The following is a 70,877-nucleotide window of genomic DNA, read 5'->3' as shown; positions in this document are numbered from 1 at the left end:
CAGCTCCCTGCCTGACAAAGAGACCGTCCATATCTCACATCAGCTGCCTGCTCTGTTGTTTATCGGAAAATAGAAGGACAAAAAAAATGTACAAATCACAAGCTCTTCTGACACTGCTGGAATAGCTTAACCCAGGACTGACTTGAGGGGCTGCAAGAGGTGAGCTGGAAGCTGGGGAAAGAGTCTTTCTCCAATCCTCTTGTGGAGGGGTCCAAGGAGGAAGGGAGAAATGTGGGGTTTAGGAAATACGGAATTCCGTTTTTGCAGGAGGAGCTCCCTGGTTGCTATTCTGGTTTCTGTGTCTTCAATCATCAAATGCAGCTTTTGTCTTTTGATAGGGCAAGGAGGAAAGTATTGTACAATAGCTGTTCTGACAGCCCGGCACACCCCACTTCAGCGGTTTAAAGCTTTCTTTGTGCTGAATTTGTTCTTATAGTGCTAATGACCAGGTTGCCATAAATAGGCACTAAATAGGTCTGGACATGGTAAAGGAAAGTGAAGGTCAACGTTAGCTCTCATGTTGTACTTTAGATCCCTGTATCAAAGAACTTCATAAAGAAGGGGAAGGTGCATTTTCAACTTGGGCTTCCTTTTAGATACAGAGGGGGAAACTGAGGCATGAAAAAGTGGTGTGACTGCGAGTCACACAGCAAGTTGCTTGTCGGAGCAGGCTGGGGACAAGAATGGCCATGGCCTCTGCCTAATGTCCTGCAGCGTCGCTGCCAAACAGCCAGTCATCACCGTATAGGGCCAAATTAATTCCCCATTGAAACCAAAGGTAGAACTGCTGTTGACTTCAGCAGAGACAGGACTTCATCTGCAGCCCAGCTTGAGCAGCCTAAGCTTTGAGCCAAGTGTCCCATCTAAATGTCCAGTAGGGGGAAGGCAGATGTATTTGGGATGCTGGGGTGCAGGTGCTATGCTGGCCACAGCAGCTGCAACAGGAAGGGATGAAAAAGAATGTGAAAGGTGCTTGTGTGTGAAAGCAGGGGCTAGATTTGGTGGCCCATACGGAGCTGATAGCTAGGAGGCTTGAAACAGGCTTCCTAGAGAGGTGGTCGATGCCCCATGCCTGTCAGGGTTTAAGAGGCATTTGGACAATGCCCTTAATAACACCTCAAGGGAGGTGATTCTGCCCCTCTACTCCGCTCTGGTGAGACCCCACCTGCAGTACCGTGTCCAGCTCTGGGGTCCTCAGCACAGGAAAGACATGGACCTGTTGGAGCGGGTCCAGAGGAGGCCCACAAAAATGATCCGAGGGCTGGAACACTTCTCCTGTGAGGACAGGCTGAGAGAGTTGGGGTTGTTCAGCCCGGAGAAGAGAAGGCTCCAGGGAGACCTTACTGTGGCCTTTCAGTCCTTAAAGGGGGCTTATAAGAAAGATGGGGACAGACTTTTTAGCAGGGCCTGTAGTGATAGGACAAGGGGTAATGGTTTTAAACTAAAAGAGGGTAGATTCAGACTAGCTATAAGGAAGAAATTTTTTATTATGAGGGTGGTGAAACACTGGAACAGGTTGCCCCAGGAGGTGGTAGATGCCCCATCCCTGGAAACATTCAGGGTCAGGCTGGACGGGGCTCTGAGCAACCTGGTCTAGCTGAAGATGTCCCTGCTCATTGCAGGGCAGTTGGACTAGATGGCCTTTAAAGGTCCCTTCCAACCCAAACCATTCTATGATTCTATGATTCTATGATTCTATGCTTGAACTTTTGGTCAGCCCTGAAGTGATCAAGCAGTTTGACTAGATGATTGTTGTAGGTCCCTTTCAACTGAAATCTTCTCTTCTCTTCTCTTCTCTTCTCTTCTCTTCTCTTCTCTTCTCTTCTCTTCTCTTCTGTTCGTTTTAGGGTCCCACCACCTGACAATGTGTCTCTTTGATGACTTGGTCACTGAGCCTGGCACTCTGCCAGGGCATCACCATTTGCATGGGTGCCAAATGAGTGAGAAACATGCCCTTGTGAGATGTTTGAGTGTCCTTCCTCTCTGCCTCTCTAACAGATGCAAATGACTGTGTTGCACCTTGTGTGGGGAAGAAAGCCATGGGGCATTTTTAAGGATGGGGAGTGCAAATGGTTTAGGGTCTACATTTCCTTTTCCTGCCCTAAGCCAGGCTTTGAGTGTTACAGCATGAGCACTGAACCACTCCTTGGATGTACCAGACCTTGTCACCAGCCACATGAACCGTGTTATGTCCCCAAAAGCAGGGTAATTTAGGATTTGCTTTCCTTTTTAACCTGCTGCAGCAGCAAGACCACCAGGTCCACAAGCATCCAAACTGGTAGGCATTTTAATAAATGGGGACAAGCCAGAGCCTAGCTTGGATGCAATCCCTTAGTAAGACTCTGGTGGTGCAAAACTAGAAAATTAGGCAGGGCAAAGTCCCTCTCAGGTTGGAAACGCACTCCTCTGGGTACCGATGCTTGGATGGGCGGGAGAGCAAGGCATGGTGTGGCACCACCAGGGGACACCAGCTCAGCTCCCAGTGGCAGTCACTGGGAGGGGGCCTGGATATCTCGTGTGAAATCAAGCACAGCTCCTGCTTAGAAGGTTGGTTTTCACTTCAAGACTGTGCGAGACCATTCTGGGTTGGCAATGCTGGCCCGCACCCCGCAGCCACGCTTTGGGGTCCACTTTGCCCACCATTCCCCAGGGGTTTGTGGGGCTGGGCAGAAACCAGCCTCACTGCTGTTGCAAAGGGGTTAACAGATGGGCAAGGGACACGGACCTGTCTCATGGAGAGCTGGTGCCTGCAAGGGTGCAGCTCGCTGCTTCATAACACAGTGACACATGGCAATTTGTACCAGGTGTGGAGGACACAGACGTGACTGGTTATATCTGAGGGAGCATTACCAGATGTTGCTGGTATCTGCCAGCCCCTGTGGGTTGTTTAGCTTGCAGCAGCTCAGGAAATACCCCAAAAAGAAGAAAGAGAGGGAGAAGTTGTCCTGCAAGGGAGGCTGTCAGCTGTGGTTGTCCTAAGAGGAAATTTCTGGGCAGCTCTCGGCACCCACTTCAGTTCATGTAGGTCTGGTGTTTATGAAACACCCTGTACCGGCTGGCCAGACCCAGAGCGACCTGTTCCTCTTCTCCTTCTAAGAAATGATCCCTCCCTTTTGACTCCTTTATTTTTCCCTACCACCTGTGCTTGCTCAGAGCTTCCCTGACAGGAATCAGCTGCTGTCGGGGGCTTGGGTGGCATCTGCCCGCAGCCCTGCGGGAAGCTGAGCCTGAGCAGGCATTTTCCAGAACAAGGCAGCCAGCGCCGGGTACAGAAACCCGGTTTCCAAGTGGGGCAGGCTGGGTTGGAGCCCAGGGTATGACCTTTTCTGTGTGGCACACTCCCATGTAATGTGACCTGATGTCATTCTGCAGCCACGCGGTGTTGCGACAGGGCTTGCTGGCCTTTGCATCGTGCAGGCGGGACATTGCATTCCTCCCCCTAACCCAGGGACCGCTGGTAAACCACACAGGATGCCAACCAAATTTTGCTATTCTTCATTTTCTGTTGCTTAGGATGAAAGTATTTGACCTTAAATTACTCTTCGTTTTGAAAAGGGAGCTTGTTTCTTAGGAAAGATGGATTTGATTCTTAGGTTTTGGAATAAATCTGGTATGAATCCGCCCATTGTTTGATGCTGCCCGTCCTTCCCACCCAAACAGGGAAACTACTGTAGTGGCTGGCATTAGACGTCTGTCGTTCAGGTAGGGAGTCTGAACCATGCTCTGTGCTCTCCCACTGTGTTTCAGGCAGCGATCCAGGAGCAGGGACACTTCTGGTCGCAGTGCAATGCAGGCGGTGTACCCAGTGTAAATTAAGTTTACCGCACACCGGTAAACAGCTCTGTTCTTTAACACATCAGCTCAAGCGGGAGACAATCCAGTGTGAAATGCTTGCATTGAGATGAAATCACTTCTTTTCGACTGTCTCACTTCATCCTAATCCTAATCATCCTGGCTTGAACCTGTGCTAGTCTGTAGAGAGGGTGAAATGCAAAGAGGTAGAAAATCAGCTCTGAATCTGCCACTGCAAAAATCAACTCCATGGCTTCTCATCTTCAGCAGACTTCTTGCTACCGATGCCAAATGTAACATATCTTCCTCCTAATTCCCCTACCTGCACTGCAGACAGTAACACAACAGGTTTCTTTTGCTTTGGGCATTAGAGAAACAAGATGGAAATGGCAGAGATCTTTGACAGAAATGTAAAGATGGGAATAGCCAGAAAAGGGACAGAGTAAGTCAAAATTCAAAACTGCCTTCCAGAGAATTGCACTCAAGAATTTAGTATTTATAGTTGCTCCAGTCAAAGATAAGTTTGTGGCCTCAATAAAAAAAAAAAGGGGCCAGCTGAATAAAATCACATGACTTTTGGAATCTGGACAGTCAAATGATAGTATTCAGTCTTAGTATTTGGGTTTAAAAGAAATCAATGAATAAAATGCTCATTTTACTTAGATGGCCAATTTCTACTATTTACATGTCTTACTTTCCAAAGTCAGCGCAACTATCGGGAAAAGAATTCTATCTTTTTATTTTTGCTTCACATTGTGTAAATTCTATCTGCAGGTTTTTAGTTATTGGTGCTAATGATGGATCTGTAAGCAACCTGGCTTGACTCCGGGAACGCAGGTGGGGTTTGCCACAGTAGCACTTTAGAAGACCTTCCTTTTGACCTCCTGATGCAATTAGCCATGGTCTCACTGAGAGACTTATTGTGCACAGAGCATCCCCTCTGAGTACAGCTGCAATGAACAAGCAGAAATTTCTGAGACAGCACAAACTTGTAAACCCTTCCACGAGATTATCAAATGACAGCAGGTTGAAAGGATGTAATGAGAAGCCTGGGTTCACTGACTAAGCATCCCTAAAGGGCCTGATGCTTAATCCTTTCATAGATGGTGCCCTCTCACCCCGCTCTGAAGGAGGAGACAAATGCGCTCTACAGAAATGACATAATTGAGAGTAAGGTTGATCTACTGATAAATGTGAGTAATATGGAGTTTGCCTTCTTACTGACCTGCCGAGAGCAGGCCAGTCTATCAGTCAGGCTGCTCTACATAGTCCTTGATTTGCCCCTGCCTCCTTGTCCCCGCTCCTCTCTTTTGGGAGGCCAGCGAGGGCTCATACTCGGCACATGGCAGTAAAGGCTCACAGTCTCAAGGCAGTTGAGGCTGATAATCTCAAGTGTTGCTTTGGGTCCCATGCCAGCTCTGCACTCCCCTATTCTTACACACGCTGAGAAGTCTTAGGAGATACCTCCACTTCCATATAGCTGCAATACTGAAGTCTTAACTCTAAAACAAAGTTGGAGTAAGGAGTTAGAAGATAAGTTTGTTGTAAATCACTGCACAAACTACTGTCCACTTGGGTGCAACAACTAATTCCTGCTGCTACAGAGAGTACTAGGTACAGCCCAGGCTGAAAGGGGTGCAGGGTAGCCAGCCACAGGAAGACTAAAGCCATCATTAGCCATCTCTGCAAATCCTTCCCTAGGAGAAATCATGGTAATGAGAATTAAGTTCCTGTGCACATGCAAGCCCATTTCCCTTACGGCTAGCAGCTCTGGCTATCACAACTCCGTAGCAGGACATGCACACGAGTGTATTAAGGTACTACAAGCCCTGAAGGCTTGCCATCTAGACAGCACATGCACAGCTAGCAGGGAAGAGGGGACAGTTTGAATACCAAAGTCCTGCACAAGTTTGTACAATCCATGCTAACAAGCTTGTGATAGCGTTTCACTGATATATTTATCCAGGCTAGGTCTTATGACACCAACTCATGTGTATGTATCTACATACCATCACACCTCCGGACTGCACCTACAGGCATCACCCCGGCATCACCCCGGTTTCTCCCTGGAATCTCCCTGGCATCACCTCTGCATCACCCCTGCATCACCCTGGCATCCCAGGGACTGCAGCTGACTGCATTATCTCCCTGACTGCTGGGGATCTCCTGAGAGCTGAACAACTGGCACCTGGTTCGGGGAACTGCGAATTCCTCGTGCTAATGTCCTCTTCTGCCTCCCCTCTGCCCTGCCTCACCCCTGCCTCTGCCCTCTGTGCTCTTGCTCTTCAGCAAGGGGCTACATAGCAGAGGAGGCATCATACAGATTTGTCTGGCGGGTTTGTAATGAGAGGGGTGTCACGACCCTGCACATTCATCAGGCGCTTGTTTTCGGCCTGGTCCCATCTGTGATGTTTTTATTATTTCTTTTCCTCCCTCTGCTCGGCTCAGGCTGCTTCGGGAGAAGTGGCACGTAGGCACATACGTCCTTGCGCACACTATACTTGTATAAACTCCATCAGGAAGTCATCTGGCCAAACTTTCCAGAGCTCTGCTTTTAACTCTTCCCTAGGCAGGCTGTATTGGCAGCCTGGGGATTTTCAGGGAGCATGGACATGTGCATTCATCCTCCTGTTCTGTTTATTGATTCCCACCACTCTCCTTCCTACAAGACCCGAGCATGCAGCTGTGCAGCTTTTGCACCCATCCTACTCCGAGTTCCCATCAGAAAGAAGTCCTCTTCAGCTGCACACATGCACACATGCGCCCACAGGCACAGGCAGGGCTTTGCAGTAAAATGCTGCCTTGGCTTTCCTGCAGGATGAGGTAGCAAAAGCCAGCCACCAAAAAGTGCCGCAGCAGGGACTGCCCTGGGGGGCAGGAGGAAGGAGCTCAAGGCTGTTGGCGGGGGCAATTCTCCCTTGCGGTTGTTATTTCAGAAGTGTGTCCTTACCAGGCACACAAGTAGCAAAGGAAGTTCTCACAGCCCTTAAATGTTTGCTGTGGTCAAGGAAAAAAAACCCAACCCCTTCATAAGTGACCCTGTCTTCAATGAAGACGTGTCTCACTGTATGTCCTACTCTGCACAGAGGCACAATTGCACACCCACATAGGCACATCAGCGTGCATCTAGACATTTCAAAGGGCTGAGAAAAACCCTGTGAGACTGTTCACGTAGGAGAAAGGCTGCTATTCCTCCCTATGACACGTGTGGATTAATAGTTCTCCTAATTGTTAAATGCAAAAGAACAGTCATCCCGTTTTGTTGGTGCCTGTTAACTGCCATTGCCACATTTCAATGGCTTTTACAAGATTTTGGAGCCTACTGCAAAGGAGTGAATAAATGGAATTGCTGGAAATGTTATCCTCTGCCAGCAGGTATGGAGCAGGGATGTCTGAGCTTATTTGCTGTTTGGCCAACGGTGCCGGCCATTTTTTGCTCCTGCTTACCTTGGTGTGAGTATGAAATGTGTGTCAGACCAGCAGATCTCTGCTGCAGAGGTGCCATCAATGCTAATGTTGTCTCTCTTGATTTACACTACTGTAAAACAGCCCAGATTTTAACCATTTACCCATGAAGTTGTTCACAGACATTTGTCCCTGGTTTAGCACCTATTCATTAATCTCCTCCAGTGTTACAAAACCATGTCATGGTGAAATAGATTCGGCGCACAGGTCTTGATTCTTCTCCTGGGCGCACGGGGGTAAATCAGAAGAATTAACTTCATTAAAGTTAATTCAGTTAGCCTGGTGTTAACTTTGCCTTCTCTATCAGATTTACAGGCGTCTGTCTGAGATAGAGCGGTGTGTGTTTGCACTCAGCCTTGCTTGGACAGCTGTGGTATAGAAGGGATTCAACCACTAGAAATTCCCGAAAATCTAGGGATGACTTTTGCGGCAGACTCGTCCGCTGCAGAGATGTTTCTCCTCTCGAACAGCTGTTTGTGTGCCATAAACAGCAAAGGAGCCTTCTGTTTCTCTCAGACTCCTACTGAAATTCATGAGATGCAAACCACGACTGCTCACCGCGTGGAGTCAGAGGTATTAATAGTGTTCCCCAGTCGCCTCCTCTCCTGCAGTCGGAGGAATCAATCAAGCTCTCGTGGTCCCTCAAGGAGGTGGAGAAGCTCTGAGAGCTGAGGAACATGCAGGCTTTTGACCACGCATGGTGTTTTCCTTTTCTCTTAATTTGTTTCTTCAGATCTTTCGTCGACATGGGTTATTTCTCCGTCTCCTCATCTGAAGGATCATGAGTGTCACTTTTGCCCCAAAATCCAGGCTTAGTTCCCCCATCCTGACAATTCATTTTGCATGGCGAGTGGGGCGTGTGCAGAGGTATCCTTACAGAAGGGATTCTCTGTGCATCTGTGTATCATGGTTAAGAGGCCTGGGCTGGCATGCAACATCAAATGGCTTTTCTCTGCGCAAGTAATTCCCATCAGGGCATTAAAGAAGGAAGCTACCTCTTGTCCTGCTCAGTGCTTTGTTGTTCTGCCTCTCAGCGGCAGAAGACAGCGGGTTTCCTGGGGATGAACTGACCATGGAGACTCAGCTTGTGTGTGCTGGCGTAAAGGGTGGGCTTGCTCCATCTTTGCCAAGTGCTTCCCCAGGCTGGCTGAGGCTCTGCTTACTAAGGCTGTCCCTCTAAGGCTATCTCATTAAGGCAGACGGGCTCTTGCCTCCTAAGGCACCTTACTACTGCTGCTGTGACACCGTGTAGCATTTGGACCTTCCTCCTGGGGGCAGTGGAGGGAAGGGAGGTGTATCCTTCTTGGCACACGAACACCTATAACGCACTAGAAATGGTTGATGGTGTTCACCAAGGCCCTAATTTTTGTCTGATGGGCCAGAGTGAAGAAACTAGTGAATGCCTAAATTGTAACACCTCCCTCTGCCACCTTAGGTAAGCCAACACTCATCCACTGACAAGCCAAAGGCAGCGGAGATTTGCCTTCCAGTTTTAAGGAGCTACGGATTAATTATGTGTAAGTACTGTGTGGTCGTTCTCAAGATGTCCAGCAAAAGAGACAACCCTGTACACCGAGGGGAACTGAAGCAGGGCGGTGAGTTGACAAGGACACCTTGTGCAGCCCCTGGCCAGAGCTGGGACCACCACCCAGGTCACTCCAGGACCTGATTTGCTTTGCCTGTCTCAGAAGTCCTGGGGACAGGTCAGCGCAAAGATAAATCCCTTCTCGCCAAGCTTGAAACTTAAACCTAAAGCAGGAAGAAACTGGCTCATTTCTGCCTGAAATCCAGCGTAAGCTCATCCTTACACTGCAGTCCTCAGGGCAGGCTTCCAGAGAAGGCTTCCCGTGTGCTGCCAGGTTTTGCATGCAGAGGTAGCCTTACGGGCAGACTGGAGAGAAGGTATCCTTGTCAGTGCATTTCCACCTCCGTGACAGAGCCTTTGGGATTAAGTGTCCGATATTTAGGAAGCGAAAGGATGTACAGTGCTCAGTCCTGACCTTGCTGTAACCTGTGGAGAAGCAACAAAGATCCCCTTTAACCATGTACGGCATAAATAGAGAGGAGCATGCACATAACAAAATTAGAAAGGAATCTGATAGATAGCCCCAAAGATAAATGCCACTTTAGGCAGTGTTGCTTTAAACTGTTGACAGAAGCACCATTCAGAGAGGAACTGTGAGATTTAAGTGCTTCTCTGCTTCTGGGTCGGATAAGGTGTCATGTAAAATGCATTTTGTGTTTTTGTTTCATCTCCCTCTCTCCACTCTTCTCCAATGAGAGCATCCGCACCAAAAGCATTAAAAACAGACTGCAGCGAGTTTGCTTCACTAACACATCTCCACATCAAAGGCATTGCTGGAATCTATTGATTCTGGCAGAATCGCAGAAACCGGTGATGTTTTCAGTGAGAAATCATGCACTTCTCAGTTGATTTCGGGAAGGAAAAAAGAAAGAAAAGCAAAAAGCTCCACCGTGTGCAAGTATTCACCCTACAGAGAGGCTGATAAATTGCAACATGTTTTGGTTGTCTCCCTCAGTGCCAGTAAATACTCAAGGATGCCTTTATTGACAAACAGCGGAGCTTGAGCTTCCACGATGTTACGAAAACCTGGTCTATTTAAGTTTTGTTTTCACTGTTTGTGAATAACATGTGACATTTCTTATCTGACCTATTGTTTACTTCCTATTTCTGAAGTGAATGCACCCTATGCCAGTGAACGGCTTTGGCACACAGCCCCATGACTTATCTCAAAAAGCCCAGAGATTATCAATGCCACCAGCTCAGAACCACAGGGCAGATTGCTGCTACGCTTTGGGAGTGGTCCAGGCAGATTCACCTCCGATGTAGGTGTACCTTAATTGCAGTCTTATTGGAAAACCTACTTCTGATCAAAAGATCCATCAGCTATTTTGACCAAAACCACATTTCCTTTAAATTTTGCCTCATAGATATGAAACTGTTGTATATCGCCTTTACATGTGTTTAACTGAAATTACTCAGTTTCTGCTGAAAATGGCTCTGTGCTGTAAGACCTGTGATTCAGAGCAAAATCTGAAAAGGGCATAGATCAAACCGCATAGCGGGAGGAACTGTTTTGCCCTGCTCTGTTTTCAGGGCTTTACTATTTGTAAGGCTCTCTGACTCTCCTTGGTTTGCCTCCTGCCAGTGAAGAGCTTCCATAATGTAAAAGAATTAAGGTGTTTTCAAAAGGTGTCTGCGTGCAGGTAGAGGATGTGATTAATGCAGACCACGTCTATCCTACAGACCTGCTGGGTTAAGCTGGAGTATAAAGAGGTGTGATCCTCACCAAGACAGTTTGAACACTCCCTGAGCACAATCACAGTGACCACCAGTTCGCTGCAATCGTTTGCTCGGCTTTGCTCTGGGAGATGCATGCGGCTCTGCTCTGTTGACCCAAAGCACAATAAAAGCCACGGGCCTTGCCAGCATTACTCTGCCCAGGTTGGTAAAATACTCCCATTGCAGATATGGCTTCATAAACGCTGTTTAAAAGAAAAGTCACGCTCAGAGTCACAGGGCCAGAGAAGCCTTTTCCTTAGAAACGTCCTACTTGGGGTCCTCCCAGTCCCAACCAGTGATTTCCCACGCACTGTAACCCTCTCAGAGGCTCTCCCCCCTTGCGCTCACTCTGCTCTTCAAACACAGCCTCTAAAAGCAAGGCGGCAGCTGCAGTGCTCAGGTGTGGGCTCTGCTGGTGGCACTGCTCTCGCTGCCAGCCGCTGCGCGTCCTGGGCAGTGCTCTCCCCCTGCCTACCAAGGCAACGGTGCCTTCTCCCACCGCCTTCCCCACCAGCCCTAGTCTTGACCTATAGGACTTTGTGACGATCCAGGCTTGCCTCCTCAGTGGGAAGAGTATCCGCCTGGGTATCTAATTATAGCGAGATGGAAAAATGTCCACTAAAGGATGCGGATAAGTTTTCCAATACGTAGCACAACAGTAATCAATACTTGCATCAATACTTAATTTATCTGTGTCAGGCAGAACAGCTTCAGCAGGAGGGAATGAGATCATCTCTTCCGACCCCAGGCGTGCTATGCAGTGTCAACATGGGATGGGAAATGTGGGTTTAAATCCCTTTATTCAGAGGTTTTAATTCTCAAACCCTTAGATACAATGGTGCTGCTGCCAGGAAGACTTTGACAGGACGGACCCACCCTTAGCTCATGAACAGAAGTAACATCTTAATCCCTCTGCAAACCTAACCCCAGACCCTTAACCCCTGAGTAAAAACCCACTGGGACCAGCATGAGTCTCCTTTGATCGCAGGGAACTTTTCCGCTGGCCTCTGATGAAAGGCATTTACCTCATGGCCACTGAGTCAAGCCCCTGGAGGACCCTCCTTGCTTCTTATAAAGAGCTGCAGTTTCAGTAAGAGGCTGCAGCGTTACCCAAATATCAGCCCCCATGGACATGTACTCCCTTGCGCCGCAGCAGCTGTTCAGCCGAGGTATTTGCAGTGTTCTCTGTGAGATATTAATTTTTGGGCACCTCCCCGCAGGGACATCAATGGTGTGACTCAGTGACACAGAAAGCTTGCTGGGAAGTGGGGGAGAGTCGTTTGCCACGCACAAGTGGTGACATAAGTGGTGGGCAAGAAAAAAAACAACAACTCCTCTGTTGCAACAGGAGGTGAAGGTTTCAGCTCTCCGTGAATGGTTCCCCTAACAGTGACTAAGCTGTTCCCTCCATCCAGCAATGCAGAGACCGTGCTACGCGCTGCGTATTCCTGTAAACCAGCCGGCTTTGGGTCATCCCATTTCGAGGCTTCTCAGAAGGGATCTCTCAATGTCCTGGTTTCATGAAATATGCTGAATGCAGATTAAGTTCAATCACTCTTTCCTTTCTCATGAAGCACTTTCCACAGGAGTTGCAGCCCCTTGGTTTAGCTGACGGGAAGGTACGCATGTCTCGCCCTTAACTTCTGTCTGTACCTATGTTTATAGCTTGGGTCTTGCTCCTGAACTGTGGTGTGCCTTATTACCCCTTTGCTTGCAATAGGAGATGACCATGAACATTTCCAGGATGCTCTGTTGTTCACGGGAGCCTGTCCACATGCAATATCTCTCTGGTATTAGTGACAGCTGTGAATTTAAAGCACAGTACCTCCTCCTGGTCACCTCAACCGAAATGGATTAACTGAGTCACACGGGTACTCTGGGACAGGGGTGCTGGCACACAGGCTTGTCCAGGCAAAGCTATCCCAGAACTGTTCAGGAGTCACTGGGGAAAACTGAAGAGCCTAAATCGGTCCCAGCGGTCTATGTGGGTTCAACAAATACCCCAGATGGCAGAGAGAGCTACCAAACCAATTGGGAACCCTTCTTCAAGGGCTTGTGTTTCTTCTTCAAGGGCTTGTGTTTCTAAGCTTTCAATGGACCACGAGTGGTCCCTGTTCATGACTACCTTGGGTTGTTAGACCCTACTCTGAATGCCTATAATAGGACTATCTTGTTACCTGATAGATGGTGTCCCGCACTTGAGCAAGTGCCTCCCGCTGTCCAAGCCATCAGGCAGGCTGGCACTTCTCTTTTTGGGGAGAGGACAAGAGAACAAACATGCCAAACATTCATCAGATAGCCGAGTGCATTACCGGAAGGAGCTCAGACATTGTCGTGATAAGTAAATACGACAGCCTACTCAGAACACAATAGAGGCTTCAGTTTATTCCTAAATTATTAATCTTCCCTGAGGAGTGGCTTTATAGTGCTGACTTGGGCACTGTGGGAACACAGCCTCTTCCCAGCGAGGGCAATGGGCTCCTGCCTGCAGTATCTCCTGGTGGGATCAAAGTGGAGCTTGGCCTGTCCCAGGCAGGTTATCCGAGGGGGCAGGACGTGATTTTCGGTGCCGGCTGGGAGAGGACGCCTCCAGCGTGGGGTGGCAGACACATTTTCTGCTGCGGGTGGTAAATGCCCCCTCCGCTGTTTAGCAGGCTGGCAGCACCTTTCCCAATGGAAAATAACATAGTTCACTGCCTCGTTGTTTGTGAGGGGGCCTTTCACAGCCACTTTTTCAACTCTCTGTTGTCTCCTACCTGAATGGCGGGGTGACAAGTGAGGACTTGGGCTCCTTAGCCCCACAGACCGTGTTTCTGCTGCAGGCTGTAGGGTGATACCCCTTAAATGCTTTTAAAGGCATTTCATTTCAGACTCACTGGAGCCTGGTGAACATCTCAGGAGGCAAGCTGTGGGATGCTGCACACAGCGGTCTCTGCAGACCGCGGAGGGGACAGGAGGTATATGGGAGGTCCTACGCATTTGAGCCTGAGGCTAAGAGAGGGGTAAGGGAAGCCCCCCGGAGACAGTGAGCTGGGATAAAGGATGTGGGGCGAGCTGTAGGAGAAGGCACGCTGTGGGAGAAGTGAGCTTACAGCCAAAAGAAAAGGGTAGCTGCATGCACGACTATCTTATACACATAAGCATGACATGTATATGTTTGTGCTTGTGGGATGTCCCTAAAAGTGAAAGTATTCTTCCAGAAGAAGAATCCCCAAAATTCTCTCTCCAGTGAGGCAGCCAGTGGTCCTTCAGGAGGGAACAGAAAAGGTGGGCTGGTTTTCTAGCACAGAGCTGCAAGAGAGGGCAGGGATTGAGAAACAAAGAACTGCAGTCACACTGGGACATTTTTGTCAGAGGTACTCATACCAGCAACTGCTGCCTGTCACTGAACTGTTTTTCCCCTTTGCTCACTGGGTCATGTTGAATATGCCCGGGCTGCGTCATCCCCCTCGACAGACAGCAATTGGGGATGCTTTGGAGCACGTGGGCATCACCCAAGAGGCTGCAGATGGTTGGAGCCAGCCTGGAGCTCTCAGAAGAAGTCAACCTTTTGAAGAAGTTCAACCCCTGAGCTTTTTTCCAGGCAATCCAGCTACCTCCACCCTCACGTAGGAGCTGTGCCTCTTCCCAGGGTAGCGCAGCACAGCCACCCCCCGGGCAGCCCCAGGTCTGGGTGCCAGGCTCCGGCAAGGCACGTGTCTGCCGAGGGAGAGGGAATGGCACAAAATGGTCACGGCAGGGGGATGCCCTCTGACAGGTCCTGGTGCTCATCGTGGCTGTGAAGGGGTCCTGGCTCGGCTGCTGGAAAAAAGGGTGTGACCGGAGGAAGTTCCTCTGTACCTTGGGGAATCATTGCTAAAGCTAACAGGGAATGAATGGCATCTTAAAACGTACCTCTTCCACCATGAGAAACAGTGGCAGCCGCAGCCTGGTAAGAGGGAGAAATAAGTGAATCCCAGCAGACGGGACCTGGGACGAACTAGAGAGAATGGGGGAAGAGGAGAGACAGGGAGAAGGCAACGAAACAGCCTCTGCACTGTTCCACCTTTCAGTCGCGTGGCAATGCCATTCATTCGGAAACGTGACTCGATGGCATTTCCCCACTGCGCGCTCCCTGGGGAGCCGCTGCAGTTCTCCGTGAGACCTCGTATTTCTCAGCTGGCTTCTCCCCGCTCCCGCGCTTGCACGCACTGAGGCCTGTGGCCATGGAGCGACCAAGCGCTCATCCTGCCGGTGCCTTCTCCCCTGGCCGTAGGCTGACCCCTGAGGTTATCTGACAAGCCTTTCGTCAGATGCCAGCAGGAGCAAGGATGGGCAGGAAGACAGCGCTGCAATACGGGAAGACGTTGCGCTCGTGCATCTTGCCCGGCAAAGGTGGAGAAGGTGGCCCTGGCATTTACGGCATTTCGAAGGCACTCACGGTTTCGGCCCCGCCTGGCAGCCTAAGAGTCATTGCTGCCATAGAGCCGCCAGCAGCGGCAGGGCATTCGCTTCACCTGAGCTCTGCCACATCGCCTCGCCTCGCCTGCACGGAAAGAGGCTTTATTCTTGCTCTCAGGAGGCACAATTTTCTTCTGTCTCAACAGCTTCCCGGGAAAGGTTCATTTACGCTGACCCCAGCTGTGCGCGGTGGAGAGTGGGCGCTATCTGGTCTGGAAACTTCTGTCACAAGTTTGACTCCTCGCTTCGATGCAGAGCGCAGCAAGAGCTTTGGCCGCGGGGATTCTGCAGGGAGGCACTGAGTCACCAGCACGGGCTCTGAACCCGGCTGTCTCATCTGGACACGGTGGGTGAAATGTCACGTAGGACATTTCATAGCAGATAGAGGGGTCATCCTCCCTGGTAACTTTCCAAAATGAGGCTGCCCCAGGCAGATCGGGCACTTGGGTGCTAGCTTTGAAGGTGGGCGACAGTCCCACAGAAGAAGGGAAACCATAGCCAGGGGCATTGATTTCAACAGCAAATGGCACAGAGCTAGTGGGGAAAAAGGATCAAGCCCCTCTGGAGCCATCGGCTCACTTCTAATGCTCTCAAGGATGAGCAACCACCAGAGGAAGAGGATGGTGCCCGCACCGCTTGCAGTCCCCACAGCTCCCACTGCTTCATGGGTGGGTAGAAATGTCACCCCACTTGGTGCCACCTCCAGGGCTCTGCTGGGGGCTCCTGGGTCCCCAGCAGAGCCCGGCAGTGGCTGCAGCCACCAGCCCCGTGGTACCGCAGGACCATCCCCACGGGTCACGCCCTCACCCGGCACTAGGGCCCTGCAGGGTTTGGTGTGGCCGCCGAGGCTGCTGGAAAATGAAATTTCAGTCCTGCTGGCAGCCTTCCAATTTCAACATTTTTTCTTTCTTCCTTGAAAGAAGGCAAAGGGGGAAGTGAGGCGGGGGGCATCAAAACAGAGGCAGGAGGAGCTTGAACCAATGGGTTCTGACACTTTGGTTTTGCTCAGGCTTCTCAGAAAGGCTTGTTTGGGAATGGGGCATTTTAAAATGTCCTACTTAGATGGAAAATGCCTTATCTAGTAATAATAGTTAACCTTCTTCTCGTCTGAGACTGTTAAAAAAATTTCACTTGGCTTGCTTCCACGCAGCTGACAGACGACCCCATTCCAGCCCCACGGCTGCGTGCTGGCTGCACTGTGTCCCGTCACGGGCGCTGCGTGGGGGGCATGAGATCACCCCTCTGCGGCCCGGGACAGCAGCCGGGGTCCCTGCGGGTGGTCCTGCTTCCCGTGCTGGGGAGCTGAGGGGATGGGTGCTGCCAGGGGCACGGGGCAGCGCAGAGCTCGCTGCTGCCTCTGGCTCGCCATCCAGCTGAGTGTTTCGGCCGTATTGGTCTGCGAAGTGCAGGGGGGCTTTAGTTAAAGGCCACTGATATTTCCATTGATCATAGTCACCAGCCACAGCCTGCTCTGTCTCCGTCTCCATCTCTGTCTCCATCTCCATCATCTCCATCTCCATCTCCATCTCCATCATCTCCATCTCTATCTCCATTTCTATCTCCAAGTCCCTTCCTTCCTCCCAGGAACACAGCCATGTCCCCTGCTTCCTTTCAGTGCTACTCCTCGGGGACAGGGTTGCAAGCTGGCTGTGCTCCCTCATCAGTGCAATGACTGCCACAGTCCTCTGGTTGCCTGTCCTCAGCTTGCCTGCGGTCCCCCTCTCACAGCCCCATCTGGCGGGGTTCAAAGAAAGCTCCAGCTAGTGATGGGCAGCACAGCCATCTCTTCTAGCCATGAACCATCATATCAGCAGGTCACCCAGACGGGCACGGGGACCAGCCAGGCTTGGGAAGGGTCTGATCTGTGTGTGCGAACACGGCGTGGTCCCTGCTGACGGGAAGAATAAAAGACTTTCTGCAATTACCCCACAGGTTTCATTTCGGAAACCAGGATTTCAAAGCAGCAATCGAGCCCTAATTGATTAAACGCTCACCGCATTCCTGGGACTGAGCTGCTGCCCCTCAGATAAATGGGAATAAGTCACAGGCGATTAGCGATTTGCCTGAGGTGCTTCTGTACGTTGGCAATGTCTGGACTCAGACTCCTCCGGCCGTGTTATTCATTAGACCACACATCCTCCGTCCCCTCTGGCTGGCATCCCAACAGCACTGCCAGGGTGGAAAGCGCAAAATAATCTAACTTCACTTTTATCTAGGAGAAAGCTTCCCACAGTCCCTTCTGGCTCTTTTTGTTTTGATTCTGAGGTTTTGTTTTTCTGAAAAGTTAAAACAAATCTCGAACTGCAACTGTGGCGCTTTTTTGAACACAGTGTTTGTTGCTAGATGGTCGTGTGAGGGAAACATATTAAAAAGTAGTACAGTGCATTTGTTGCTGGCTGAACAAGGCTGGTGATCAAGTATTTTAAACACAGCGTGACATTTCTGCGTTGCAGAAAGCAGCTGTGGTCTCTCTGAGCTTGCGACCACTGTTTCTCTTCCTTCTGGAGAGGAAACATTTCTTACAGCCTTTCTCTCCAACCCTTTGCTTTGCTGTGCAATACAGAGCCTGACTTTCATTCTGCTTACTCTGTGCTGCTCCCAAAGTGCAGGGGCACCAGGGGACACTTCCCACCCCATGCTCCCCACTGGTGTCTGACCATCTCTTTTGGCCACTTCAGCAGTGCTAAGGGCAACTCTCAGTCGGTCTCAGTGTCCAACATGTACTGCATCACATCTCAGTCATCCCTCTGCCCAGCCCGTAATTTGGGAATCAGTGAAGAAACGTTTGTTCTATCACGCTTTCTTTCCCTTTAAAGCCACTTTAAAGCTTTTCTTTAAGAAGTTGGTATTTTTGAAAAGCTTTTGAGATTGTTTTTATCTTTCTCTTTTCCCCTTTGCTATTCAGTACTATCAAAAGAGACTGGAGTGACATTAATGGAAGTTAAACAGTATCTTGACCTTCTCCAGAAGGTTTAAACCAGCACTTAAGAGTCTCCATCTCACCGCACATTAGTGTGATTTGAAAATCCTTCCCATGGGATGGTCAAGATGATCCCATCTGGAGAGCTCTTTCCAAGAAAGCCCAAAGCACTCTCTTTGCAGGGCAATGGATATTTGTAGGTAAACGCAGCCCTTTCCCCTGACTAGCTATTTTAAAGTTATGCAGCAACCACGCAGAGACTTTCTTCAGCTTCACACAAACTGTTGGTTTTTAAAACCCTGAACTTTGCTTTTACTTGGTGTCTATTTGTTTGAGAATATTTTCACCTGCTATTCCGACAGAGTGGATGGAGGTGCTCGAGTGCTGACATCTGGGGAAGCTGGGAGGAAGGGGCTCTGCGCTACGAAATCGTGCTGCTCTCTGTGCTGTGGCTGGCATTGCCCCATCACGGTGAGCTCTGGGAAAGGGCAAAGCTCCTCCCTGTACAAAACTCACGGTGGGATCGTGGTCATCTAGCACTGAAGCCCAACTTTACCTGCTTCTCATGGACAAAAAGATTTAATTAAGCCCACAGTGGGCTAAACATATACCAGGTTAGCACTTTGTTTTGGGGTAGTACAGATCTTTCAGAAAGAGAAAGCTGTGCCCATGTGTTTCATTTGAAGATGTGGCCTTTAAATTGTAACTAGCTGTATCTCCACTCCAATCAAAGTGCTCTTATAACCAATGGTGTCCTAAAAGCTGATAAAGCAGCATTCCTGACCACTGCACACATTTTTTGAGTATCTCGGTGCTAGCATTTCATTCCTTGCAGTCAGTGGAAAAAGCTCCAGTGACTCACAAGGGACAGGAATCCTTAGAAAAATAATCCTTGCTGGAAAACCAACACTTCCTCTCCGTTATCACTGCTTGCTGACAGTGAGGGTGAGAGCAGTATGGCAGACAAGGCTGCAGGAGGACTTCCCCTACCCCCACCAGGCCAGGTGACATTGCGGAGTAAGGAAGGCACCCGCAGCCCTGTCTCCCCTGGCAGTGCTGCCCAGGACAGACATGCTGACAGCAGCCATCACCAGGGAGGGTCGGAGAACAAATCTGGACGAGAGCTCAAAGAAGGCGCATGTGTGACAGTTCTTCTTCAAAACCATTAAAGCGTGGCTTCCCTGGGTCACGTAGCACCGTTTACCGCTCCCCACCTAGCTCCATACACAGGGGCACTAGGAGACAGGGTCAGAGATGTGACCCAGTGGAGATGTGCTCCCTGGGGCCAGGCATTTGCAGCCCCATCTGTTGATGCTTTCATAGTGGGTCTTCAATTTATATTTTTCCTGCATCTCCTTTGCATTGCTGCTGCTTCTGTATAGCTAGCTCTTCCTGCAGCTACTGCTCCTAATCCTGAGGATGGGATAGGGTGAAGTAAGATGGGATGGGATGGGATGGGATGGGATGGGATGGGATGGGGTAGGACAGGGGTTGAGCATGCAGAGGAAGGCAGCCCAAGGTGTGAGTAGCACTGCCAGCAGCCACTCAGCAAGGCTGAGCCACTGCATCTGGGCAGCAGCTCCCCGGTGGAGCCCATTGCAAGGAAACCTTCTCCTCTGGTGGCTGGGATGTGTGAGGCTGATCTCAAAATGCTGAGGGGGCTTCTCCTCCTGGGAGATGAGATCAGGGAGGCTTGTGACGGTGGGACCTGAGCATGGAGAAGGTGCCAACACGACAGACAGGGTGAAGCTGTCGTTAGGGAGGGGAGCTGCACCCACGCCCTTCGTTACTCTACCGCAATGCACCTCAGTGCGGGCCAGCGGGGCTCTCCCCTCCATCTGTAGGCTGTGTCCCCCTCAGGCCTGGCTGTTGAGCTGCAAGCACGCCTCAGTCTTTCTAAGACAGAGGAAATCTCCCTCAAAACCAAGCGGCCCCTCCAGCTGCAGCTTTATCTCCTCCTTCCTGTTTACTGCGGAGGTCCCTGAAAGGGCCGTTTGTTCCCACCGCCACAGCACCCAGCACTTCTGGGGACGTCAGGACGTCTCCCACCGCCGTGGGAGCACTGCAGTGCCGCCTCTCCTCCCCTCTCGTGCTGTGCTCACCCTGTGCTGGGCACGGCAGGTCCCCCCGCAATGCCCAGCCGTGCCGGTGCCCTCCCTACCTGCGGGGCTGCCCCTTCCCTCCACTGCCATCCCGCTCCCTTCCCTTCCACGTTTGGTGAAGCCCTTCATCCTGACATTTAAAACTCTGGGCTGAGCAGCCTCTGCCCACAACTCTACTCAACTTCCCTTCTGCTCTTCCCCTCCCGGCCGGAGCACCACGGGCTCATCTCTTCTTCCACCCTCCCCATCTCTGGCTCCCACTCCCACCTCCCACTTCCCATCTCTCCAGGCTGCTCCCTCTGACCGGGAGGGGTCTTGCTTTCATCCACTGAGCAACGTAGCCATCTTCCCCACGCTGCCCAGGAGCTGCCTTCCTTCGCCTTGCGTTTCCCCTATGCTCTCTGCTCAATATTGTTTGTTCCTCTTTTGGGCCTTAGGACAAAAATATCTCCCCACCCAGGCAGCCTGCGCTGCCGGTCAGATTTCCTTGTGAGTTGTGTGAGCGATGTTGTTTATGTGCTGGGCAAATATACTGACCCAAAGGGAAAGAGCAGAGGGTTCCTGTGAAAATGCTGGTGCTCAGTTCTCATATTATTGCTTTTCTTCTACATCTTTTTTTTTTTTTTAATAATTCTCACCAGTTTAATGCTTGATTTTTATTTTGAAACGCACAGGCGTTGTTATTGAGTGCAGGAGGTTGTTACAGTGCTGCAATTCATTAAAGAAAACTACCCACTATGTAGAGCAAGACCTGCTGAAAGCTTCAAGGGTCACAGTCGTAAATCCTGCTCACCTCCCCCTCTCTTGTTTGCTCTCTGGGTAAGGTGTGTCGGGCATCGCCGTGCTGCAGGGACCTTTTGCTTTGTCCTTCTGGCAGCAAAAACGAGCAACAAGTTTTGCACGGGATGGAGCTCCTCGTCTGACGCTCAGCGAGCAGCCCCAGGCGCCTGCTCCCCTCCTGCCGCGGGCGCTCCTGGCAGGAGCAGCCGGACACAGCGCAGGACGTGTCGGGGTGCCGGTGCCTCCGTGGCCCGGGCTGAGGGCTCTCGCACAGGATGTGGGCGATGCAGAGCCAACTGCTTCTCCCCTCGAGGGAAACCCATGTCTCCAGCCTCCTCTGCAGCATCCTGACCGCGTCTCTGCACTCTCTGGGGGTGGGTTGCTCTCAGTCCCTCCTGCTGGAGTTGTTCCACTTTCCACAGGCTCTTTAAATAGCCAGGAGCCAAAGAGAGGGTGACCCAGGAGTTGAGAGACTTCCTTGTGTGGTGGGACATCCCGCTTCCGCCGCTTGGCCTGAAAGAGGCAGGCAGGTTTCCCACAGCTCAGCTCTGTGCCCTGACCACAAAATGCTGCTGCTGGGTCCCAATGGCTTTGTGATCCCTCCTGAAATGTCAGCTGCTGAACAGGAACTGCACACTCCACGGCTGATTGGAACCGTGTTTCTTGTGAATAAGCTACCAGCCAGAAGAGAAATCCTACCTTAATAAAGTTCTAGCTTAGAGACAAGCAATAGCAGATACAATCCCTGATGCAGCGTAGCTCCCCGCAGTCCCTGAGGTGAGCAAGATGATTTTTGCATCTTCTTATTTAACAGTTATAAAGCAGAGGAGAATTAAGCTCAGTCTCCATCCTTGGGATATCTTCTTGAATCACTGTGACTTGGCCAGCACTGGCCAGAGAGTCATAAAACCACTGACTTGTGCAGGTCAGGCAGGACCTCGGATGACATCTGGTCCCAGTCCCTGCTCAAAGCACGGCCAACATAGATCAAGCGACTCAGGGACTCGTCCAGCTGAGCTCTGAGTATCTCCAAAGCTGCAGATTACACAGCGTCTCTGGTCAGCCTGGTCCAGTGCATGACCACCCTCACAGGGAAAGACATTTTTCTAGTACTTAATCAGAATTTCCCTCTTGCAACCCATTTCTGTTGTCTCTTGTCCTGTCCCTGTGCATCTCCACCACCATCCCCCTATGCACAGAGAACTCCAATTCCTTGGCTTGTGCTTTTGAAGTTCTGGCCACTGAAACTGCCAGCTGTTAATGTGGTATTTACAAAGAGCCAACGGCGTGCTTAACTTTTTGCCTGTGCGACACAACCCCTGGCACAGGAAGTTTCTGATCCGAGAGACAGATTAAATGCATGAGGCTTGGTGCCCAGCCCATCTGTCTGGCATGTCCAAGACATTAGTGAGGCTTGCAAGGTATAGAGAGCTGGCCATTTCAGGTGCCTACCCCCCAGACAGGGCTCCACAGTCCTCCAGGAGGGCTCCGCTGCATTTTATTGCTCAACAATGTTTGGATGTTATTAACACGTATGTACTGGAATATTCTGGGCATTTCCATCTGCAGCTGGGTCACTGGATTTCTGACGAGCTCTTGAAAATGTTGCAGTGCTGTTCAGTGCAGTGGCAAAAGGACTGAGCCCTGCAGAGTGGTGTCAGAAAGAAAGAGATTGGGCTCTTGCCACAGAGGAAATGGGAGCAGAAGGATCAAAGTCTGTGACTAATGATGCAAGCCACATATCCAAAGGGTACTTCTATCCCTGCAAACACAGGCAATGCAATAAGCCTGGCCTGAGGTTCAGAGCAGGCACATCTTTGTAGAAAAAAGGGAAAATAAAGGATGATAGACTCAAAATTACAGTCCTGCCAGGATCTGTTTTCTCAGAGCTGCACAAACTCTTTATAGCTTGGACCCCAGCTAACAGCAAGATTGTCTTGGAATTACCTCTCATCTGACTCATGGTGTTTCTGCAGGATGCCTTGACTATAATGTTACTTCTTCCTGAGAACAATTATTAGGGAAGCATTCATTTTCACTCTTTAACACAATGTAGACATTAAAAATCCCATGTGTGCAGGGAGGGGAGAGTCAGCATTGTTTGTCTGGGGCCCGTTGAATCAGTGTGCAGGCTCTGGGCTGTGCACCAGATCCTAGGGGCCAGATCCTGAAAACTGGGGAGTTGCTCACTGATTTCAGCTGGTGAAAGCACCTAAGCCCCTCTGGCACTCACATCCCACTAGTCAAAAAAAAGCCAGAGACTGACCCTGTGCAGCACTTGCTCGCTCCCTTTTCCACTGTGCAGGATTAGGCCCCTTCCAAGCAGACTTGTGCTGGAGAGAGCTAGCTGGAGCAGTCCAAAACAGACCCTCAGAGTGAGCTAGCAGTTAAGCAGCATGTACAAGTGGGGCTACGTGCCCTTCTTTGCTTATTAATGCAGGTTACTCGTAAGTGACTATCTGTGGCTCATTTACTGCGTTGGGCTCCTCCACACAATCTAGGACTAAGGGGCTTGTTCCTGCTGCAAAGACTGTGTGTCAGGGAAGTCTTCTTCATGAATCAGTCTCCTTCATGACTTACTCCTTCATGGTGTAGAGGCAAAAGGGATGTTCCTACCCACAGACATCTGTGTCAGTCTCTTGAGTCAGCAGGGCCTATGATGTTGGGGGTGATGCTGGAAGCAGAGGGGTCATACTTTTCTTTACCTGTATTTGTTCAAACTCTCTAGTCATTAAAACAGAAGTTCAGCCTGTTTGCAGCTTCATATGTCACTGCTGTTTACTGACCTGGCAAACACATCTTTCTGCTGACACGACTGTTTGATATAAAGGCTCTTTCCCCAGGAGCTGGGAGAGGAGGAAGGTGAATGCTGGATCACAGCGGTTAGAGAGAAAAAAAGTGCCTATGATGCAAAGGCTTTCTTTTTTTTTTTCTTTTCTTCTTGTGCATAGATTAATTAAAGTAAAAACTTAATGCTGGTCACTGAGCAGAAAATCTAACCTAGTGGGTGGGCAGGCAACCCTGCCAGACTCACCACATCCACTCTGTGGGGGTACCCGGAGCGCTACCGGAACTTGTCCAAATCCTTTGTACGCACTCAGCCAAATTTTGCAGACGCTTCATATTTTTCGCAGGGTGAATAATGAGGATGCACTGATCTACTGACTGTGTGGGGTTGCTTATGCAGAGAGGCACTGCAGCTTTAGAAGCTGAAGACCACACCACCACAATCTGTATTCTGGCAGCAGTATGCACCTTCTTCCATTACCTCTGAACACCAGGTGATGCTGTAGCCAAAAGCCCATCTGCCTCAAAGCAGGCAGAATATACCGCCTCTGTCTGTGCCCAGTGGTTAGCATGTAATTATGGAGCAGGTAAGGGATTTCTGTCGCTTGCGCTTATGGGTTCAAGAAATGGAGACGTCAGAAGCAGCTTACACAAGCTTGTTAGGGAAAGAAGCAGCACTGCTATTATCGCCTATAAAAACCAGCTCTCGGTTATCCCAGAAGAACAAGGAAGATGAGGTAATTATGGTTTTGGCACAGTTAGCACTGGCTGAGGGCATTTTCAGTCAAGCCAGGACAGCCAGTGTGCTGGTTTTTTCCAAGGCAGTTGAGCCAACTTGTACACGTTACAGGAGTCCCTTCTCCCTTTCCGAAATACAGCTGTTAAACCACGCTTAAGCACTAACCAGCTGCTGGGGGCTGTCCACAAGAACCTGCAAGGGTGACTTTTAGGTGGACAGGATGCAGTTGTCTTAAACTATTTTGGACCTGGAGCACACCAATTATCTTGGCTCCAGAGCGAATGAAAGACTTGACAGCTGCAAGGGCTTTCAAGGATAACCAACTGCATCGGCCAGGGAGCTGCTGGGAGATGAACCTGAGCCATTTGGGAACCCCGGGAGCAACCCGTCCCCTTAGACTGCCCCCAGGGCCAGGAAGGATGGAGGATGGGACGCACGGCCAGCCCGGCTTGCTCCTGCCTGGATGTCCAGAGCTGGCTTTAAAAGGTGGGAAGGAGAGCATGGGGTCCCTCCTGGCTCAGGCGTGCACCCTGTAAGCCTACGCAAAGACTTCCACTGTCAGGAGATCCAGAAGCAGAGGGCAAAGGACCAGGACTTCTCCTGGGAGAAGGAGCTGGCAAAGTATATAGAGCTTCCTGCGCTTGGCCTTGGAAGGAGCTAAATGGGGACTACAGAGACAGCAGGCATCAAGGGAAGGGTCAAGGCTGCCAGGAAAGGGCTCTTCTGGAGCAGGTCCCTGCTGCTGGGCAGAGCATGCTTGCTGGCAAATGGCAGAAGGCAATTTTGTCTTAGTGTGCCTGCAGGACTGCTGTGCGGAGCAAACCTGAGCAGCCGCAGAGCCTTTCCGCTCACCTCCCCGACGAGGAGCTGTGCCAACAGCGCGCGGTGGTGCTTTACACGTGTCCATGCTTCTCCCTGTGCCATACAGACACGCTGTTCCTGCCAGGAGGGTCAGATCTATTACACACTTTACAGATGAAGAAACAAAGGCAGAGAGAGAAAGGCGATGAAGGGGAAGAGTTTGCAACAAGGGGCAATTTGCAATTGGGGTGGAGGGAAAAATGCGAGCTTCCGTAATGCACTGAAACATACACAGAAAAAGGGGGGAAATGTTGCAGTTTTTGCTTTCTTCCCCTTTTTTTTTATTATTCTAATTTAACTATTGCTATTGCCCGTCCAAGGGCTTCAGCCAGCTTCATGTACCACTGGCACTCGAGTGAGCAGGAAGCCCAAGAGGAATACCCGTGTATGCATCCAGCAGGGGTCACTGACGATTTTCTTTCTTTTAAAGCTTTTTTTCCTTCTTTCTTCCTTTTTTGGCGGATCTGCCATCCCAAGAAAGCATCCACATTGTGGGTAGGAATGCACTGTTGGAGCAAACTAGGGGGAAATGTCCTCTCTCTAAGGCAAGGATGCCTTAAGCAGCACTGCCTGCAGTGGGCCAGCACTGGTGGGACAGACGCAGGAGCTGATCAGGTGCGGCATCCCTTGCGCTGGTACTGCAGCAGTGCAGTGGTTACAGCAAAGCTCGTGGCCAGTGGACCAGCTATGGCTGTGAAGGTCCTATCCAAACAAGATATCCTGGTGCAGGTGGCTTGCTCTTCACTGCTTGCATGAATGCTTGATCTCCTTGCTCTCCTGCCAGCTCAGCTCCCAGATGGGGCAAGAATGAAGGAACCTCTCTGAAAAACAAACATAGGAACTCTTGCCATCTTTCTTGGGGACTGTAGGTTGCAGAAACACAGGTAGGATCTACTTGCATTTGCTCTAAAGTTGTGGCTGCCAAAGAGGCCTGGGGTGATCCTGACTCTGGGGAATATGTAGCTCCACTCTGCCTGTGGGTAGGGGCGATGCACATGTGTAGTTTCCTACCCAGACAAGTAACGAGGACAGGCTGGGAGAGATATGGCCAGGGGAAGATAACCAACCACAAGCATACTGAGCACCAGGCACTGCTGCCAGGACAGGCTGTGATCAGGGCTGGGTAAGCCAGATGCTGGAGGGGGGCAGACCCGTGCTCGGGAAGCAGAGCAGCAAAGCATCCTTGCATGCCTGAGCCTGTGCCTCCTCGGTCTTTCCAATCTGGCGGGGGGATGGCTGGTACCCACAGCTTCAGGAGAGGGCATGGACTGGCTGTGTCTTCCCTCCCCAGGAAGGCTCGGCTGCTCCCTGCTCCAGTGTATGCCTTGCTGCATATCCAGCACAAGTCTCCAGCTTTCTCATGCTACTCCAGTGACAAAAAGTTGCCGCCATTACTCCAGGCTGGGACCCAGCCTTTTTTGCCTTAGGTTTATTAGGATGACTGGTTTATGACTCACTGTGTTTTTACTGTGTCCACTAATGGCTTTTATGTACAACAATTCACCAATGAGACTGTAAAGGCCAGCAGCCTACACGAGTGATATTTCTGCAAAGTTTCCGTGTCCTTTCCAGTGACATTTGCCAGGGCAGTGCAGAACTGCTGGTCCCTCTGTGTCAGGACTTGATGATATGCTGGCGCAGTTGGCAAGGACATACCCTCTGAGTGTTCATTCCAAATGGAAATGTGAACTGACAAAATGTGGAAATCCTCCGTATATGGGGCATCTGCACCTGTCTTCTCATGGCTCACTCTCTGTCCTGGGCTGTGTCAGTCTGCTAGGGGTAGGTAACGCCGGGCGTTGTGTGCGTTGCCTCCATGTGCAGCAGCAAGGTGATTTAGAGGGGATTCCTCCTCCAGACGCAAGCGTGTGCCTGCACACACACATTATTCACACGCGGTAGCCTGAGAGCAAAGCCCTGGGTGAAGACAGCTGCTGGTGATTCAGGGTCGTGCTTCCAGCTGGAGTAGCCTGTCCTACGGAGACCGCCGAGTTCTTGTGGATCCTTGACTCATTTGCTGGGAAAACGTCCACCTTCATCACCACAAATAGCACCACTCCTCACTAGCCATCTCTCTGATGACAGGCAGCAAATTTTTGCAAGTTTTTTTCTGCTCAGGAGGCTGTGACATCCCCCAGTGCGTAGTACGAGTCCAGTATTGCTATCTCCTATCACTACATTTCCACCACCCGGGCTCCAGTGATATCCTCCGTCAATTCACCTTCAGGCATTCACAGGTTTTCCTCACAATGCAGTGAGCAGTCAGAGACCCCGAGTCCCAGGCTCCTAAGGGGTGATCAGCCACATATCCCCACTCTGCTCTCTTCTAATGCAGGCAAACAGCTTGCCTTTAACAATGTGTTCAAGAGAAACTGTCTTTCTGTCTGTTTATGATGCTAGACACATATTCCTGAGAGTTTGTTATCACTGGAAATTCCTCAGTGAATGGCTTCAGTGAGCAGCACTGGATCACCCAGTGAACTGTACTGCTGTTCATGCCTTTAATACTCATTGCTCATTCTGTGGGTTTGGTCTTGGCATTTTTTTCTAACTCCTGATTCCCAAACCAATACTTCCTTTTCATAAAGGTTGTTGCATGAGTACATTCTCTCTAAACGCTCATGTGGCTGCTGTGTTATTTAACAAGCCTCCTGTTTATGAAAAACAGCAAAAAAATTTTGGAGATTCTGAAAACAGAGGAGCCTGCTGTAGGTTCCTCCATAATACCTTTCTGGCTTGTGAAGATGCAGTAATAGATGTTCTCACCCCAGCCCCATCCTACTTGTGGTGATGAGTTTTGCTCCATCCTGTACTTTGTTCATACTACACTGCAAGCTTGTGCTTATCCATTTCAGTGTGTGTTCTGTAAGGCAGCTTATTCTGCTTTCCAAAAAGCATCGAGAGAAGTACCTTCTAGTGCTGACAGAGAAGGCACATATCCCTTTATGGCTTATCACTTTGACTTCAAAGGTGAGAAATTTACTTTTTGACTGATGAAAATATTTACCAATATTGTTAGTAGGTTAAAGCCTTGAATCCCAGGTTAGACTGCATTTGATAGTACAAACAATCAGTATGATTTCATGCTGTCAAAGGGCTGAAGTAGAAAATATATTGACCTTCTTAGCTAGTATCTCTTATTGTCATTAACAAATGAGTCTCCAGAAAGGCTTGGCGGTCGGGTTGGTTTTTATTGACACGCAGTGAAGCAAGAAGATGCCTCCGGAGGCCTTCCAGACTGTACACTCTTACCGCCAGTTCTCTCAATCTGAGATCATTACCCGTGATGGGATGTGCATCTGCAGCTACAGGTAGTGCACACACATGCCCACATACAGACCCACCAGAAGGGGTTTTGGACTGGAACCCAGTGCAAATCAATACCCATTGTTTTTCCTTCTTCACATTCTTCCTCCTTCCATTATGAATGACAGAATTTAGGGGCTTTCAGCTCACAAAGCCCTGCTGACACGAGTGACTTACTAAAGTAGGATCATTCTGGCTGGAAGAATCCATGTCACAGAGCTCAGCTCCTATGCAGGCATCTAGGTGACCAGAAGTTTCAGATTAATTCAGCTCCTGACTTTCCTACCCTTGCTTGCAGTGAGAATTGCTGCATAACTCTTCCTAATCTGACCCTCTACGTTTTATGCATCTAGCAATGTTATTCTTTAAAATAAATACCTATAGAATATGATCTTGCTCTACTCACATAATCTTCATGGCATCAAAAAAAAAAAAAGCTAATCAGGAAAATAGATTCCAAGGATACCTGATCCCAAATTACCTTCTAAAAAGGCATCTCTTTAAACCAAGACACCAGACTATCTTAACCACCAAGATTAGCATTTGCAGACCTAGTTGTAAGGGTTTTCTCCAGGTATGTACTACAAGATTGGGGAATCATCTGCCAAACAGAAAAGCCTAAATTGAGCAGGGAAATAAAAGCTCTGTCACTGATCTTCTGAGAGGTAATGGCTATCGACAGAAAGAAAACACAGTTTGAGCCAACACAAAACTGATCTAGAACATGCAACATGAAGACTTTCTGAAGATAACCCATCCTGCGGAATACAAGGACAAGGCTGTGTGCTCTCTGGTTATATCAGCTGCATAATGAGAGGGGTGGTTCTAACTGAAGTATGCACATCTGGTTTCCTATTTGAGGAGTCACAATCAATCTTTTCCAATAGCACAAACTGCTTACTCCACCCCAAAGTTAAAGTTCTTTTGAAACAATCACTGGAGAACCATCTGGTTTTGAGTTGTCTTGTCAGTATCTGTCTTGTGAAAGATATTTTCAGGATGTTAACAAACAACTCCATCCAAAAAGTTCTTCCATGTTTCTTGTCATCCATGATTGCATATATTTAGATGCCATATGCCCTGTACTCTGCTTCCCTGGAAACTCAGGATTGGCTTGTGCCAAGAATTGCACGTAAGAAATTTGCCTTGTGTGTGTTATTGTTCATAGGCTCTTGCTCAGCCCCCGGGACTGAAGCGTAACATGCGCGTACATATTTGAAAATAGATTGTCTTGGTGTCCCACTCACAAACTGCGAGCCAACCCACCTTCCCCACTCCTTCTTCATTGGAGTCATTGCATCAGTTGGGGCTTATGAAGCAAGATTTTTGCTAACCTTTTGTTCTCTGAAACGTTATTTATTGTCTTCCCCTTCATCACAGCCTACGTGCAGAACCAGTACGTAAGAATGCATGATGCATGATTCAATGCCATGCAAAAGTTCTGCTGAGCTTCTCATGTTCGGCACCAATAGTAATCTTTGTCTGGTCTGTGACTGGAGAAACCCAGCTCCCGAGTGTGTAAAATGCATTTGACCTTACTTTCAAACACCCACGTGCACACTCAAAATGCCGGAGAACTCATTACATTCATGGTCTAGAAACTGGTGTTTTGTTCTCTGTCCCTGCTCTGTCTGACTTCGGGTGAATGCAATTGAAAATGTCAGAGATGCAGCTCCTATGTAACGTAAGAGGAGGATTACAGTTTTCCTGACATCGGAGGGGGGTTTACAACAATGCAGCTGACGTAGGAGGGGACGGATTACAGTGCATCTGACATAGTAGCAATTATAGGAAATGTATTTACAGGGATGGATGGAAAACGACTTTAATATGCTGTTCTAGAGGAGGACAATAAAGGTGTGTTGCAACAGTCCTTCCCCCCTCTGGAAAGCCTTATTTCTCACTTGTCCATCAGCACAAACAATCTGTGCTGTATGGCAGGAAATATCAGACGCAAATATCACATTAATCTCTAAGGAAGGATACCTGTTTTCGTAACTTGCTCATTCACTAAGGTCTCTTAGTAGTGGCTCAGACAATAGGTGGATATATCAGGTTTTCCCTGTGGAATAACTGTACCACCGGCACTGTGCTGCAAACGCGACTTTTATTTTGTTTCTGTTTTCTTTCAGAGAGAGCAAAGCAGAGAAGGGGAAGGGGGAGGGGAGAAGCTCCTGATTTTTCGGTATGCAGTAGACAAATGCCCTTAATACCCTCTTCAAAGGAGCTAGTGTATAGCCCCTTGCCTGGCAGAGGTACAGACAGGCACTAGCAGATTAAGCAATTGCTTGGGACACCAGGAAAGCCTTTCCATTTGAAACTGCAGCAAGAGCACGGTGGATCTCAGACACTAATGCATTAATATAGAGGAAAGGTGAGGGGAGCCCTTATTCATTTTGTCCCTGGGGAATGATGTGTAGCTTTCTGCATCACATCTGAATCACTCACAGGTGAGGGAAGGAGAGTGGAAGCTGGAGCGAGGGGACATCAAAACTGCCACATTTGGGTCACTGTTTCCAGCACAGCAATCAACAAAGAACATACGTGTGCAATGAATTCCATTGTCTCAGGCTACTTCCTCTTGGGCACGTGTCCATGTCGCCCACAGCTGCATCGCTGGGGCACCTCCGCATCCTATGGCACTCCTGTAAAAAGCAATAGGATGCTGGTGAAGGTCAGGCCAAAAGGAACGAGGCTGAATTACCTTCCTGCCTTCACAGATTGTCCCTCTGGCCCAGCACAGGGGCAGACGTCCAGTCCCTGGTGAGGGCATCTGCACTGGCTGGAGAATAACTGGCAGGTCTTGCCCAGGTAGGAACACCCTGTGGCAACCCCAGCAGCCGTAAAGCCAAGGGCAACAGCCTTCAGTCTTCTGGCCTGCCCACGGGAGGGTTCCCAAACTTGTTGAATGGGGGCTGGTTTCCCACCATTTCCATCAGGCTGGCAAAATTGCCCCAACCTTTTTGCAGGGATCCCAAAGAGAAAAGATCCCAGGCAAGGCAAGGGAAAAGGGGCACAAGAGAGTTTGGCCTCGAGTTTTGGCTTATTCAGAGCTTGAATGTGGAGCTCCCACAGATAGCCCTGCCTCAGGCTGGGGATGCCCTGGGGCTATGAAGCCACTAGACATGAACAATGTCACCCCAAGTATCCCAACTCCTATCTGACCGCGCAGGGCCCATGCAGGGCAGCCTCTGCAGCTCGTCCCTGCCCCAGCATGGCTTTTTCATACAACCAGCCCTCCTGCAGCTGTGTCAGTTGATTTCCTTCCATCACCATTGCAAGGGGTTTCCAGCAGTACTTCCCTGCTGCTGCCTGCTGCTTGTTGTTTCCAGCTCATGCTGTCCGTAGCCTCTTCAGTCTCGGACCCATTGCCTCCTTCTCAGCCTCCAGCTCTGTCGGGGGCCCTAGGAGGACCAATAGCTTCAAATTACAGCTGTGCATATGGCACAGGGGTTTAGCAGTGAGCAGGGACGATGCTGGGCCAGAGAAGGGGAAGGATAATTTCACAAGAAAGAAGCCCCCTGCCAAATGGATTGTGGAGATGTCTTCCTCCCACCTCTGCTCTCATACCTGAAGTCTACTTACCATTTATTTTTTGCTTTGGAGCTGGCAGCTTCTGACTGATCTAACACTGCTAAAATTCCCTGTCAGGTATGGCCTAAAAACCCGCAAACAACAAGACAATACACGAGCTACAACAGCATGTAGGATGTTTCAGGGGGCAGTGAGAGGTAACACAGACTCTCAACAGAAACTGCTGGCAAAGAGTTGCAAAACCTTGGGAGTACCAGAAAGCTAGCGGACTCTCTTTGACCTGCCTCTCTGTCTGCACTCCAGCTGGAAGTGGGGGGCTAACATTAAATTACAAGTATTAATCTTACAGAAAGTCCAGCCTGATGTGAAAAACCACATGTAAGAGCTGCCTATTGTATAAACTGTACTAAACCCAGTATGTACGTAGCTTTATTTATACCAGCTGTAAGATTAACATTAATCAACATTAATTAACATTAATCGCAGTGTGAAGGATGGCCTTGCAGTTAAAGCACTTTGCCTGGGCTCAGGACACAGAAATGTATTTCACAGCTCGGCCACAGACTTGCCACATCACCACCGTGGGCCAGACACTTCATCTTGTAGTCTTTTTGCCCTCCCACTAGTAAAGTAGGAATAGTAAGTAGGGAAAATTACATATTTTCTTTATCTGTTGTCCATTTTGTCTATGAAGAACATGTGTTCTTGGTGGCAAAGTGCATTTCCAAGTATTGGTCTATAGGTGTCTGAACTCCATGTGCTTCTGTCCCAGGAAGGCACCTACCTGGCTAATCCTGATGCTAATAGTAACAGCAGCTGAACATAGATGTACTCAGCCCCAGAGGCTCTTGGACTCCTCTTCAGTCAAGGCCTTTGGTAGAATACGTGCTTTACCTCACAGGATACCTTGCAGGTGGGTGTTTTAAGAGATGTTGAGCAGTTGCAGCTTCCATTAAAATCAGCAGAAACTGTGGATGCTCGCTCTCTGAAAATCAGCCCACGTACTATAAAATGACTTTCAGATAAATTCAAATGGTCATGGTTAGATTACAGGTGTGTATTCACTTTTACTACTACCACCACCTTTGGTCATTAAGCTTAAACAATTGAAAAACACCCTAATTCAAAAGCCATTATTCAATGTTGGTTGTTTAGCTTCTGCATTTTATTTATCCCAGGCAATGGAAATAACCTGGCCCACTTCTCTTTTTACATAATCTTTTTGTGTGTTTCTTGCCAGTTGTCAGTCAGGTTCACATGTCCCAACACAGTGGAGCACTATTAGAGTGACAAACACGGAAGGGAAATGATTACAATAAAAGAAAGACGCTCTCAAGGGCATAGACCACCTTGTTTGTTCTGTGTTTGTACTTCCCTTAATACAAACAAAACCAGTCAGAGCCTTGGTATTAACGGTAGATTTTGTAGCACATTATATTTAGGAAAGAAAAGAACCCTAACATACCTGGTGGTGACCCTTTAAAAAGCTGGTTTATAGCCCTAGATAAGGACAAATGCTGCAGAGAAGCCCTACGTACCTTTATTCTGCAAAACAAGCTCAATGTATTATGTCAGTGAAATGTCATCGCCTCATTAATTCTGAAATGTCATAAACATTAACGACAAAAGATCATTGTTGTGATCATAATTATGTAACTCTGATGCAATATTATGACCAAAGACATTCCAGTGGTCTGAAATATATTTCTGGATACCATTGTGGTGCCTCAGTAAGAATATGCTAGCTTTAAAGTATTTTTGCCAAAATTGCAGTGGCAGCCTGGATTTTTTCAAATTCAAAGACACTTTGAAGTCATATTAGAAATAGTCATGCGCCATTTTTTTCACGATAATGCTTTGTCTTTAAAATAAGCCTACAAGTATTTTAGTTGATTATCTCATCTTCTTTACTTTAAATGTCATTGTACCTTTTGGAATGTGACACCTTCCATTTTACTTTTTTCTAGGCCAGAGTCAGACTTGGTGCGACCAGGGACAACTCTATTGACTTCAGCAAGGTTTTACTCAATTAAATTGTGTAAATGACAGGACGCTGAAAATAGCCCAACAGATCTGATTTTCAAAATAATCACACTGGTGTTTTCTGGACAAAAAAAAAAAAAAGAAAAGAGAAAAATAAAAATAAAAATACAGCTTTATCTCAAGTATTGCCCCAGCAATTCTACCATAGCAAACTAGTCTGACTTCAACTGTGGAGGGTGAAATGGGTAGAAAAGAATGCTTCTGTTTCTCGGTTTTGGTTTTTTTTGCCAAGTGAAGAAAGTTGCTATTGTTGTTAGTTTGTTTTGAAACTGATAGAAAATGCTGAGTGAAATGACTAAAGATTGAATTGCTGGAAATATCTGCAAGATGAGGTCTGGAAGGCAGCAGCCTTCATACATATTCCCATGCGTAGACCATGCCACCCTTAGGGAGGACTACTGCAATGGAAAATCTTAACAGTTGTGTCATAGAATCATAGAATTGTTTAGGTTGGAAAAGACCTTTAAGATCATCAAGTCCAACCATTAACCCAGCACTGCCAAGTCCACCACTACACCATGTCCCTAAGCACCACATCTGCACGTCTTTTCAATACCTCCAGGGATGGTGACTCAACCGCTTCCCTGGGCAGCCTGTTCCAGTGCTTGACAACCCTTCAAGTGAAGAAATTTTTCCTAATATCCAGTCTAAACCTCCCCTGGCGCAACTTGAGGCCATTTCCTCTTGTCCTAACGCTTGTTACTTGGGAGAAGAGACCGACACCCACCTCGCTACAACCTCCTCTCAGGTAGTTGTAGAGAGCAATAAGGTCTCCCCTCAGCCTCCTTTTCTCCAGGATAAACAATCCCAGTTCCTTCAGCCGCTCCTCATAAGACTTGCTCTCTAGACCCTTCACCAGCTTCATTGCCCTTCTTCGCGTGCTCCCGGTTTCTCCCTCTTCCTAGAGAAATCAAAGGATCATCCTCGTGGAGAAGCTTTGGAAAGTACCTCTCCACTTTCCTCTCATGTCTACCCTCATTATGTACAAGCTGGCTCCGTAATTATACCTCTCCTGACCATGGATGTTTCTCCAAGGTGATTCCTCGTTCAGGATATCCAAAACACCAGAGGGCAGCAAAAGTGTTAAGGCAGAAATTGCAAAAGCATCAGCCTTCCCAACAGAAGCACCTCTATGATGATAAAATGGGATTGCGTAAGAGGTTCATAATGCCTTGCCAGTATCAATTCATAGTGAAAGTGGTAGAAAAACGATGTAATTATGACACTACCAAAATTGTGCAATTGCTACTTCTGAGCAGCACTGCTAGAAACCGTTGTGACCCATATGTATGAACACGGAAGAGAAATACCAAAAGGTTGCTGAGAGTGATATATGCAGAAGACCTTTAATTTAACTCTCAACAAATCATACAATAGTGTTATAGCTCTTAAAAATTATGTGCTCCCTCCTCCACTGCAGAAGCTATATGTAACCCACCTTCTGGACTAGAGATTGCAGGTCTGTGTTAGAACCTTCCACAGATAGTAACACTTGCCAGTTCTTCTTGCCTCTTCCATCCAATGCAGGTAATTAAAACCAGGATGGTGGTTTCTCCTCAGTGTAGGCCTCAGGTGAGATCTTATGCTCTCCAGGCTGTCCCATGGCACAGGTGCCCGCCTCTCCTTAGGATGGAAAAATCGTGAGATGTTAGGGAGAGCACCAAATCAAGTCCATTTCTTCCCATTTGAGAAGAAAAAAGTTATGAGTCCTTTAAAAAGAAATAAAAATGCTATGCTCCTAGCTGGGGCTGGCTCTCTCGAGCGTTCTTTCTAAAAAGACCAGTTCAGTTTGCCATCCTAAAACACTTAATCAATTTCAAATGAAAACAGCAACTATAATTAAAGGGAGGAAAATCCCACCACAGCAGAGGAACCATTATGAAGGTAATTTTTCTCTTTATAACTCCTGGGGCACTGTTCACATGCAGTTGCTACTGTATGTGCTGTTTGTGCGTCACCTCCTCTTCGTGAGCTCCACGGAGAATATACTGTTAGCTTAATAATAACAATAATAATCATAAGTCAGCTTTTCATGTGAGTTATTGAAGGCACTGTGTAAGCACTAATTGAATGTTACAACAGCCTGGGCTGGCTGCATGCTATTACCCCCCTTACAGTGAACGGCATAGCAGTCCCATGACCTGGGTCACACCACTGCCTCCACGTAAGCAGCTCCTGTCCTTCGGCTCCTGACCACCAGCTCTGCAAGCTGCTGTCCTCTCCCAGCGCCGTTCAAGCCCTGCAGACTGCCAGTCTGCCTGCTCGCAGTAAATAAGCATAGGGACAGCACCAGTTTTGTGCAATGGTCAAGACAAAGTTTGGGGGTTAGTTTCAGGTGTTCTTTCTCCATGTTTCTAGGAGAAAGAGCCTGCAGCGTCACTGGCCTCCCAAAGGGCTTGCACCCACATTACAGCAGGTAACACAAGCAGTGTCATTCATTAGACAAGAGAAGCAGAGGAAGTCCTGCTTTCTTCACTAGAACATCCTGATGGATCTCTCTCAAGTGTGTTGGTGACACACCACTCATACATCGTGTAATTTGATTTATATAGAGCACCACATTTTTCTCATCCCATCTTTAATTTACAAAAACTGACAAAAAGCTTGCTTTCCTCCCATAGCGGGTCCCTCTTGCACCCTTTAGAGGTCATTCACGGACCCTAAGGAGACCACCAACTACAGGTGAAAACAATCGTACCGATTGCTTTGACATCTTCAGCATGAAGCAGAGCTATACCTCTTCCACCCAAGGCATTGCCTTATTTCAAGCAGTCTGGCAAATCTGATTTGCATGGTGCCGCTGGATGGAAGATGTGGGTCACTGCCCAGTGTGCCACTGGCCATGATGGTCAGGCTAGGGCTTCAGACTAAGACGGACAGCCTTCCAGTCAGGAGCCCAACCACCGACTGTAGAATTACTTGTCTGAAAAAAGCCTAGGCTGACTCTAACAGAGAAGATAAAGTTGAATAACAGACATGGCAGGCACCATTCAAGACTTATTTTCAAGGCTAAACTGGAATTTGAGACCAAACGTACAAACATTTTGGTCACTTACTGTGTGAAGGCTGAAGACTTACATGCTTGAACCCAGTGCATCTGCCGCTTCACATTTGACCTTGAGAGGAACCTCTTGGGCACTTCTCGGATGCTGAGGTTCAATCCTAACCAGCCTCCTTCAGCCTCGGTGTGCAGAAGGGTAACTTCCCAAGCCTCGCTTCCAGACTGACCAGAAATAATAGCCACAGGTGTATTCAGAACATATGAGTAAGTTGCCAAAGTATCACAGGACTGCATATATACATATATAGGCTCTTTATTATTACTTCCCTTCCTGTCTGTGCCCAGCTGGCGGACGCAGAGCGTTGCCGTCCCCAGGCCGGGTCAGCCCCAGTCAAGGGGGGACAGCCGCGGTGCCAGAGGGGATGGTCGGCAGCAGCCCCCGGCAGCCCCCTCCATCAGGCCCTGGAAACAACCGGGAACGGAAACCGGTCCTGCGCGGGGGAAGGCGGGCCAGTATCCCGCCGCGGGCATTGGTGCAAAGGGTGGGCGGCCACAGCCCTGCTCGTGCTTTGGGACGAGGAAAAAATGTCCCCCGCAGGGCTGCGGCTACACTTTCCCTGCTGCCAGCGGGACAGTCCCTGTCGGGGGCCCCACACCCCGGCGGGCTCCGACAGAGGGCGGGGGCTGTCTCGGTGGCTGGGATGGGGCTAGCGGGGGCCCGGCACCCCAGCCGGCCGGGCCGGGGGGGGGGGGTCACCGGGGCTGGCCGGGCGCTTGCGCCGGGGCGCTGGCCCCCCTCATGCGGGGTTAGCGCGGCGTCCGCAGTCTCCACATCTCCGCCGAGCCCTCGGCAGGGCGCCGCGGCTGGGGGCAAACCCTGCCCGTGGCGGGCTTCTTGCTGCCGGCGGCCTCGGGCGCTCAGGGCGCTGAGGGGAGACCCGGGCGGCGCGGCCGCCCCCGCCTTGCCGCGGCGGAGCGGCCACGAGGCGGTTAACGGCTGCCGGCGCCCCGCGCGCCAGTGGTTGACGCGGGCGCCGGGCGCGCCGGCAGGGGGCGACCCCGCCGGGAGAAGGGACGCGTCACGTGACAGCCGAGAGCCCCCTCCGGGCGGGGGGGGCAGGAGACCCAGCTGCCCCCTCCCTCCCTCTGCCCTGACGTCACCGCCCCTCCGTCTCCTGGGCGACGGCTCCATCAGCGCGCGCGTCAGCGCCGCCCGTTCCTTGGCAACGGCCCGGTGTCTCGCTCTCCTTCAGCCTCGCGCCTGGGCGCGCGTCTCTCTGGCGTCAAAGTGACGTCAATGGGCCCGTCTCGGCTTTCGGCGGTGGGCGGGGGGAAGAGGCGGGAGGGAGGGCGGGGTGTGCGTGGAGGGGGGCCGGCGGAGCGGGGCGGGGGGGGCGGGGGGGCCGGGACATCCCGCGTGCTCCCGCCTGCCCCCCGGCGCACGCACACACATACACACGCGCGCACACGCACACGCACTCACGCACACCCTCGCGCGCACACTCCCCACGGCGGCGGCGGCACAGCCCGGCGCCAGCAGCCGCGGAGAGCGCTCGCTCGCTCGCCCGCCCGCCCTCCCGCCCTCCCGTCAGGTACGACGGTTCAACGGCCGCTCCGACGGTGGGGCAGCGGCCGCGCGCGGCAGTGGGGGGACGCGCGGGGCGGCGGCGGCGGCGCGTGCGCGCGGGTCCGGCGCGGCGAGCATGCAGCGGGCGGCGAGCGGCCGGGGGCCAGCGGGGCCGGCGCTGCCGCTGCCGCGGGGTGGGACGGGGCGGCCGCGGCTCCGCGCCGGGGACGGGGCAGAGCCCGCCGAGTTGCGAGAGGGCGCCGGCGGCGGGCGGGGCTGACGGGGTGTGCTGTGCCGTCTCCGTGCAGGTGCGAGCGCCCGCGTCCCCGGGGCAGCGCGGATGCTCCCCTCCTAGGCGCGGCGTGCGCTGCCCGCCACCCGCCTAAACCATGGTGATCATGTCAGAGTATACCTCCGTGCCCGCTGCCGGACAAGCCCAGCAGCGGCCTCTGCGAGTCGGCTTCTACGATATCGAGAGGACCCTGGGAAAAGGCAACTTCGCGGTGGTCAAACTGGCCAGGCACAGGGTGACCAAAACGCAGGTGGGTACGGAGGCCGGGGCGGGCGGGGGCACGGGGGGCGAAGAGCCCGGTCCTTGCCGGGCCGGCAGCCGTGGGCTGCCTCTGCAGGCATCGTGAGGTGGACTGGCGCTGGGGATGGAGAGAGCGGCAGCGCGCTTTGCAAAGTCCAGCGGGCTGGCGGGCTTAGCCTGCCTTCTTGGCTGTTGCACCGGCAGTCGATGTGGCTGTTCGTAGGAGTTCGTAGTTCGAGATTCCCCGGTGCGTTCCACAGCGTTCGTGTGAAACTAAAGCAGAGCAAGAATATATAAAAAATAACATTCCTGAGTGTCACGGTGGCTTCACGGAATTACTCTGTCCTAGTTTGCGAAAGAGCCCAACGAATTAGGGATCTTTTGAAGACTTTAGACGGGTTTAATTTTTTCATTCAACGTGTGTGTTTCAAGAACAAAGAACTTGCAGTGTTATTTGCAGAAACAATTTATTAACAGGCATGCAACTGTATTTCCATTTGTAGTGCACGTCAAAATCGTGTCGGTCACTACAGCAGAAAATAGTCTGTTACAGGAATCTGTTTTTCACTGGCATGGGATGGATTAAAAGATTTACCGAATCCCGTCCAGTGCTAATTTCTGCAGTTCTGTTCACTACCTTATGTGTAATCCTTTGACGTAGAAAAGAAAAAAGAAAACGTTCTGTGTCGTGAATTCTGTGCAGTTCAGAAAAACAGAATCAGCTTTGTCAAGTCCGTACTTTAAAAGCTACTTTACTTGGATTTTGTGAGGTTGGGGGGGGGCGGGGGGGGTGTAGTGGTTTTTTTTTCTTTTTTCTTTTTTTTTAAAGAGATCTTAACAGTAAGAGCACGTATTTTTTAATGTCTGGGGTTATTTTATTTTATTATTTTTTAAATCTGCAGGTTGCAATAAAAATAATAGACAAAACAAGGTTAGACCCAAGCAATCTGGAGAAGATTTATAGAGAAGTTCAGATAATGAAGCTTTTGAATCATCCCCACATTATCAAGCTATATCAGGTAAGAGGTCAGCTTTGAAGTGCAGCATGCAGATGAGATATGCTTGTGCTCTTCTCTTGCACATGATTTTACAACAAATATTTGCAGAGAGAACGCATATTGAAATACTTTTTCAAAAAACACTTAAAATAAACTGGGTTTTTTAAAAGCTATTCATCATTCTTTGAACAAGACGCTGATACGTTAGACAGCTTTTTGACAAAACGCACTGTAAAATTTACAACTAAAACCAAGCTGAAGTTTGTTTCCGATCAAGGAACTGATTATCTGAACTTCTATGATTAACTTGCCTTGCCTAACTCCTCTGCTTTTCCAGATTAGAGGACTGGAACTTCTTGTGTGCTTTTGCTAAGGAGAAGACTTAAACTCATGTAGGATAGCAGAGAAAAAAGCACACAAGTTGAGTTTGCCATAAGTGGAAGGGATTTAAAATCAACAATGAAGAAACCGAATCGATCTAAGAATTAGAATTCTAATCTAAGTAGAAAAGAAAAAGCCTGTAAATGTTGGTATCTTAGAATATGTCAAAAAATGACCTGTTTGGTTATTCTGTTCAAGTTTGTGTAGTTTTGCAAGTGAATTTTAAATATCTTTCCCCTTGTAGAGTTTCACAACATGAATTTTGGTTTAGATTTGTTCAGTTTCTGCACTGATGGGTATTTTTAAGGGTCAGAACAAATTAATGTGTTGTGCAGAAAACAGGATCACAGCTGTCTAGTGAGCAAGGACTGCTTTGCAAATTCTAAATATTTGATCTAATTAGCATTTGGTATAAGTTCCTCTTAATCATCTTAAATAGTGCCATGTGGGTTTAAGAAGAAGATGAGGTATCACAGTCTGTCTGGACCTGTCTAGAAGGGCGGGGGGGAGAGAGGAATAGATTGATGAAGCAGCAGGTCTGAAAGTCCATGTGCGGTACTAAACACTATTATCAGCTGCAATATTACCGTTGGGTTTGTCAGCTTAAAAAAAAATAAAGAAAAAAAAAAAGTTTAATTAATGTGTAAGGCTGAAGGGCCAGTAAGGCAGGTGTTTAGGCAAGGCATTATTTTTAAAGACTGTGACACACATGAAGTGCTTGAATATTTATAGTATTAACCATCATAACAAAAATTATTCTGTGTTAACAACTGACGTCATTGTAGCCCATAGGGCAGTATAGGATATACAGAAACATTCTAACAGTTTGGTTGATTTCATTTCAGTGGAATGATGTGGGTGAAAATACTATTTCGAAGCTTTTAGAAAAGCAGGTTAAATTCCATCTAGTTGAACCACTTCACTTGATGGAGCAAATGACGTTGGTAGTGGACCATAATTTCTCTTCAGTGAAGTTTTCTTTTCTTTGTTGTTGTAACTGATGCTTTACCTGTTTGGTGGAGACTGAGAAGCAGGGATGGAATTAGATGACATACCAGTGTAGGGTGTGTGTTCTTGTATTATTTCATCATTGTTTTAATTTCAGCATGGCGTCTTAATTTCATCCAGCTGGCAACTTTCCCAGAACACTTTCCTTCAGTTTTTTAAACTGGGAACCTCTCTTCCTTTGCTCCCTGTTTGTTTATTTTCATTTTGTGTCTGTGTGTACTTGTAGTGAAGGGAGGACAAGAGTCTTGGAGAAAGGTTACATGTTAGGATCCTGGAAATTGCAGCCTTTGAAGTAGCACTGACGCTTTTTTGATTGTTAACCCGTTGTGAGCCTTCTGCTTCCAAAACAAAATATCTGCTCCTTGAGAGTCCAATTCCAGGGAAATGATGTATTTTAAACTCTGAAATGGCAACATTTGAAAGATGTGCCATAGTAACTGACGATGAATTTGGAAATGCTCAGCATTTCTCATTCATTGTTTGGTTTTTAGTTCTTTTTTTTTTTTCCTTCCAAAGGAAAAAATTAACAAGTATCAAAGGAAGTGGATATTAGATTGATAGGTGAACCCTGGGGGATATGTTGACAGTTGTTGATGTGCATCAAGCACTGCCGTTACACAAACTGCAACCTATTGTCATTTGTGTGGGAGGCTTGCCATGTCCCCGGACAACACCAAATGGGAGTGGGGTATTTGATACTACTTCTTGATTTGTCCAAGTTGCAAATATCTCTCCTGATCTGAGTACCTGCTAGCCTTGAAACAAAGGCGACTTTATGTAAACTTTAAGTGTCTTTGCATGTTCAAAATATATGAAATGAATTGTAAAACTATATATGCATATTTTAACAAAAAAGGAATTCAGGGTAGTGTATGAAATTATTGAAACGCTCATCAGTTATCTTATGGAGATTAGGTGGCATGGTAATGGTGAAAAGAACAATGGCATGGGAAGCCATTGTATATTGTAGGCACATAAGCATTGATTTGTTATCTTCTTCATTACCAGTTTGCTTGGGAAGAGCATTGTGGTGCAAAATTAGATGCCTTTACTGCCAGCTGCTGCAGCAAATAAATAATTGAACTGATATGTTTGATAATACACTTAGAAAAATGAGTGAAACTACAGAGCTCTGCATTTTTTTTAAGCATGTCCTCTCTTGTGTCTTCACAGGTTATGGAGACAAAGGATATGCTTTACATTGTTACTGAGTTTGCAAAGAATGGAGAAATGTTTGGTAAGTCCTCACTGCCGGAGCTAACAGTTCTTTAGATGTAGAAACCGTGGCTTTATTGTTGTCATTCATGAGTAATATATATATTCTGATTAAAAATCCAGGGTTAGTGTTGTCAGCTGCCAAGCAGCAAGTGCAGCACCTGCAGGATTATGAAAAATTTCCTCCGGGTGTTTCTAAATTTTCTGCCTCTTTTATTTTGTCTTGCAGATCATCTGACCTCCAATGGGCACTTAAGTGAAAGCGAAGCACGGAAGAAGTTCTGGCAGATTCTTTCAGCAGTGGAATATTGTCACAGCCACCACATAGTGCACAGGGATCTCAAAACAGAGAACCTTCTGCTAGATGCTAACATGAATATCAAGTTAGCAGGTAATAAGAAATACTCTATAAACAACATTAGTCATGTAGTCAAATTCAATCTCCCTAGGATCATCCTATAAATGTGTTTATGGTAACTGAAGATAATACAAAAATTACTGATATTTCTCTGAACATATCCTCTGGACAAAAGAGAATTGCTTAAATGAATAGGCAGAGAACAAAGCAATACATCTGTTCCCTTCTCTCCATTTTCTGCTACTTCTGAAATATTAGTAAGTGGTTGAGTGATGTCTTACCCCAGACTTTTACCTTCATTCCAGACTTTGGCTTTGGAAACTTCTACAAGTCGGGAGAGCCCCTCTCCACTTGGTGTGGAAGCCCACCCTATGCAGCTCCAGAAGTTTTTGAAGGCAAAGAATATGAAGGACCTCACCTTGATATATGGGTGAGCTCAATATTCCTTAGAAATTGCATTTCACACTTCATGAGGGTCTGTGGGCTTTCAAAATCATTGTTTGTTTGCAAAAATTGCAAAATCATAACTGGAGTTAACCACATGCTGTGCTGTTTTCTGTTGACAGAGCCTTGGGGTGGTGCTGTATGTCCTTGTCTGTGGTTCTCTGCCTTTTGATGGACCCAATTTACCAACTCTGAGGCAAAGAGTGCTGGAGGGACGGTTCCGCATCCCTTACTTCATGTCAGAAGGTGCTTTTTTTCAGATCCTTAATGTTAGAAAAGGGGCTACAGATAAAGGAATAGCTGTCCTGTTCCTTCTTGAGGCAATGACAGCTGGGACTGGTTTTGCAGCTGTCAATCACTTTGTCTTTACGTATCCAGTGCTTTCTGTAGGGCAGCGCTTATAGTAAGTTCAGGGGCTGGTTGCACACATTTTCTTTTCTGGGGTTTGCTTTGTGGTGCATCTAAAAGGCTGTCATTTCCTTTCTTAGAGTATCTCTATGGGTTACAAAAATATGTGACACCCTAGCTGGAGAAATAGTCACAAAAGAGAGAAAACAGGATTTTAATGAGACTAGCCTGCAATGCTGAGATGGGTGTAGTTCTCTTAAGATACTTTAACTATGCAGAAGGGGTATATTTCAGTGTGGCTATGCTGTCAAGGAAAGCAGAAATAGCGGGGCTTAGCGCTGTTTCTTGAACACTGGAACAGTCTGGTGAGAAAAAGGAACTGAAGAGTATTGTCACCTCTCTCTGATTTGGATTCGAAAACAAGTGAATGTGCCTCTCTCTTCAAGTGAAGAGTATCTTTTGAAGTCTGACCTTTATCAGTTATAGCCGTGAACAGCTTTGATTTCCTGGTTATAAACAAATAAGCAATATAGATCGACCAGGAAGCTGTATGTGATGGGCTTCTGTACTAAATCCTGACCTATTTTAAGTGGATGTAACGTCATTAAACCTGCATCCACTCAAAACTAGCTCTCCTACAAGGTGCAAGGCCACCTGAAACCTGCTGGTATCCAGTACAGCTTCATTTCCTGTAGTGGCCTGTTGCTTTTGTGAAATGTATATGGACCTCTCTTGTGCTGGTTTGAATAGCTGGTAGTCAGACCAGGCATCAGCTGCTCAGAAACCTTTAACTTCCATTTTCACAGACATCATACACTGTTGCTGAGAAGGTTTCTTAGTAGTGACCTGGGGCTGGGCTGTTATTTTTACCCCTTGCTCATGAGTTTATCTTTGCCATCCAGACTGTGAAACACTAATCCGACGGATGTTGGTTGTGGACCCAACCAAGCGAATAACCATTTCCCAAATAAAACAGCACAAGTGGATGCAAGCTGACCCATCTCTTCAACAGCAGCAGTCTTTGTCCTTCTCCATGCAAAACTACAACTCCAACCTGGGTGACTACAATGAACAGGTCCTTGGGATCATGCAAACACTTGGCATCGACAGGCAGAGAACTGTTGAGGTGAGAAGTGCTTGCCCCTTAGATACATCTTCAGTGACTACCAGAATGCCAATGGTGCAGTCATATATATGTCATTCAGTGACTAGCCTTGATCCAGTATCACAGTGTAGTAATCTTCACTGCCCTTCTGGATGTTTACTTATTTTTTTGACTGCGCTATTATGAGGCCTTAGTGATGAGTTTGTCTGCTTATATCCTGGGTTTCCTGTAACTCAAGGGTCCTTTCAATGTCTTCTAGTCTCTGCAAAACAGCAGCTACAACCATTTTGCTGCAATTTATTACCTGCTCTTGGAGCGCCTCAAAGAGTATCGAAGCAGCCAGCTATCGAGTCGTCCAGCAACTGGCCGTCAGCAAAGGCCGAGGAGCTCCGAGATCAGCAATGTTGAGGTAGGGAAGGGCATTACTTACCTGGGAAGCTACGTCTGTTGGCTCTCTTTTTTTCTGCCCCTTGCTACAGGAAAATACAAGGTGGTAACTCTCAGGCTTCTGAAAACCAATTCTGATATTGGTGCCCTCTGATAGGACACAGCCTACTGTTTTTCAGCAGGAGGCTGACTGAATACTAATGGTCTGTTTCCTGAGAAGTGACTGTGGGTCATGGTCCAAAGAATAGGCTGCCTCAGGTGCAGGTCAATAATGAGCCAGAAGATTAGGCATCTCATGGAAATTTGCCATCTTGAGCATGGATCAGTTACACTTCCTGCAGGATCCTCAGAAGTACTTCATGAGTCAGTTTGTGTGTTTTTCTGACACTCTCTTTCTTTTCCTTGCCCCCAGCCCCTTTAAAGTGTGCTCTGGGTACCTTTTCAAATTGTACTTTCAGTTAAATTGCTTAACCAAGGAGGAGGAGTTTTGTGTTTGTGTTGGCTTTGAAAGACTAGCTTTGTTAATTTTCATAGAAAGTATGTGGAGAAAGCTTGCACGGAAGGCAGCTCTGAAATTCCTTGAGCCTCCAGTATCTGAAAAGTCATGTGGAACTGTGGTGTAAGTGATGGTTTCTGTGCATTGCGCTCTCTCTCCAGATGCCTCAGGACAGTCTCACTAGTGAAACCCTGCGATCATCTCTGCTTTACCAGCAACCTCAGAGCCTGATTCAGCCTTCCTTGCAAGCAGAAATGGACTGTGACATGAGCAATCCATTACAGGTTGGTGTTCTCAGCTAAACTGTGTGTTACTTTTTTTTTCATTGTTCTGCCAATCCAAAACAACAGGAGTTGTGACTCTGTTGTTCACTCCCTCTAGTCTTTGGTTTGGCATTTGGGTGTGGTGTCGTAGTAGCCTCTCAAACAGTACGCCCACTGAAGACATGCCACAGGGCTGTGAAGAGCATTAAAAAGTAGTGCAGAAATAAGTGAAACACCCTTCAGTCTGTGATCTGACATGTTTTGCAGCCTGTGTTCTTTCCTGTGGATCCCAACTTCAACGGGCTCTTCCGGAACCGCTCCATCTCCCCCAACAGCCTGCTGGAGACCACCATTAGTGAAGAAGTAAGGCAAGAGAAGGAGCTGGAAGATGAAATTAAGGCCTATGACCACCCCATCTGCATCCCTAGCAACACCAGCAGGAGGCACACACTGGCCGAAGTGACCACTCATTTCTATCAGCATGCCCCTCCATGTAAGTAAGTCTGGGAGAGGTGAAGGGTGTCCGTAGTTAGAGGAAAAGGACAGAGAAGGAGTGCTATAGCGGACAAATGCCTGGGGAGTACGTGCTGATTTTACCTTGACTGGGATAGGAAAGCCCAGAAAAGAGGTCTGTACTCTGCCCTCCACACTTCTGTCTTCCCATAAATAAGCATGGCCCTTAAGGAAGAGATGTTGCACTGTTGTGTTTCATCTAGATCACTTTAGAGGGGAGCATTCTCACAAGCAGGACATAACCCTTCTCTGCTTGCTTCTGCTATTGTACTGGGGGAGGTGGGGGTGCCTGAATTTAAAAAAAAAAAAGTCATAACTAACTGTATTTGGTACACATCCAGACCCTGTGAACTAAACAAACAAGCAAAACTGTTCACAAAACAATAATCCCGTGTCAGAGCTGTTGTGCTAAAGAAATGCTGTACGCCTGATCCAGCATACCCTGGTGGTGCTGGAGTTGCTGGCAGAGCCCTGCTGGCTGGACGGGAGCCCAAACTTAGGTTATTCATTGATGACCCCTTGCTGGAGTCAAGCCCTGCGACAACACGAGTTGCTGGACACCTCTGCGGCTCGCAGCTGCTTATTAGTGCCAGTGTAGGTGGGCAGAAGGCTCTGATGTCATGTTTGTTGCTTCCTGTACTCATCCTGGGAATGCTCTTTCTCTCCTTCCTTCCCCTCCGTAGGTATAGTCATTTCCTCTTCTGCAAGCCCCACAGAGGGAACTAGTTCAGACAGCTGCCTTACTTCATCTTCAAATGACAGCTCAGTGGCCCTGAGCAGCTGTTTGGCAGGTCAAGTAATGACGGGGAGCCCAGCCACAGCTAGGATGACGTCACCCTTCCTAGCTTCCCAGTCTGACGCTCCGGTGTTACAAGCCCAGGGCTGCATGGGAGGTGCTTCTCTCCTGCCTGTCAGCTTCCAAGAAGGCAGGCGAGCATCTGATACCTCATTAACTCAAGGTAATGTCTTCCTTGCTTTATTGCTGGGGAATCGCACCCTTCCAACTGCCACTAGAAAAGGGTAGCATGCAGGGATACTTGCTTGCCCGTGTTAGTGTTACACTGAGGCCAGCCACCTGGATATTCTGCCTTCCATATTCATGGTCCCTGAGGGAGGGTCGGATGCCCTGAGGAAGGTGCCTAGATGAGAGGTTCTCAGATACTGATTCAGCGTGCCTGTGAACATATTTCTGCTGCTATGAGTGGGATGGCAGGCTCCGCCTTCCTCCTAAAATACGGAGTGCCCAGCATCATGATTTCTATCGGGTTTCTCCTTTGCTGTGCATGTGTCCATCTACACAAGGGTGCAGCTGTCCCAAACCCTGTTCTGTTACATAAATTTTGCTCTGATCATCAGGCAGAGGGGTGAACGTGAACTGAAGAGTCACGGTCTCTTCTAGCACAGTTCTCACGCAAATGAAGGCAGCTGCCCAGAAAGGCTGATCTGTAAAGTAGGCTCCTAGGCAAATGCTAAGGAGGATTAAAGTGCGTTTCTTTTCCTCGTGTCCCACAGGCTTGAAGGCTTTTAGACAGCAGCTGCGGAAGAACGCTCGAGCCAAGGGGTTTCTCGGCTTGAATAAAATCAAAGGCTTTGCTCGGCAGGTGTGTCAGTCCTCCTCATCTCGGGCAGCAAGGAGTGCCATGAGCCCTTTCCAACACACGCAGCCGAGCACCTGCATGTACAGCAGCAGCGGGAGCAGCAGAGAGGGAAGAAGCCTCCTGGAGGAGGTGCTACAGCAGCAGAGGTGAGAAGGTGGCCGGGAGGAGTTTTGCTGTTTTCATTGGGGTTCCTTTGGTTAGGGGCAAGCGAGGAGGAGCAAACACAGCAAAAGAGGTTGGGGAGTTTAGTCACTGGGGATTCCTATCCTCCATCTTTGCTGTGTGGCACCAGATAAACTGCTTGGCTTCCTTTGTGGCTTCCTGCACTGGCATACATAACACAGGATGTGCAGTTCCACTTAAAAATCTCAACGTCCAAATATTTGGAGGTTGCTGAATTGAGAAGCAATTTGGTACTGTGGGGGAAAACATTACTTCTCCCCATTGCAAGCTGTGTTTTTCTTTGTTAGTTTTGGGAATGATTTCTTTCCTCCTCTGCCTCCTCCTGTAATTTTCCCATGGCAAGGAAGTGAGACCTTGTAATTTGGAAAAGTTACAGCCCACAAAGGAGGCACAGTTCCAGTGGCCTCAAATGTCATGTGTGGTGGCACCTCTTCATTCCCATAGAAGCAAGATGGAAAATTGAGTTTCCGGTTTATCTGCACACATTGTCTCTAGAACATCTATTATTAGCAGGCCAAATAGTGACTAGATAACTTTCTGGTGGTAGTCGCCCTCTCCAGCATGAGGAAAAGCAGAGTGAAAACACGTTGATCTGGCATGATCAACTTGCTTTGATTGTCCTGGCTGGGTAAGGAGAGGTTTGATAGAGAGAAGGAAACAAAGGGGAAATTATGGTCGGGGCGGGGGCAAGAAAGGAGGAATGCAAGTTAACCTCTTCCATCCTTGGATTTTGTTCAGAATGCTCCAGCTCCAGCATCACCAGCTACTCCAGACAGCTTGTCCCCAGACTTCTCAGACATCCGCAACAAATGGCGTCCCCTCCTCTGATAGCGTAGGTACCTGCAAAGCATCCAATTCTCTTCTGTTGTCAGAGCTACAAAGAGAGAACTCATTTGAGCTGGCCTTTGCTGGCAACAGCCAACTGCTCCAACCTCATTTCTTTGGTGTCAGCGTGTCACCAGTGTCCTCAGCAGCTCACCTTCTAGACTCGCACCTGTACATCAGCAGCAATGTCTCTCCGGTTGGCACCACCTTCTCTCAGCAACAGAGTTTCTCTGCACAGTCTCCAAGCTATGACGCTGTCACTCTGCAGCACGGGGACTGTGAGATGGAGGATCTGACTTCCAACCAGCTAGGGAAGTTCGTCCTAGTCAAATGAGAGCCCCGGCTGCTATAGCTCACACTGCACTTGCTGCGAAGAACTTTCACCGCCGTTCCATGGTGTGTGTGGGTCCGTGGCTGCTGGTGTCGTGTGGACAAGTGACTCTCAGAAGCAATAAATTTTGAAGTATGTGAAGAGGCTGTCTGGCTCAGAAAGCTAGCAACTTTATAGAACTGAAACAAGCAATATGTATGTCTTTTTGCTTCTACTATTCTTGCACTGAACAAATATGAATAGAAACTGATTTTTTTTAAAGGAAAAATAATGATGGGGACGATGGGTGGGGCATTTGTGGGGACAGGGAGGGATGTGGTTGGGGAAGAACTCTTCGGTACTGTACTCAAGTCAGACCAATACAGCTCTGCTGTTATGCAAGATTAGCAGCTGTCAGTAGTGGTGACACAGCAGGGAGAGGCTTTTCAAAGAAGGGACCAGAGCCTCCCTTTTTCACAATATTCATTTATGGGTTTGTGAAGATGATTACCTCTTTTAAAGAAAATAAACAGAAAACCAGTGGCATGCAGCATTATGCGTTCATAGAAGACAAAAATGGAAGCATTGCCATTTGTTGGGTTTTTTTTTCTCCTGTTACCACTCGTTTTATTTAAAGGAACCAACATCCCCATTCCACACCTCCCAGATACGTATACTTTAAATGAAAACTGTGAACTTCTTGCTTGATACATCAGCTGGAAAAGCTTAAAAAAACCCCCTTCTAATTAGTACAGAAGCAAGTAATCTATTGAAAATGTATCCCTTGATATCAGGATCCAAATTGCATAATGTCTGGTCTCTTGCAGGGATGTTTGTTTGGGGGTGGTGTGTGTGTATATACATATACACACGTGCACAGGTGCATATATTTTGTTGGTCTGAATAATCTTTAGGAATCTTTTTATAAACGCTAAGTTTTTTCATATTCTTGCAGAGGCACTGAGGAGGGAAGCATTAGTACCGGTGGGGTGATGGGAGGGATTTTCTTTTTAAAAAGCCCTCCTGGAGGTTGCCTACAAAGTTGCCTGAGGGGTATTTCTTAGTGCTGCACATGGTTATTTCCGCTGCTAATTATGTTTTTATGCATTTCATTATCAGGGTCCAAACAGAACTGACTCTTGGGGAAATGTGCAATATTGAGGTTATAATTATATACTGACAAAGACAAAAGGAATAGGCTAGAACAGAATTCTACTCTAACGGAGTACAGCTATTTCTGAACAAAAACCGTGTTAAAAGTGAGTAAAACAGCACAATCTTTGGGTGTTTGGTTTTGGTTGGTTTGTTTTTGGCATATTAGCAAAACGAGGTTTCGAATTAGATAGGTGTTTTTTCGTATGGTTTTTAATGCTGCATATGTATATAAATAGGAAGCAGAAAACTATATAACACTAGTTATTTTTTATATTTTGTAATATGCTTATATTGTGTTTCTGGTATAAACCCCACTCCCCTCCCAAGGCAGAGCATGACTTCTGTTGGTATCAGTAGAAGTTACGCTTGGGTATAAAGGGGAGAACAGACTGTGCTCCTACAGGAATGAGTAGGGTAGGTCGTGCAAACTTTGGAAGCAGGTGAGCAAACAGTGAGCCAGCTTGGCTGGAAGCTGCCACCCGAATGTCAGAAAATAGCTGCATTCTGTCTAAATGCTTAAAGGACCCATCTCCCTAGTGTGACACAGGGTGCCTTCAAGTTACCTTGGCTTCATGCAACCTGCAGTATTACGCATTTGCAAATAATATAGATACCTGTCTTTTTGTTTGTTTTGTTTTGTTTTTTTAAAAAGAAAAAAAGCCAAAGATCGACCAGGTTAATTGATGGGAGTAGGAAGGGTTGAAGATGTCATGTGGCTCTGTCTGTGGCTCTCCATAAACGACCTCTTTATCTGTGTGTTGTATCTGTGTGTCTATATTGGTGCATCTCCAGCTTGCCACTGCTGCTACATGGCCTGGAAGCTTCAAAGTGAGAGAAAACTGCTTGAGCTGAATTTCTGTTAACGAGTGGTGCCTTGCAGCAGAGAAAACACCAAAGTCTCATGCTCGTTTGTAGTGGTTTTAAAAGCAAACAAACAAACAAAAAACAACCCAAAAACCAGATTTCATGGAGATGGCTGGAGAGGAGGGCAAGAAGAAGCCAGCTCATCACAAAGCAGCAACTTTGCCTTCAGATTTGTAAGGGGTAGCACACATACTGAAAACGCAGAATTTCCTCTTCAATATTTGTTTTGTTTAATGCCATGGATCAAAAGGCCACAGATTCTTTTGTTTCCTGTCCTGAGCAATGACAAGCACTTTACTTTCATAGTATTTTTTTTTTTTTTCCAATTGCTGTAGAACCTCTTTGGAATTATTGCTGGAGCAGAAAGAGGTCATTTTAAAAGTCTGGGTTTTTTTGTAGATATCTTGACAGTGCTGTTCTGCAGACTGCAATGCAATAGGGTATTTAAAGACACTACGTGATTGGTTTAATTGAGATGTATAGTTTATTTTTTATCATGACTGAACAATCATTTTATTTCTTATGTTAAAATGAGAGGTGTACACCAAAATGATTAGTCGATGTGTTTTATTTAATATTTAAATAAAAAATGTTTTAAAATCGTTGTCCTGCACATGATTCTGTGGAGTATTTTCACCTGATATATACCTATGACTTGCATAGTTAAGACTCATTTTAAAGCCTAAGTCCATAGGACATTACTGACACTTTCTATTACATACTAAATGAAGAGGAATGGCGGGCTCACAAATCTGATAATGGGATATTGAGCCTTTCCCTGGTAGGCAATCTGTCTGAATCTAACCCAAGTCTGTAGTAATCGGGTTATAAAATCTGACAGTAAGAGAGGTCTTTGGAGTGAAAATAGTCAAGCATGGTTTAGTCGTTACCAGATGAGCACTCCGTCCGTGTCACCTTGATCTGAAAGAGGCCCCAGCCAGATTAAGGCAGTGATGGAAAAAGAGCAAAGGGGGAGAGGGAGGGAGGGATTCCAGGGGTGATGGCTTTTCTGCTTTTAATTCTCAAATTACATTTGAAAAAATACTGGAAGGGTACAGGCTTAGTTATGCTGGGAACGTGTGTACGGCGCTGGCTGCCCTGCGCTCTGGAGACGCCTTGGGTAGCTTTGAACAAGCTGAGGCTGCTGCTGCGACCACGCGCCGCAGCGCTGCCCTCGTTGCAGGCAGGGATGCACCTCGGCTCTAGCACGGGCAGTTGCGAGAGCACCCAACGTGGCTGCCTGTGAACTGAGACAGCGGCGCTGAAGCTGGAGATGTTACTCACCGAGCGTGGGCTGGGGAGGGAATGGCCAAAAAGAGGGGAAGGAGGAGGCTGGAAGGGGAAGGGGCCTGTGGGGCTGTGCCTGGGGGAGTGTGGAAGGAGAGACCGGGCTGACCGTGCTGCTTAGACTGTGGAACCAGCTCCTCGCTCTCTTCCCCAGTTTTACTTCATTCGCTCTGTGTTTCCTTTGCGCCTTTGAGAGACTTGCACAGCCCTGGGCTGTCATGCACAGCATGCACACAGGACGTGAGCGATAGAAGGCTTTGTATTCTGCACGTGCAGTTAGAAGGAGGGTGAGGAGGGGTTTGACCTGCAAAGGGACCCCTAAATATTTGCAACCTCTAGTTTACCCTGGCAAACACTCAGGGAAAAAAAAAGGATTTTTTCCTCCCAATGAACAATGGTGGGTGTTTTGAAAAAAATTTAGATCCTCATTCTGAAGCTTTTATTTTCAAATCCACCTATCACATTTTGAAGGAAGAGGAGAGTGGTGGGAAGGTAAATCCAAAAAGTTAAACAAAAGCTTGGGGGCAACAGAGATAATATTTGCTTATTTTGCTTTCTAAAGGAGTTGTTTGCTGAGCTGGAATGTGTAGAGCTCTGTATGCATTTGCCATGACTCTTGAACTGGTAGAAAAGTGTCATGTACATATTTTTCTAGGGTTGTGTTTTCAGTGTGACCATCCAAAGTTAGGAATTTTGCAACTATTATAAAATAATGGACATATCCTTAATTATTTTTAATCTAGTTTTTTGAATGACCTGGTTTAAGAATAATCCCAACTGCTGTTTTCAACTGGGTTCTCAGGGCATTATTTTAAACCCCGGTAATTCTGGGAAGTCTCAGAAAGTTGCTTCTTAATGGATATAAATCAGTGCAGCTCCACCAACTTTCATTGACATCACTGACCCTTGGGTATAGAGGGATCTTGACAGCATCGTGATTTCTGTAAAATGGTAGGAAAAACAAGAACAAAGAAACCCCGGGACTCTGGACTCAGTTTCCATGTGTACACTGTTTCACTCTCGGTGCTTTAGTCACTGTCTTCCTGCCTGACCTCTGAAATCTGTCTCTGCTCCTGTTTACCACATTTGGTTTTGTCTTTAATATCTCTTGAGATGCTGTTTTTCTTGGCTTCGTTTCTCACGTTACAACTTGGTACCTAGTTCCTTTTCCTTTCTTTCCCAGTCCGGGATTGGTGTTTTTTCCCCCCTTTGAGATGGAACAGATGCTGGCAAGCTTAACATAGCCCCAAAAGTGAATGATCAAACCTTGTTATTTTTTAAAAAAGGAAATGCTTAGAGCTGGCAGGAGATGCTAGACTGGTAGCAATGAAAAACACAGGCTGTTTTTGCACAGAGCAAGCCGAGCGCAGACACCAAGCCGAGCACTCTGGTGCCAGTGTGGTCCAGCCATGGTCGCGAGGAATTCTCACCTGTCCTTCTCCTCCTGCCCTCCGGCAGGCGATGCAGAACTCATCGCCAGACCCACGACCTTCTCCTTCACTGTGTCCAGAGCAGCAGTCACACCTCCGTGAGGAAAGGACTTTCTCATGGTGAAAGGCATCATTGTGTAATTTTGGCCTGTGTCAGCTGCAAAGGAGAAGCAGCGGAAGGGAGAGCAGTTGAGCGTACAAAATTATGGTGCATGAGATAGAAAGTGATCAGTACTTCCGTTTTACTCATCCTGCAAAGTGAGAATAAGGCACGCTTCATGCAATGAAGGAGAATTAATTTAAGAACTAATAAAAGGAAATATGTGCCTCGGGAGGACATTGCTTCAAATACGGTTGCTGGCTTATTTCATGACTGCTAACTACTTTTAGTGGTGACAGTTAAATCAATGATAAAGGTAATCCACTGTCATGGTTTATGGATTTAGCAGAGCATCTGTGGGAGATCAGGAAAGAGCTGGTCTTTGGTACAGACTGCCAGGGGCATGATAGATAGATTTTTAGGACAGAAATGCCTTTCTCCCGAGGCATCAGATATTAGCGCCTGCCAAAGGCAAGGCATTCATGCGAGGTGAACAAACTTGATCATCACCTGCAATAAATTCCAGTTTCTTAATACACATCTTATATCACATGAAACATCTTATGCAGTGATAGTGGCTCAGACCAAAGGTCCAGCTAATCAGGTAGCTCATTTCAGAAGCAGACTCTTGGGGAAAGGGTGTAAGGACAGGGCAAGCATAGCAAAACCCTTCTGCGGTATTACCAGCTCAGTAGAGAGCAGACTGCGGTTAAGGGAATTTTTGACTGGCATCTGGGTCATTGTGTTTAACAGCTGCAGATGGGTCGAGCCTCCAAGAATTTGGCTAACCCCTTTTGGAATTCTTTTAGAATTCTGGCCTTCACAGCATCCTGTGACGAGTGCCATAATTCAATTTTGCATCGTGTGAAAGAAGTACTTCCTTTTCTTTGTATTAAACTTCCAGCCCAATAGTTTGGGTTCTGCTGCCTTTCTCTTGTGATAGCAGACACGACAAGTAATGCTTTCCTGTTCACACCTCCACGCTGCTCATGAGTTGTTGGGACCTCTCTCACGTGAGGTGACCGAGCAGAAGAACGCTACTGTAGTTAGCCTGCCCACCTATGGAAACCATTGCATGTTTCTGTGCCATCTCTTCTGTATCTTCACCGGTTCTTCTACATCCTCCTCAGTGTGTGCAGAGCTGCACCCCGTGTTTGAGGCAGGGATACCCTAGAAGTGGTCACTTTCTCATTCTTTCTTCATTCTGTAGTCATTCCTAAAGCTCTTTTTCGCCTCATTGACAACTGTTGAGCAGTGAGCTGGAGTTTTCAGCAAACTTGGTGACTCTGAGGTTTCCTTCCTGACTGACGTTAGTTTAGAGCCCCTGATGGTCTTTGTATGGCTAGGGTTGGTGTTCCTCACGCTCCTTGCTTTGTATTTGCTGCTGGTGAGTTTCATATGTCGTTTCATCAACCTGTCATTCAGTTTTCTGAGATCACTCTCCACTTGGTTGCAGCTGGCTCTTTTACAAATATGCCAAGTTGCCCAGGTCTTGACACGAATGGATTTGCGATGCCTGAGCTCTCACTCTACAAACTTTGCTCTTTCCCGTTCTATCACATATCTAGCTATTCTGCTCTTTGTTATACTTTCTGTCAATTCGCCTTGCCCAGCTTTCCAGCCCACAGGTCTCTGGATGGCCTCTAAAAGCCCTTTTTAAAAATGAATGTAACATTTGCCACCTTCCATTCCTGTGGTGCCTCGCCATTTCAACAGCTGCTGTGGTATTGTACTGAATAGGTCAGCAGTTTCAAGTCTGAGTTCCATCAGAGCTCTTGAGTGAAACCGTCTGGCTCCAGCAATCTGCTAATATTTCTTTTATTGTTTTATCCTACAATCTCTTCTACTGACACTTGAGTTTTGGAGAGTTTCCGAGGCTCGTTCCCTGTGCAGCCAGCCACTGGAATGGGGCTGGAATGGGGCATGAAATCGAGCAGAACTACCGTGAGTGGATGGATGGGTCTGCATAGCCAGAGGCTGAGCCACAGAGACCACATCCTGTCCCTTTTGCATCTCACGGGCAGGTGACAAAGCAGTGACAGCAGGGTGGGCACCGGGGAATGCCCAGGTCAGCCCAGCAGGCCCCTCGTTATGTCCTCCAGAGGTGACCAAGCCTTTCTCCCTTCACTGTATTTACAGAGATGCAGAGTTGAACTTATGGATCGCTTCCTCAGCTGATGTAAACTGGCGTTGCTAAATCAAAGCTAATGCAGCGACGCTGCTTTATGATATAAATGCTATTAACAGCACATTAAGGCTCTGACCTCCAGCGCCAGACAATCTCATCCTTTGTTTCTTCAGCCACTGAGGCAGTGAATTTAGATTCATTATTTTTGATGGAGCTTTTCCTGTATCATGCTGGGGTGCTTTCTTAGTTCTCCTCTGTCTTACATCCCTTTCCGCTACCCTGGGCAGCTGTTTTTTTACCAGTCCTTGGTTTGTTCTGTGACAACAAAAATATCTTAGTCAAGAGCTGGAAGGGATTTCAGAAATTCTAGCTAAGTGCTTTTTTGCCTATCCTTGCTGATCATTTCTTTCCCATTTCCTGGTAAGGTAACATCATTATCATTTGGTGAGCTCGTCTACACACTCTATAGGTAGATGAGTATTTAGGGCCTCTCACACCCATTATCCCCAGCCAGCTGCTGGATTTCCAAACAGATCTACTCCTGCAAGCAACATCTTGCAAAAACTGAGCTTTAAACACCTCTGTTCATGCCACATGAAAAAAAAAAGTAGCAAATCATTTGATTTTAGCTGCTTTGTCCTGCTTGCTTAACAATATTACTCTTATATTTGCTGGGATATATTCACACTTTGTGTTCTTTGGACCAAGTGAAGGTAGCTGTGCAGTGGTCAGCTAAGTGTCTTATTGTTTTTTCCTGCTCAACCCTTGTATGGTAGCAGATGCTTTTACTGAAAACATAAAATTAGATTTCCAGGAACACTTATGAACTTGCCTTTGAAATCCATTTTCCATGAACATTTTTGCTTTCTGTTCATGGAAAGTGAGCACAACGGGAGCAAGGACACAGAGCCACCAAATTAACTGCAAAGCTGGACGGATCAGGCAGCTATTTCTATGACCCACACTGCTTTCCCTCTGTTGATATGTCTGAGAAAAACTGGGGTACTGGTCTTAATTTTGGGGTAGGGGCATTAATAACTCTCTGCAGAAGGAGGTCTGGACACTTTGGATTCAATTAAATATGGGAGTGAAAGGGTGGATCTTTGTCCTGGAGGGAGGAAAGGCTTCTCTGTGGATTAGTTGAGGTAAGATGGTTTTAAAAGGCTACAGCGATGTCTTCATAATGGCTTTGACACAGAAATGTAGCTTTAATTCTTAATTACTCAGATCTCTATTGTAAATCACCAAACAAGAGACCCAATGAGTCGTAGGCATCCAAACGATGTGGCCCAGTGGGTTGTGTTCCCATGAGAGCAGTGAGAAGTGGAGAGGAACAGGAGATCTGATGGGACTAGGTGACTTCAGGCCACCCATCCCACTTCTGCATACTGGCTGCTGCTTGGAAGAAGGTCCTGTTTAGCGGGAGTCCAACGCGTGGTGGGAGGTGTGCTCTCCAGAGGGAAGGGAGGAAAAGCTGCATTTCAGCCTGGGAAGACGAACATCAGAGCTGCAGGGGAAAACGGGAGTCCCGGTCTCCCTCTCATGCCCCTTGTTGGTGGAAGCTGGACAGCTTTGGTGCCTTTAATGTCGGTGTCTCTTCTACCACCAGCTACCTGTCATGAATGGCACAAGTGGTGGGAGATGCTGGGACAGTCCCGGGCAGCAGGAGGAGGAACTGTGGGTCCTGTGATGGAGGTGTCGGTGCAACCGGGCTACGAGGTTGTATGTGCTGCTGGACCTTGGGAGCGAGGGGAAATTGCCTGGCACTACCAGGCTTTTGCCATAGCCTTACTGTTCGTCCTCAAAAGGAAGTGCATAATTTTGCTGCGCAGAGGCCCTCCTCGACACATTTTGGGGTTAGTCACAGGCTGTGAAATCCACTTTCTCCCAGGTCCAGCACACTGTCAGGTAGCAGACACAGGGGTTGTGGGGTGCAGGAATGCCCTGTCGTTCTTCAGCACAGATTCTGTTTTGCAAGCCCATAGCTGCCCTCCCGGTCTCAGAGCGGATCCGTTTCTCTGCACACAGGACCCCACAAGCAGCTGACAGTCACTAATTGGATTCAATAACTGGCTTAACACTGTAAACGCAATCAAGTCACTGGCTGCATTCATCCCTCAAGCAAGCAGGATTAGCCAGTTCCTCAGGGCAGGATGTGCCCTTAAACATTGATTATCCACGCAGCCGAGCAAGCAAGAGCCAGGCACCCCAGCAGCACCTCTCCCACTGGCTTTGCTGGCTGGTGAATTTGAGGTGCTGTGGACGCCTTCTCTGCATGCCACAGCCACATGAGCAGGCTGGGGATTTTTTTTTTCCTTGCTGTGTGTTGATATTCGGCTTTTTCTTGGTGTCCAGTACATGTGGCCAGGACACAGGCTGCTTTGGAGCTCACCGCAGAGGTTGATGTGCCAGCACATGGCCTCTAACATCACTGCTAAGCCTTGCCTGTGAATTAAACTGGCTTTCACCTGGGTTTGTAATCTCTGAGATCATACTTTCAGGTGCATATTGTTTGTTGGAGGAATAAAATCTCAATAAAAGAATAAAAGCTTCCAGCACTACCAGTTTTTTCCCGTCACGCGAGCCGTTACCAGAGTTGATGAGGAAATCACAGCAGCTCCTAATTGTACTCCGCAGAAGACCTTGCATGTCGAGACCGTCCTAGTCACTCCCCTGCCTGCTCAAACCCAGTTGCATCATTGAAACAGGACTTGGCTGGAGTGTTAAAGAGAAGCCTTCCCTCTCTTTGCAGAGATGAGCCGTGTTCCTCCTGCTGTCCTCATGTGCCAGCACCAGGGCTGTGCTGGAGCAGGAGCCAGGGAGAGCTCCCCATCCTTGTCTTCCTGCATCTAGCCCCTGGGGCCAAGCTGGTGGCTGGTCCAGAAGAGACCACCTTTTGAAGGGACCGGAGCTATTAAAATTGCAGACACGTGTCTGCTGGGATTTTCGGAGCAGGTTAACCCAGGCAGGTGAGGGGTGCAATTCCAAAGGGCTCCAGACCTTGCTAAACGTCCACCTCTGTTTTTTAAACACTTTTGGAAATCTTAGCTATTTCCTCAGGCCCAACAGGAAGGACTGAGTTTTGAGATGCCTGGGCAAACCGGTGTTTGTGTCCAGGTGGCAGGAGGTGGCTGTGGCAGGGGAAAAGGAGAACTGCCACTGCAGGACGCTGATCAGCGCTGGCATCTGGCAAGGCCAGACAAGGGATCAGATGTGATTATGGCTGTGGACGTGCCCAGTCAAACTGGAGCAGTACAGACTAGCTCACCTCCTTTTCCCTGGCTGATAGGCATCAGGAGAGGGAACGCACATGCGCACCCACGCCTGCATGCGTGAGTACACATGTACACGGTGTGCTTTGAACACCCTGTGTTGCATTCAGAGCCTGAATCAGTGCGATTTCTCGGTACCTCACAAAATTATATTCCCAGAATCAATAATGACACTCTCAGGAGCTCTTTCTTTGCCTAAATGGCTCGTCGATTATTACCTATTGTAAGTCCTGCCCAGTAATGAAGGGCTAATAAGGCTTTTCAGGACTCAGTAACAGCGAGGGAAACTTTTCCCGGTGGACTCCACTGCTGAGCTCTTCCCTCTCTGCAGGGGCTGAGTGACGGCAGGGGAACCGCAGGCAGGGTGGCTGCCTTTGGTGGAGCGTGATGGGCAGCAGTCAGCACCCAGTGGTTCCTGATGCTTTGGACAGATGGAGGGTAGGAGGGGTGCTGAGTTTTGGTGATGCAGAGCAGAGAAAGGCCTGAAGCGAGGCACTCCATCCCAGGAGATCCGAAGGAGAGCAGGGATGGGAGCTCAGAGAAGCTATCGGTGGGTTTGAACCCTCATTTTTGTTTAGAGGATTGACTTTTGGCTGAGCCATCAGAAGTGCTGTGCAGGCCTGTACGTGTGTGGGTATGAAGGAGAGCATTATTTTTAAGGAGATAAGGAAGGGAATGTCTAATGCTAACTCTCCCATGTGCTGGGGAACAGGTCCCTGCTTCCTCATGTTAATATTATACTCACGGGAGGAGAAGAGGATGGTTTCTTCAAGAATTAAAGCCCTTGAAGGGATGACGTTGGTACTAAGGGTATTAAAATCTAGCAGGTGGATTGTGTACATTATTATAAACCAAGATGACCACTGTTTTTTAAATCATTTAATCTTTATTGTTTGTTTATTTACTTCTGTACTATGATTTATTCTTTGTGGTACAGGGAGAAAGGTCTCCATTTTGTTGTTCCTGGATTAAGATCAATGGACTTGTGGGCACTTTCTTGCCACAAAAATTCTCAGATGGAGTCCCCCAAAAGTCAAACACTGGAAGAAAAAAACAGAGAAGCTGGAAGGCCCCAGATGCCAGTGAGCTGGGTCTAGACCAAGTATTTTAACTATGAAGAACAACTAAGAGGCACAGATGTCCCAGCTCTCTTCCCTCACCCTGTAAATAGGACGTGGACTAGGTGGTGAGGTGCACACACAAGTCAAATCCAGAATCTATGGGTGATGGAAAGCATAGTACTAAAATGTTCCAAAAATATGAGTTGTCATTCACGTAACACGTAGGTCACCGTGGTCACTCCAAGCTCCAATGTACATAATATGGGTGTATCCGTTTGTGATGTTGCCGCAGCCCTCTTCTGGCTAAGGTCTTGTCACAGAATCCCAGATTTATGGATGGAAACAACCTATTAGGTCATCCGAGACGTCCCTCTGCTAACGCAGATTTATTCCCTCCTGTATATTTTCCAGCGCTTGGTCCAGTCTATTGTTCAAATGACTCAAGCGTCCGCTGCTTCCCTTGAGGGACCATTTCAGAGCCTAACAGACCTTGCTGTCAGGATTTTGTTTCCCGTCATATTCCTCCTAAAGGTTCTTCTGCTTAATTTAGTTACTCACTCTTTCTGCAGAACAGTGATGAGGAACAGGACTGTAGAAATAGGGTAATTATTTCTTACTTATTCAGCTAATTCCTGTTATCCCTTTTTTGATGGCCCTGCCCAGTCCTATTCTTCCTGGTGTTTATCACCTCATGCTCCTCTCTCGGGAGTGCGGTCCAGCTTCAACTGGGATGGGCTGGTAGGTGCCTATGGACTTTGGAGGGGGTGGAATGGAGACATTAGCTGCACAGATACATTTTTTCCACCTATTTTTCCACTAATTTTCATTCTCAACAAATCCCTTAAGCTTTGGCATGAATGCGGTGCATCTGCAATGATATTTGAGAGTGAGACTGTTAAATTTGTGGGGAAACTGGAAAATAACAACCATTGGTAAGGAATTTTGATGCTCTGTTGAAATTTTCTTTAACATTTACCCCCCTCTCATGAGTTATAACTAAGTGATGGGAAAGAGAGAAAAGAATGCAAAGTTCAGGCTGGAAGACAAGCCACCAGGAAGTCAGGAAATTAAAAAGGAGTGTAAAAATAATGGGGTTTCCCAAACAACATGAACTTGGCATTACTCCACAGCCCGAGTACTTCATGTTATAACAAGAACTACTGTCTGACCCTTGTTTGTGCAGAACTAGATCTCTCTGCAACCAAGGCATTCAACTTAAAGGGAACAGGAATGTCACTTGTCCCCTCGAGGACATTTTACATTGTCAAAATGGTGGAAAAGGCCTCCACGTAGAGGACAATCACGTCCCTGATGTGTTGAGGTTTAACTTTACTAAGTGACAGATGAATAGGAATTTATGCTCTGATCCCTTTGCTGGTACATCCGTCCCGTGTGGTCCGTGTCCTCTCTTCCCCAGCAGCTCACCACCACTCCTGCTCCCAAAGGTAAATCCCACAGCCCTCTGGGGCACCAGCCCAGCGCTCTTGGTGAGCATGCTTGAATCAAGAGCTCCACATTGTCTTAGCTTGCAAAACCCCCCCCCAAATATAGATTTTTAAAAAACATTTTTAAACCAGGTCATTTTGCAAAGTTAGCTTAGAGCAGAGCTAGTCAAACACAGAGATGGTCACAGCTGGGTGGAGGGAGCTGTACATACAGCAGCATAAAGGAGGGCAGGAGGGCACCTTTTAAGCTAAATCTGCTTCCCAAGAAACCGTAATACGGAAATATAGCCAGAATTAAGGTTGCTACATTGGTTTTAGCTTTGGGGATTTGTGTGGCTTGTAGGTATTTGCTATATGTGGGCATATTAACTTTATTCATTACAGCATATAGAGCATACTGGCATAGTTCAGTATCCATCCTTGACTTATTTTCTAGGCTGCAGTGTTGGAGAATGACGGATGCTATTGCAAAGGCTTCAGGGAACTTGGTGAGGAGTTGGGATGAGGTTATACCGTGCTGGGTCTGTCACGACTGACTGAACAGTCACAGCGCTACATTCTCGATTACGCCAGTGGCGCTAAATACAGTAATTAAGGAAGAAGCTTGTGTGAAAAGCTGTAGTTATTGGCTTCATACATCATCAACATTTTTTTGTGTTTTCTTTTGTTTCTTTCCTCTGCATGCACTGCAAGCTTTCTGTGTTTCTCCACCTGTGCTCCATAGGTCTCTGCCATCTTGTAACTAAAGGGCCTGAGAAAGGTGAATGGAAAAAGCAAGCTATTGTGGGGAGGGGGGGCTTGAGGGAGCAGGGGGAGTTTTCACCACAGATTTGGACCATTTCAGACCTGCAACACAGCAGGTTTATGTCCAGCTGGTCCTGCTTTGTAGGACCGCACAACCTAATTATTTCTCTTCCAGCCTCATTTTTATGTGACCCTGCAGTCCTGGGTTTGCATGCTTTCCTCCCTACAAATCCTAGCAAAGTTTTGTTGTCTTTTTTTTTATCTTATTCTCTCACCTTGTCTTTCTTCCCTTTGTCTTTCATCTAAGAAAAAAAAAGGTTTAGCAAAAAGGAAAAAACCAAAGTCTGAAAAATATTGCTTTGGGGTTTTCTGCTAAATATATCCTAGCATAGATTTGCCCCAGAAGGTTTCAACAAGAAAAACTTTCACTTTATATGTACATGTGCACATGCCCACAAAGAAACTGATCCTTTCTAACACACCACACCAAAGTCATCAGCTAAAGAATTTCAGCGGCACTGCCTGGTAGACAGAACTTGTAACCACCAGTCTCCAGCACAGACTTGAGCGAAAAGAAAAAGATTATGCATGACCTGTCTTGGAGCAGGCTATGAAGAATGAAGCAGATCTGATTGATGCAACCTCCACGTGAGCGGCGGTGAATATCTATTAGTTCAGCGCATTACCCCGTTCACGGTTTGAGCTTCCCTTTGTCATTACTGCATGCCTGAAAGTGGTTCGAGATTAGAGCTTTCGTTAGGCTCCTTGGAGATATTTACTAAAGTACACATGCGAATAGCTTTCTCTCCAACTTTTCAAGGTCACCTGCACAAGCCTTCACCTCACCTTTCCTGACCTGTTGCTGTCAGCTTTGTGTGGCAGCACTTGGGGCGATGGGGACGCGTGACGCCGCCTGACCACGTGGGCACAGCGGCCGGACCCAGCTTAGCAGCTCTGCCCAAAACCCACAAACACCCGGGGTGGTTGGCACCTCGTGCCCTCTGCTGAACACACCAGTGCTGCCACTCCTCACCCGCAGGCTGGCACCTTCCTGCTGAAACCGGTACTCACAAGGAAATCGTGAATGGTGCTGCAGGCATCAACCCACCATGTTCCCCTCCTCCTCTCACCCCCCACCAAAATAGCCTCTTACTTTCAGCAAGCTTGTGCCGGGGCTGCCGGCACGTGGCTGTGATTCAGGGGTGCACCTGCAGCCCCTTCCGCTGGCTTGGCTCCTGGGCAGACACAGGGGGAAGGTGGGATGAGGCTTCCTGGGCAGCCCAGAGCCAGCCGGCAGCACGTCCCCCAGCTCCTCAGGGGTCCCGGGGAAGGCAGTGGGGTGCACATGCCCTGCACCAGGCAGAGGGGCCCTTCCCTGGCAAAGCAGGCTGCTGCGGGAGAGGGAGCCGGCCTCGCTGCCCTCCCTCGCATGCCACAGCCCCGAAGCCAGGGTGGCTGTGGCCGATGGGGCCAGCGCTGGAGGGACGTCCTAGCAACAAACCGCCTCCATGCAAGAAAAGACAAAAAAATCAAGCCTCCTCCATAACCCTGAACCAGCACAACAGATCTGGTGTGAGGCTCCTCTCTGGGAGGTGTTTTGTGCTCTTCAGAAAGCATTCATTAATGGGGATGAAATATGCAGGCTCGGGCAGAAGCCAGTTTCTTTGCGAGCCAGCAGCGGGCTTGGACGGCCAGGACCCAGGACGCTCCCCCTGCAGCGGACAGGCGCTTGCCGCGGGCAGGGCACTGCTCCCTGAGGGCTGCTCGCTCTCGGGCAGCGAGGAGGAGAGGCTACGAGCTCTGCCGTCCCTATCTTGGAGCTCCTTCCTCGGGCAGGCTGCCCACTGCGGTCAGAGGGTGATTAGTCAGGCTTAGCAGTAATAGTACTCTGTTGAAGGAATGAACTTATTTTCCATTTCATTTGTCGCTGCACCTGCAATGACAAAAATGGGTGTACCGAGCACCTCGAATAACGCACATTTCTCCAGAACACATTGTCGCTTCTGGGAAAACAACGATAAAAACTACAGAGACCTTTCAGGACAACAAGGGCAGCACAAAGACCCCTCCGTGCTGATCTCCTGGCTGTGGTCAGTGCCCAGCATTGCGAGCCGGGGGCACAAGCGACTGCAGAGACCGCGTGCGGTAGGCTGCTGCCTCCCAGGGCCACGTCTGCCGCAGAGGGGCTGCGGCCGCCGAGCAGGAGATCTCTTCCCTCTTTGACTCTGGATCCTGGTAGCATTACCCCTACCAGCAGCACTGGCTCTGGGGGTCGGAGATGGGGAGAGGAACAGCTACGAATGCAGCCTGCTGGTGACTCACAGACTTCCACCACGGTCCCCCCTTTCCCATCCTTCTCCGCAGGGGAATGGTCTCTCTCCCCAGCGTTGTTTCTCCAGGACCTGATAACTCACATCATTAACTCTGTTTCAGCTGCCCCTGATCCCCCCGTGGCACTTTGAGGGAACTGTACTGCTCGTACCCTCCTGGCAGGCTTTGCCTCATGGGCTCATGCTACATCTTTTTCCCTGCAGTATCCTCCATGTTGTTTCTTTTCCCTCAGATACTTGGGTTGCTTGATGTGACTGAGGCACTGGAGAGAAATGAGATGTTCCTCGTGATCTCTAAAGGTCTCTCTCCCGAGTTAATACAGTTACTTAAAGGACTCTTCTATCACTTTGGTCCAGCCAAAAGCTCAGGAGGCTTTTCTGTTTATTTTCCTGGGCTTCACCGTGGGACCACTGAGCATGTGTTATCCATCTCCTTTCCTAGGATGTTTTTATTACTGAGGAATTTGCACAAATATTTTGTGGTGCAGTAGTGCCGGACTAGTGGTCCTTTCTGAGGAAAGTCAGTTTGATTGTATGAACTGATTTAACTGGACAGGCCAGCCGAGCAAGGTGAACAGGCTCTTGGTGAGCATGTTTCTCACATTGCTTTGGTTCAGCTAGAAGACCCGAGTACGATGATTCACAGAAAAGGAAGAAACAAACCCAACTTTACAACGGGCTACCCATTCAGCTTGGGACTGTCTGGAGATCAGCTGAGGGCTAAGAATGCTCTTTATTTTATCTGAATTTGTTCTTTCCACCACCATAAAAGCAGGATCAGAGCAAGAAAACCAGGTCTTTTTTTTCTTCCATCACTGTTTATTTCCTTCCTGAAGAGATAATCCTCGGAGCCATCACAACTGGTTGCTATGGAAGTGACTGAAAGCACAAAGAGAGGATTATGGTTTCAGGTGAGAAAACAGCAATGGGCATGGATGAGCTCCTAAAATCCAGTTTGGCTCTGAGGAGCAACACTGCAGAGAGGCATTAGAGGACTCTCCCTGTTTTATTTACCTTATTTACATCTTGGCTCCAGCTCCACAACAGCAAAGTGTCAGATTAGAGCTAAACAAGTCACACGTAAATAAATGGGGAGGGGGCTAGAAGGGCTGAGGGGAGGCTCTGGGGGGTTGCTCCCAGCAATGCAAAAGCATCCTGGAAATCTGGGCTCCTTTCTCCCGCACTCAGATCTCACCAAAACGGGACCGGTCAGAAACTCCTTCGATCCGGGGGCCGAAGCTGGATCCAGGTTGTTCTGCAGAATTCCTGCAGTGATGCAATGACAGACATCCAGTGATGTATCCTTTTGTTGCTGAAAGAAGTATCTAAGAAATCATGAGATAAACCAAAAGGAGGTGGTTTTATTGAAGGAGGACATTTTGTTCCACCAAGGGACATACCTGCAGAAAGTTCCCCAAAAGGTGTTTGTGTGAGGGTGAGGGGATGTCCTTACTGAGCCCAGAAGCAGAACAGCAGCCCCAGAGAGGGGCTGCGGCAGCCGAGCTGTTGGGGACAGAGACAGCATGTGGAAAAGGCAAGCATGGCCAGCTGGCCAAATACAGAGCTCCGTTTCCTTCCTTTTAGCACACCTCCGTCAAGCCCCGCCAGGCTGCTGCTGTGAGTTAAGGCAGTTTGATGGAGGGAGGGCAGGCTCGACAAGCGTTTGTGCATAGCCCTGCTCAGCAAACATCTCCTTCCGCCATGGCTTTTACTCACATCTCACCCATGCCTGAGGAGCAAAGTAGCACTTTGCACAAGGAAGGGTGCGGGCGGCAGGGCCAAGGTGGCTGGAGCCCTGTCTGCACTCTCGCCGCATGCGATTAAGCCCAGGTCTAGGGGGTAAAGCCCCAGAGATTATGGCAGAGGTGGCTTATACAAGAACTCAGGTCATCCTTGCTCCTCTCCATGGCTTTGGCCAGGGTCTGTAACACTATATTCATGTCTAGGTGGAGAATATAGCACGGTTTGACTAGCTAGGTTCTGAAAATATATTTAAAAAAAAAGTCTCTCTGCTGGCACAGCTCAGGGAAACTGTGCTAGAAATAACTGTGCTTATGCATAGCTGTCAAAAACAGGCTGTTGCTGGTGCCACTTGAATGGGAGCTCAGCCAGGACCTCGCTGCCCGGTGAGAGGAACGGGCCGTGTCAGAGGTTTGCCTTTGTCTCCGGACCGAGGATACGTAGATCAAGAGCTGGGGAGGTATTTTTGCTCCGTGCAAAGGAATTTCCCCACTTGGCGTGTCAGAAGGATTGTGTCCCCGCCGGCTCCAGCCTCAGCCACTTGCTGGGCCAAGGTGAGAGAAGGCCACCAAACCCCCACCGCCTTGAACCACAGCAGAAGAGGTAACCCCAGATGAGCCCTGAAAGGAACATTTGGCAGCAAGCTCCTAAGTGGATTTTTCCACTTAGACAAACTGCTCTTAATTAGACCGGACAATTTTAGGAACTCTTGGAGGTTGGCTGGCAGTTTTCTTTGGCCAGGAGCAGCAGGGCTATCTAGTGAAATACCCGGTCAGAAAAAGCAGCTCCAGGGTCTTATGCGATAAGGTGAAAGGGAAAAAAACAAAACAGCTTTGTAGATATTTGAGTCATGACATGGTTAATTACACAGACCCAATAAAATAGTTAATTGACACTACAGTTGTGAAATACATAATAAAACAAATAAGAATGTATGACATCGATGTAATTGCAGGAAAGCGAAGGCTGCTAGATGATAGCCATTCACACATACAGTTTCAGGCTAAAAGGGAGACCCTTTTAATCTTCTGGGCCTTATAAAAAAACCTGCTGACTCCCCAGAGAGAGCAAAGGTGGCTATGACTGAATCCCAGGGTACTGGCTGTTCCTAATTTCCCAGTGCTGACACACAGTCGTGAGAAGGAATTATATATTGCATTCATCACGTCTGCTCTCCAGGCATGATCCCCAAATAATTAATCCTTTTAGCTTGCAGGAGCTGCCATCTGGCCAGTTTCCAATCAACCTGGCTGGTTTTACTACGGGCCAGTTGCCCGCACTCATGTGGGCATGTATGGCAGCTGCTTGCCTCAGGTGCCTGGGATTTCTTTGTATTTTAAAAACGGTAAGCTTCAGATATGCCACGTGCTGCCCAAACACAGAGAACATACCAGCCTTTGCCTCAAAGAGCTTACTGTCCGGAGGGAGAAGGAGTGGGAGCTGTGCATAACACATAGGGCAAGACTCAAGTGGACGTTTTTGTTTGTTTGTTTTGTGTTGAAAAACTTACTCTGAATAAAAGGCCCAGAATAAAATCCAGCTGTTCTTTCTCAGTCCTCTTGGTCCTCCAGCACAAACATGGCAATTAAATTAAAAAAGGGGAGATAATTTTTTTGCCACTGCAAGTCTGGAGAAGAGCCATGAAACCAAGTTCAGTTTAAAAGAAGCAAAGCTGTCTTGGCTCCAACGTGTCTGACCTGCCTTCAGTGTGGCAGGCAACCCTGCAGAAGAGAACTGATGCTCTGGAGCAGCTGTCCCACAATGGGGACATCTGGAACTTCTTGGAAGGTGATCTCTGGGATCATCCTCAGACCCCACACGGGAGAGGATCCTCTCAGGGCTTTGCAGTGACCTGTGATGAAGCCAGCATGCCCAGAAAGAATGAACATCTGTATGTTTCTGAAAATAATCCAGTTTATAGAAAGTACTGGGGAGAAACTTTCATCATTTCCCTAAGATCCATACCCTCCTGCTTTGCTATGCCTAGGTCAGGCAGAGGGTGGACCTGACCTTGGCTCTCAAGCCTCTCCCTGCTGTGGAGCACACATCTGCTTGGCTTGTTAGGAGAACACCTGCCAGATCAGATCTAGCAGGTGGAAGAGCAATTACTTGGTGAATCTTTCCAGGTCTGAGATATCAAACTGCTCGGATCCAAGGGAATTTGGGTAGCTGTGCATATGAATAGCTGCCCAATGATGGCATCTACTGCGCTTTACCAATAGGATACTGAGGGAATGTAAAAGACAAGGAGCTATGGAGAAGTGTTTCTGAAAATCTCAGAATTGGATTCAAAACCATAAAAAGGCAGCTAAATGCTTTATGAACATATTCCCAAGTGAACGTCCTCCACCTGGGGAAGTGATTTGAAAACATGCTGTGGTTGTCCACAGTGCAGTCCTTTTCTGAAAAGGGCCTTTTGAAATGAAAATTATGGTTCTATAGAGACCATTTGGGCAACAAGTGAAAATAGAGGTGTATTTATGTAGCTCCTTTTCTGGCTCAGCCTAAAATGAGAACCTTTCTTCCTTAGGCCACCTGGCCACTGTTAAGAACCAAGGTGCTGCTAGTTAAATTAGGCTCCTGGTGACACCTGAAGAAGCCATTGTTATCAACACAGACTCTGAGAAGAGCTAGGGCAGGGCTGCTGTGGGGGATTTTAGTTAGGTGGTTCTGCTGTGATGAAAGTTGAAGGAGAAATCTCAGCCTACTGTCTCTGGGGTACTTTCCCTCTGCATGGGAAACAAAAAGAAATACCCAAGGCTTTGTTCTCTGTTTCATTTTTATGATTACAGTCACCTGATAGTGTTAATTCCCATGGGGAGGAAATCAGCAAACATCTTTACAGATTTAAGTGACTGGGATAGAGGAGCTTTATCAGAATTTGGATTAGCAGCTGCTCTGCTAAGGTAAGCCCCTATCTGAAGTTTGCTTATAATTTGAATAGTTGGGGTAGGTGGATAAAGTCTCCAGGTACAGTGAGCTGTTTGGGTTTTTTTTCATTAAACTTTTGTATTTCTATTGAAAACCCTGAAACTTTCAACATTTCAAATGGCCAGCAGTCTCTTCTCTGAATCTGCATCAAAGCTGTTCAACTTAAACTGTCTCAGAAACCAACTTCTGCTGCTCATGGGCTTCATTTGAAAAGAAACAATGAAAAATGACTCCCCTTACATACATACATACATACATACACACACACACACACACACACAATCATATGGAATTCTTGGTTGCTAAATCCCAAACTACTTAGCAGCACTTTATTGGTTTCAGATGAATTGAATCAACAACATTTCTCAGCTCATGAACTCTGTTGGAGTTGGGTGGATGCTACATAATCTTGGTGTGAGTTGGCTGCAACAGTCTTCCATGAAAGAGATCCTTTATTTTTAAGGTTATAAAGGAACAGGAACTAAAAGCTAACTACAATCATGCTAACACCAGAAGAACAACATATTCTTCCAAATGAACATGTTAACCAGGCAGATGGGTACTGCCAGGAACTCTTTTCTCCTTATAACTTTCAGGCTTATGCTTAGTGAGTCCAGGTGTGCTGTTGAGGGAGCAGGGAACGTTTTGGAAAACGGCCTTAGGAGCTGGGGCTGCCGATAGCAGCTCACAGGCAGGACGGTGGAGCTGCCGCCCTGGCCCTGGGGATGGCCAGGCTGTGTACTAGCCCACCTCTCCCAGCCACCCGCCTCGTTCATCCTGCAGCC

General features: G+C 48.1%; 1 protein-coding gene across 3 annotated transcripts; it reads left to right on the top strand.

Annotated features, from left to right (window-relative positions):
* The first annotated feature begins 38,513 nt into the window (after window positions 1–38,513).
* On the top strand, window positions 38,514–52,219 carry SIK1 (salt inducible kinase 1). Of its 3 annotated transcripts, none has more exons than XR_012039795.1 (15): window positions 38,514–38,666; window positions 38,950–39,183; window positions 40,076–40,192; window positions 42,734–42,797; window positions 43,005–43,166; window positions 43,439–43,563; window positions 43,700–43,823; window positions 44,828–45,051; window positions 45,290–45,439; window positions 46,075–46,197; window positions 46,444–46,669; window positions 47,373–47,648; window positions 48,202–48,433; window positions 49,209–50,864; window positions 51,553–52,219. XR_012039795.1 is itself a non-coding variant. In XM_072847406.1 (14 exons), exons 2-14 carry the CDS (start codon window positions 39,031–39,033, stop codon window positions 49,627–49,629), a joined length of 2,397 nt encoding a protein of 798 aa, XP_072703507.1. In that variant the 5' UTR covers window positions 38,514–38,666; window positions 38,950–39,030; the 3' UTR covers window positions 49,630–52,219. The 3 variants fall into 3 exon arrangements, 1 of the variants encoding a protein (XP_072703507.1); XR_012039794.1 differs by having other exon boundaries at window positions 49,209–49,821; window positions 50,725–52,217; XM_072847406.1 differs by having other exon boundaries at window positions 49,209–52,219.
* The last annotated feature ends 18,658 nt before the right edge of the window (window positions 52,220–70,877 follow it).

The sequence above is a fragment of the Ciconia boyciana genome, chromosome 1 (assembly GCF_034638445.1).
Source record: "Ciconia boyciana chromosome 1, ASM3463844v1, whole genome shotgun sequence".
Lineage (NCBI taxonomy): Eukaryota > Metazoa > Chordata > Aves > Ciconiiformes > Ciconiidae > Ciconia > Ciconia boyciana.
Note: the sequence above shows the minus strand (reverse complement) of the source record. Positions and strands in the feature narration are given on the sequence as shown.

Bases quoted from the DNA above. Each gene is read 5' to 3' on its own strand.
- SIK1 (XM_072847406.1), top strand. From the start codon at position 39,031: ATGGTGATCATGTCAGAGTATACCTCCGTGCCCGCTGCCGGACAAGCC. The intron at 45,440-46,074 runs GTAGGGAAGGGC...CTCTCTCTCCAG, and splicing joins CCGAGATCAGCAATGTTGAG to ATGCCTCAGGACAGTCTCAC. The intron at 46,670-47,372 runs GTAAGTAAGTCT...TCCCCTCCGTAG, and splicing joins CTATCAGCATGCCCCTCCAT to GTATAGTCATTTCCTCTTCT.